Source organism: Hippichthys cyanospilos, chromosome 4 (genome assembly GCF_059441005.1).
Source record: "Hippichthys cyanospilos isolate Australia breed blue-spotted pipefish chromosome 4, RoL_Hcya_1.0, whole genome shotgun sequence".
NCBI lineage: Eukaryota > Metazoa > Chordata > Actinopteri > Syngnathiformes > Syngnathidae > Hippichthys > Hippichthys cyanospilos.
Genome location: NC_142372.1, coordinates 19,047,635 through 19,112,930, shown reverse-complemented (window position 1 = coordinate 19,112,930; position 65,296 = coordinate 19,047,635). Strand labels below are relative to the sequence as shown.

General features: G+C 38.7%; 5 protein-coding genes across 6 annotated transcripts in view; 3 read left to right on the top strand and 2 right to left on the bottom strand.

Annotated features, from left to right (window-relative positions):
• Nucleotides 1–1,339: 1,339 nt before the first annotated feature.
• Nucleotides 1,340–3,169, bottom strand: cdkn1ca (cyclin dependent kinase inhibitor 1Ca). Its single transcript, XM_088413676.1, has 2 exons — nt 2,710–3,169; nt 1,340–1,747 (listed from the first exon to the last, which is right to left on the bottom strand). Exons 1-2 carry the CDS (start codon nt 3,095–3,097, stop codon nt 1,668–1,670), a joined length of 468 nt encoding a protein of 155 aa, XP_088269802.1. The 5' UTR covers nt 3,098–3,169; the 3' UTR covers nt 1,340–1,667.
• Nucleotides 3,170–5,443: 2,274 nt separating this feature from the next.
• Nucleotides 5,444–20,958, top strand: trpm5 (transient receptor potential cation channel, subfamily M, member 5). Its single transcript, XM_088413124.1, has 25 exons — nt 5,444–5,502; nt 7,549–7,696; nt 7,764–7,944; nt 8,928–9,094; nt 9,180–9,357; nt 9,525–9,589; nt 10,002–10,187; nt 10,472–10,571; nt 10,656–10,774; nt 11,088–11,435; nt 12,878–13,021; nt 15,003–15,126; nt 15,260–15,405; nt 16,247–16,359; nt 16,438–16,539; nt 16,701–16,959; nt 17,527–17,645; nt 17,717–17,849; nt 18,795–18,969; nt 19,223–19,391; nt 19,511–19,689; nt 19,783–19,915; nt 20,442–20,514; nt 20,609–20,699; nt 20,815–20,958. Exons 2-25 carry the CDS (start codon nt 7,652–7,654, stop codon nt 20,868–20,870), a joined length of 3,405 nt encoding a protein of 1,134 aa, XP_088269250.1. The 5' UTR covers nt 5,444–5,502; nt 7,549–7,651; the 3' UTR covers nt 20,871–20,958.
• Nucleotides 20,959–23,285: 2,327 nt separating this feature from the next.
• traf6 (TNF receptor-associated factor 6) lies at nt 23,286–28,107 on the bottom strand. Its single transcript, XM_088413919.1, has 8 exons — nt 27,917–28,107; nt 27,268–27,578; nt 26,933–27,083; nt 26,387–26,545; nt 26,198–26,269; nt 25,087–25,164; nt 24,673–24,984; nt 23,286–24,529 (listed from the first exon to the last, which is right to left on the bottom strand). The coding sequence occupies exons 1-8, from the start codon at nt 27,968–27,970 to the stop codon at nt 23,933–23,935; spliced, it is 1,734 nt and encodes a 577-aa protein (XP_088270045.1). The 5' UTR covers nt 27,971–28,107; the 3' UTR covers nt 23,286–23,932.
• Nucleotides 28,108–29,751: 1,644 nt separating this feature from the next.
• Nucleotides 29,752–50,166, top strand: ttc17 (tetratricopeptide repeat domain 17). The gene is made up of 25 exons (XM_088413801.1): nt 29,752–29,948; nt 30,429–30,518; nt 31,240–31,409; nt 31,599–31,710; nt 32,797–32,928; nt 33,024–33,133; nt 33,241–33,388; nt 33,714–33,853; nt 34,545–34,705; nt 34,911–35,023; nt 35,744–35,896; nt 36,070–36,185; nt 36,281–36,434; nt 36,519–36,590; nt 36,766–36,990; nt 37,114–37,333; nt 39,848–39,961; nt 41,652–41,944; nt 42,041–42,194; nt 42,280–42,400; nt 43,312–43,471; nt 43,558–43,641; nt 46,726–46,845; nt 49,066–49,209; nt 49,291–50,166. Exons 1-25 carry the CDS (start codon nt 29,778–29,780, stop codon nt 49,420–49,422), a joined length of 3,609 nt encoding a protein of 1,202 aa, XP_088269927.1. The 5' UTR covers nt 29,752–29,777; the 3' UTR covers nt 49,423–50,166.
• A 7,345-nt stretch (nt 50,167–57,511) lies between these two features.
• hsd17b12b (hydroxysteroid (17-beta) dehydrogenase 12b) overlaps nt 57,512–65,296 on the top strand; it is a 23,047-nt gene continuing 15,262 nt past the window's right edge. The window contains exons 1-3 of one of the 2 annotated variants that reach the window (XM_088412915.1): nt 57,512–57,767; nt 59,918–59,999; nt 60,597–60,680. In XM_088412915.1, the coding sequence (XP_088269041.1) occupies nt 60,674–60,680 (7 nt within the window). In that variant the 5' untranslated portion in view covers nt 57,512–57,767; nt 59,918–59,999; nt 60,597–60,673. Of the gene's footprint in view, nt 57,768–59,917; nt 60,000–60,596; nt 60,681–63,827; nt 64,143–65,296 lie in introns of those variants that run through there. The other variant, XM_088412914.1, reaches the window with a different exon arrangement.

Below are 65,296 nucleotides of genomic sequence, written 5' to 3'. Positions count from 1 at the left end.
CCATCTTTCCCCAAACCTGTGCATCACCTTCCTCTTCAGAAAGCCCCCAAAATGTATGATTTGCCTACAATTACAGAGAAAGCATAGCTTGCCGGAGAGCTGTTGAATCAGCTTTGGTCTCACCATCACAGACACGTTCCCTTCTGCCACACAAGGAAATGTGTAAAGAACAGCGAAACAATCATTGCCCTCTCTGAAAGTTCTTCTTACACCCTGCAAAAGCTAAGCACTTAACTCTCACACCGTCCTTTTTATAAGCTTATATATATATATATATATATATATATATATATATATATATATATATATATATATATATATATATATATATATATATATATATATCATTGTTACACATGTAACATCATTGGAACAAGCAAACTTTGGCAGTTGATGCTCCAGGAATGAATTATAAACTGAATGGGGGGAAAAAAAAATGGGTTGAGGCTAAAGAACGATTGTTGGCCAATTTCATCTGTTGCGATGTTGTATTTCTTTAAAGTTTGTAGTCTTCAAGTATTGCGTGATGTCCTCTTCCTCTATTGGAATTTACAATTCAGTGGTCATTTCCTGAAAGATTCAGGTCAATATGTTTTTCTTAAGGAACTGGTTTCTATGGATAATTGAAAGATGAATGTGGCAAAACTATAAAGGCCAATTTTTCAGCTATCAGCATGTATTAGAGTAAATCAACTATTCATACTTTTAAAGGGAATTAAGTTTCAAATTGGAATTAGAATATACCGATATCAATATCCATCCATTCATTATCTATTGCAGTTTACACTCACAAGGGTTGCAGACACCTAGCCCAACTGAAACAAAACAGCATGCTAGGCGGGGGACATACTGAACTTGCTGACAGCCAAACAGAGCACACAGAGACAATTCACACACACACACAATCACAAATAAGGACAATTTAGACTGTCCGATTCACCTGCCACGTGTGTTTGGAGTGTAAGAAGAAGACGGAGTGCCCAGAGAGAACCCACACTGGCTCAGGGAGAACATGCAAGCTCAGTACAGGAAGGCCAGAGCTAGAAACATTTGAGGGACAACTTTATGTAATTTACATGATGGGACTGAAGCAAAGCTAGTAATGTTATAATTGGTACTAGGGAGTCCCAAATCGTGTGGTGCCACATAAAAAAAATGTGATTAAGATGGGAAGGTTTTTTTTAATATTTTACATTAAAAGGTTTTGTGTTCCATTTTCTTTCAACAGGAATACAAACTATTTGTTGAGGGGAAAACAAAAAATAATGTTATTCTGTGGGCACAATCATAAATAGTCACTCTTAATATCAAAATTGAGCATTTTTCTAATCAACCAAACTGTGATTCACACAATAGTTTATTAAACTTACAAGCAACAATTCACACCCTTGCTCTGAGTATCTCAGTAAGCAACAGAATAGTATATTTTCCAAGTTAACAAACAGCATAACACATTTAAACCAAACAATGGGAAATAGAACCTATAGGTGAAAGCATTAAAACAATACAAAAATGCACACCTTAAATAAAATAATGAACATAAATAAAATAAATAAATGGAAATAAAATATTAAATGCAACCAAAAATAAAATTGATAATCTCGCAGAGGTATGTGGGTTCATTATTTTGTCTGTGTTGTCATCGTAGCTTTTCACCAGAAGTGCGATCATCTTATAGCAGCTTCAGTGGAACTTGAAAACAACAGAGTGCGTTTGACTTCTGTAGACCTCCTGTCACCAAAGAAACCTGCAAGAAAATACACGTACAATACAGATAATTACACAATGATATCATTGTTTTCATGTTTGATGATTAATCACACTTTTACGGTGACGTGTTTCCGTTATCTGCTGCCATGGACGTAAGGGTCTTTCCAGATTTGGAGGACATTTACTTCCCACCCAGCACATTTTAAATAATCCACATACAAAATGCTAAAATATGCCATATCTGAGACTAAATCTAAAATAAAACAACGAAGAAAAAAGAATGCTTGAAATGTGTTTTAAAAATTTTAAATGAGTCTAGAGTAGCCCCTAAAATATTTTTTTCTCTTGTCTCACACCCTGTAAAGACCGAATTGAATTTCAAATGAAACACTTCAAGTGGATTTTAATTCATTCAATTTACTGTATGTTTATTTGTATTATTTGTTTAATTGCAGTCTCTTGTGACTGTGGGAACATTTGTTTTAATGAACATAACATGTCAAACAATAATGATTATTCATGGGACGTCTGTCTCACAACGAGTGCAGTGAATCACGTGATAAACTGAACTTCACATCAAAGAGATTTCCAAAAGAGTGGATAGAGCAAGTGTATGTCTGCTCATCTATTTTTGATATTCTAATAAGAATTTGTTTTAAATTTCTTATTTGCATTTGTAAGTTTGTCCTCTTGTTCAGCAGTAGGAGCGAGCTTAACAGATACTTTGTACTTCTGAGGGAAAGCTAACATAAGTGCAGATTTGCAACCATGTTACCTGCAACCCTGTTCCTGTGATTAAGAGTAAATGTATTTATTTTTGTATTTATTTAATCGTTTAATAAAACTTGTATCCTTGATGTATAAACTGAGCTAATCAGGCCTATGAGGGTTGATTTCTTATTATTGAGGAATATATAGCAGAAAATCTGAAAAGTGAAAGCTTATTTTTCAAGAATTTTGAAGCCCATGTACCTTCCAGCTCTGGAATACGTCTCCTACCTGTGATGTGGGCATTTTCTTTGCCTTGGAGTGGAGTCCTCTTTCCCCGGATAGGCGTCATTAGGACAGGACACTTGTTGAGGAAGCCAGGGCAGTTCTCCTGGTCGGTCATGTCCTCCTCACTTCCAGTCTGCTCATCTTCGGTCCCACCGACCGAGACGGGAGATGCGTGCTTCGGCTGCGGAGACTTGGTGTAAAAAGCGGCGGTGAAGTCAGCGGAGCATTCCTTCCACTCAAATTTGCCTGGCAACGGAGTGTCGGTCTGGAAGTTAAAGTTCCAGCGGCGGCAAGCCTCCAGAGATGCTTCCTGGAGCAACAGCTTCATTTCTCGATGCAGCTGCTCGTGATCAACTGGACCAAAAAGACACCTGCACGCATTGCAGTCCATGTTTCCGAAGTTTTGACTAGAGCGTCTTCGCACTTCGAGTATTGTAGCGTTAGAAGAGCACTCTGATCTTCGTCAGTTACTTTGAGGGCTGCGGTTGGACAAAGCGATTTGTATAATGAAGAACTCGGCTGCTGATTGGCTGAAGCATCGATTACAAAGAGGACAGCCGCCCATTGCATTATTGCTTGCTTTAAACGACAACAAAAATGCGATAGCTTTGGGTATTCAAAATAGGAAACTATTTACACACACACACACACACACACACACACACACACACACACACACACACACACACACACACACACACACACACAATAGATTTTGTCAAGTTTGGGCATGGGTGTGGAGGATGTCAGGAGTTATGGACCCAAAACACAGGGAAGCCGATGAGCTCAAAATAACAATTTAATTTGGTGATGAAAAAACAAGTATTTTAGTAGTTTTGTACCGGTAGATATGTCGAAATATGTACTTCTAAACTTAAGGTGGCACAAGGTTGCATTACAGGGCCATTTTGACCAATCTGGTTAGAATAAGAGTGTTTTATAGCTCAACCCGGTTAGTTGCTGCCAATGTGATATCTCCTTTTTTTAAATGTCCATATAATTTTTGTATAAGGAAACATTAACTCATCAATGCACCACTGATTATTTTAGTCTTTCATTCAATTGTGTGTAAACATTAACAGTGAACTAAATAAGCAATACCCGAAGATTCCTGCAATAGAAGGATCCTAACATCTGCTAGGAGGCAACTTCATGGAAATGTTTCCATGTCCTTGGCCTCCAGTCTTATCATTGGCTGAACTGTATGCAAAGGAGCATTGTTGTTGGTATTGTTGCAGTGATAGACATATCACTTCCTGGTGGCCAAACTGTCTCACTCAAGCCTTCTGAGGTATACATCCAGGCGTACTCAGGTGAGCAGGAAACTATTGTTCAGTAATGCTGGGCAGGCAAGACAATTTCCTTGTAAGTACAGACAATATCTATTATCTCTCTGTCCTGTTTTCAGACGAATAATTTGATGCTTTCACAATTGTAAAAAAATTGTCCTTTGTCTAATCAGAGCATGATACTTTTTTTTGCTTTCCCCTATCTATCTATCTATCTATCTATCTATCTATCTATCTATCTATCTATCTATCTATCTATCTATCTATCTATCTATCTATCTATCTATCTATCTATCTATCTATCTATCTATCTATCTATCTATCTATCTATCCATCCATCCATCCATCCATCCATCCATCCATCCATCCATCCATCCATCCATCCATCCATCTATCTATCTATCTATCTGTCTGTCTGTCTGTCTGTCTGTCTGTCTATCTATCTGTCTGTCTGTCTGTCTGTCTGTCTGTCTGTCTGTCTGTCTGTCTACCTATACCTACCTACCTTCCTACCTACCTTCCTACCTTCCAACCTACCTACTTACAGTATGTCGGTTTGTATCTAACAAAGAAACATCACAATGTTTTGGCTGGTCAGTGATGAAGCCAGTTAGACTGAGTGACTTGTCAAGATTTATGGGCATGAAATGTTTGAATTATTCTTCCATCAACTTGTATTTTAAATACGGAGTAGCGGAAGAGTGAATGTGTGTGTACCACAGAGGCAGCTGGTCACATCCATGGTCACATGGTCACACTATATATTTTAAATGTGGAGTAGCAGAGGAGTGAATATGTATGTATCACACAGGCAGCTGGTCATTAATTCCGCAATGATTGCATGCAAATCAGACTATTTACATGTCCATTGGTATTTATCGTTTCTGAGTCAAACCTGTAGTCAAATAGCTGCTCCAACCACACCCCATATATGGACATCAAAACATGTGGCAGAACACAAATTGACTCACACTCTTTATGTAAGTACAAACTCATTCTTACTCACTGATCGATTAATGGTTTCAAGAATATTTTCATAAGTGTACAAATAAGTACAGACACACATAAGACTTTGCCAAATTGATCAACTGATATTTTTTTCAGTTTAATTAAACATTCAGAACTACTGCGGCAGTGACTGATCATTTGAAATGAAACACAATGCTATACAATGATTGACCAAAACTATTTTTGTGAAATGATCAGAGAGATTGGATTTAAAACACTGTTGGCATCAGACAGTGAGCTGTGGTGCTTTGTGAATTTCAAGTTCAAACATTTGTTAGGTGCCGCTTTGCATATGGACAATGAATGGAAATTCTGCCAGTTTTGCATTGACCACAAATGCCCCAAAGAACATTTTGCTATGTTGAGAGTGAAGAATGACTCATAATCAGTTTAGACGGAACTGCATATAATTTAGAATGTTTTCTTGTTTGTAGGGGGTTCCGCCGCAGAAAAAATGCCTGAAATGTGGGGACATACTGGAATGGTCAGAGGAGCACTGGTGTGTTAAGATTTAGATCCATTTTTTTCCATCCATCCATCCATTCTTATTTTTATACAACTGTCACAGTTGAGAGGTTCTGAATTTGATTCTCATGATTAGGACAAGCAAAGAAAACGAATGGACTGAAAATATTAATTCAGGTTTTTAAATTCTACACTTTTGTGATTTAGATTGTTTTTTAATGCAGATAATTTAACATTTTTTCTCTGTTGGTTTGGCAAATATCTTCAAACTGAAATGGTATTCTTCAAACTAAAAGATCCAACAACAATGTAGCTTATTAGCAAAATACCACTGCCCAAATTGCAAAGATCCTTTTGAATTCCCTTTGCTCATTTGCATTCATTTGGTGCTTCTTTCCAAAAATAACCTGGATGGTTGAGCAGAGCACCATGGGTAAAAACTCATCTCCCTCCAGAAACAATTTATCCACATGTCAAAACTAAATTTATTTCTCAAATAAATACTTAGTGCCCCGAAAACGCATAGTCCCTTTGGCATCGCGTAAACGCGGCAAGTCATAATGCTTAGATGTTTGGCCTCTATGAAAGGCATCTATCTACACGATACACTTATATGTAAAACTGGAAAAAAATTAAAATGAAATTTTCTTGCCATTGTATTATAGTCTTGACAATTGAACAGACTGTTGTGCGTATGATGACTTGCACAATGAAATCTTGCTGTCACAATTTGGTGAGTACAACCTCTAGGCTGATACTGTAACTAACTAACTTCAAATCAACAAGACCAATTTATTTGAGAAATGTGTTGAATGTGGGCATATTGTGCAAACTGTAGGATCCTTTAGATAACCATTTGCAATGGTAACACCTGAGACTGAGACACTACTCAGAACTGTGTAATTTGATGAAAGCCTTGAGAAATGACAATCTCTTGCAACTGCAACTGTGTGGTAGTTTGGGGGATTTGTCCGTGGTATTTGGGGAATGTCATTTCTGTTTTGAGAAATTAGCCAGATCAATGGACAAAAGCTATAAATAAAACAATAGAAAAAGGCAAAACCATTTAATTGGTTTTGTGCCTTTGGGAAAAAAAGTTGACTGACCGTCAAACAAAAGACTTGTTGAAACAAAACAAACAAAACAAAACCTCACGACTAAAATGAATCATTTTAAAACTGCATTTGCAACTCCAGAAACAACTATTTATCATGCAGACAAATGTGCTAATTAAATGTAGTAATACTCAAAAATGACAAAGATGCAAAATACAGTACAGGATGTTTCAAATTTTAAAAAGTCACTTTTTTATGTGACTACTTCAAAGCATAGAAAAGATTTGTTTGTGGCAGGCATAATATGGATACATATTTGCATAATGCGAGTGAAAGTAAAACTATTGCATCTATATATCAAATCATGTGATAATGTTTCCCATTCTGCTGCCATTTCGGCCTTATCATTCTAGGTGTGAACCTTCTCAGGGTTTCTCCTTTTATTTTTCCGAAATAGGTTTTCTCTGAGTTCTTCCTTGCTATAAAATGTTTTTGATCTCTTTGAACTGTGGGCTTAAGACTTTGAAGATTAAGGGCTGGATAAACTTGACATTATACCCCTCAGCTCATTGGTGATCACATCGAATCCACATCCCTCTTTGGAATCATATTGCATTCGAGTTTCAACTGTTAAAATATCTATCCATTCATCCATTTCTGTATTACTTACACTCCTTAGGTTTTCGAAAGGTATGTCAGAGTATATCCCAGTTGACTTTGGAAGAGAGGCAGGATAAATCTTGAACCGTTAACACTTCACATTCACATCTACAGACTATTTAGAATACACACTTGGAATTACCATGCGTGTTTTGGGTGGGTGGAAATTGAAGAAGCTGGAGTAAACCGCCGCAAGCACAGAGTGAGCCATGAGCCCAGATTTTAATCCCCGACCTCTGAACCGTGACGCAAACATACCAACCAGTCAGCCACAATGCCTCTCTGCTAAAATATGTACTAAAACATGTATGTTAGCTGTTAACAATAGCTATTTAAAGATGGAATCTTTGGCTTTTCATATTCAGTGTCCTCCAGGGCTGTCTGTGCTGCGCTACGGAGGATGAGACACTGCACATTGCAAAAGACAAGAAGAGCAGTACAATCAAGAGTCACTGGCAAGCTGGAAGGATGGGTGACATTGACTTTATTGGAGCCTCCAAGACAAAAGCAAAGGTAAACAACATAATACGAGATCACATGGGAATGAGTGGAATGCTTCAACTCTTCACTTTTGTTTTAGTTTATCAGGGTGCAAGGCAATACCAACCCAGCGCACGTCTTCCAGATGCTGACAGAGAAGTGGGGCCTTGCTCTTCCACACCTGGTAGTTGCTTTAGTGGGAGGAGATGAGTTGGCTCAGATGAAGCCTTGGCTCAGGGACACACTCAGAAAAGGTCTCGTGAAAGCTGCACAAAGCACAGGTATGAGAAACAGAGCCTAACGTCGCCAGATAAGCCTGTGGGGGAAGCAGACCGATGCATATAATTGATGAGTGGCTTCATCGCACTTAATCTAGAAATAACAAATTTGCAAACTACTCACACATCAACAATATAGAGAACACCTGCATGTCTAATAAGATCCAAAACTGGCCCAAGTTTTGTCTTAATTAACAAAATTGTGGGTGTGTGTGTGTGTGTGCGTGTGCGTGTGTGTATGTGTGTGTGTTTGTTTGAAAGCATTAGTGCACATATTACCACTCAGACTTGCACTAAAAATCACATTACTATTCATAATGATATTAGCCACTGAAAACAAATCAAATTGGTCACTCAATATACTTTTGCTGAAAAACACATCAGATGACCACGAATGAAAAATCCAATTTGATCAAAATGGTAAATGGAGTGCAGTTAATGTTGAAATCTTGATAATACTGTCTGTTTACAAGGCCATATTCTCTTATCATCCAAATGTATGAGTGTAGCCCACATCCATGTGTTGACACAGCATATGACGACGCCGAAAGGTTACATTTTTTAGTAAATAACTTTATTTAAATGCCTAAATAGCTCTCACATATTCACCACGTAGACAAAAAAAATTGAGACGGTATGTGCCAACTGAACTGTTCTCTGTGGCAACAATATGCTTTGGAACATTTTAACTCAAATGGGAAAAATCTAATTTGGCATTCGATTCGGTTGAAAAAGACGGGTGAAAAAGGTGCTTCTGTCTGCACTTTGTCAGCGTTTGAAAGTTTTCGTAAGTCGTCACACTGCCAGCAAAGCAGGAGTCTGAAGAGAGGAGTCTGACAGTGACTGATGGACCTTAAGTCAGTACTTTCCCCACCGCAATTCATTATGATTCATATCATATATGAATATTATTGACAAAATGCATGATACACAGAAATTGACGGCTAGCTTGGACATTCCATTGAAACAACTTCTCTGTGCTTCAGGGGCATGGATTTTGACAAATGGCCTTCGATTTGGCATTACCAAACACTTGGGTCAGGCAGTACAAGATCACTCCTTGGCTAGCACTTCTGCAAAAGTTCGCGTAGTGGCCATTGGTATCGCACCCTGGAATATGATCCACAACCGAGAGGCACTACTCAGCGCCAAGGTGTTTACGTTCACACAACAGAAATCTGAGAAAAATAAAACACTGGCATCCTAACATGATGTTTTATGTCATGTTTATCTCTAAGTTGGGCGTGCCAGTTGTATACAAGCCTCAAGACTTGCCCCATGGGTCGGTTTATTCCCTGGACAGCCACCACTCTCATTTTGTGTTGGTAGAGGAAGATCCAAACAGACCTGGAGCCACGAGTGAAATGAGAGTGAAGCTGCTCAAACACATTTCTCTTCAGCGCACAGGCTATGGAGGTAAATACAAAGGAATAAAAATATTGTGAAACAAATACACAATATAAATAACTTATTTGAATTGGTAAAAGCCCTGGAGACTAATGAGAACATGACATCTCATGCAGTCTCTAGGCATACCATAGGCATTCATCATTTAGTATGTGAACTCTGACTTTGCTTTGAAGGTGCAGGAAGTTTTGAGATACCTGTTCTTTGCCTTTTGGTCCATGGTGAACCTCGAATCCTCAAGGTTGGGCTCATTGGTTCTTTATCGTTGGTTTTCTTTACCCAATGTGGCTCTTGAAGGTGGTCTAATGCCCAATCATTAAGTTCTAAATGTGATTTTGGTTGTGGTCTCTCATGAAGATGCAGGCCAAACCTGACTAAGAAACACATTTCTTTCCGTTCTACAGACAGGATGTATTTTGACAGAAAATACAACAAAATTATTAAAATTTATTCATACAATATATCCCTGAAAATTTTGCTTGCTTTTTAGTGGGGAGTTAAACAAACAGTTGCTGTTTTTTAATGCTATATTTGTGCTTTATAATTTATATTTCAGTAACTGTGGTCAATTAACTTTGGTCGATCCTTTAAATTTGTTTTATAAATGTGCTTTAAAAAAAAAAAAACTTTGACTTGACTTGTATTTTCTGCAGCGGATGTTCAAAGGCATCGTCAATTCGACACCATGGCTTATTCTAGCAGGCTCAGGAGGAGTGGCTGACATCCTCGTCACACTCCTGAACAAGGGCTGCTGGGATACAGAGAGTGTTCACGAGCTGCTGCAAGACACCTTTCCAAATGCCTACAACAGCACGGACATCAGAAACTGGGTCAAGCTGGTGAGGGTGACGTGTTGAGCGTGGAGGCAGGCATACAGTTATGAATGTCATGGGGCTTGAACATTGCTTGCAAAATAGGACAAGCGAGAAAGAGAGCAGCTAAAATGGGATTGCCTTCTCCCAAATTTGTACGCGATGGCCCAATTTTAATTAACATAATAAAAATTTAAAAAAAAAACATTTTAGTTGTGGGAAAGGCTCAAGAAATAACATTTACCATCAGGAATTGGCTACTTAGATATTTCAGAACACTATGTAATATATGTCTGTCATCCGCCAATCAGATCCAGAAAATACTTGATCACGGGCATCTACTCACTGTTCATGACCCCGAGCAAGAGAGTTCTGAGCTGGACACAGTCATCCTCAAAGCTCTTGTCAAAGGTAAAGCGCTTATCAGGAGATGCTACACAGAATACTGCTTATGACACTGTTGACATTGTGCATGTGTGTGTGTGTGTGTGTAAGCTTGTAAGAGCCAAAGTCAAGAAGCCCAAGACTTTCTTGATGAATTGAAGCTGGCTGTGGCCTGGAACCGAGTGGACATTGCCAAGAGCGAGATCTTCAATGGAGATGTGGAGTGGAAGGTGAGTGACACAGTTCTTTTTTTTCTTTTTTGTAACTACCCAATTGGCTTTCATTGTACAAAAAAATGACTTGTTATTTGTAAATTTGCAGGGTATTTAACAAATGTTTAAATAGTGTTTTGCATTTTAGTGTAACAGCAGTGAACCTATTGGTGAGTGAATAAACGAGACCTCTAAATAAAGTTCAAAAAAGGTCTAAAAAAATGATATAATTGGCTCTTATTCGTCACCAATATTGTGAAAGAAGTACAAATTATTGATCCAAATTTGATGATTAAAATTAATCGCAGTACCTCAAATACTGTCTTTGCAGGCATGTGACCTTGAAGAGATGATGATGGATGCCCTTATCAATGACAAACCAGACTTTGTACGTCTATTTGTTGACAACGGCGTTAATCTGGGCGAGTTCCTCACCTACGGCCGTCTACAGGAACTTTACTGGTCCGTGTCAGAAAAGAGTCTCCTGTATAACCTACTTCTTAAAAAATATGAGGAGAAGCAGCGTCTGCTTGGTACTGCAAGGACACCTGGGCCTCCTGGGCAGCATATGTCAGAGCAGGGGGAACGAAAACCCCGTTTCACACTTTATGAGGTTGCCAAAGTGCTCAAAGACTTTCTTCATGACTCCAGCAAAGGCTTTTACCAAAAGATTCCCACAGTGAGTGTTTGAGTAATGTACTTCATTTTAAAGATGAGCCAATAAAAGCACAAAAATTCAGATCACTCTACCGTCACAGGCTGGTACCATGTCTAGGTTTTAGTTCAATGATGATCACTAATATTCTAGATACATTATAGATTTTTATTATTATAGATACTTTAAAATGAGACCAATTAAAGGAATAAAATCTTTATTTAATTATAGCTTTGTTATGGCTCATATGTTTCTGCCTACTGTTCGCTGAAGTTGCAGTTGCAGCTGGATGCTGTGTATTTATGCGTAACCTTGAGCTAACTTAATCAAGCACCTTCTTCAAAGGAATCATTTTACTTTTATCAAAAGTGCCGTCAGATTGTTTTTTTTTTTTTTAAAGTTATTCTAACGCTAACCCTAAGACCAACAACGGTCTCCTGCTCTTCCGTTTGATGTCTTCCTTCTGCTCTGCCATCTAATATGTCAAACACAATGACAGCCAATCAGGGTCCACTTCAGGGTGGGACTGACCTTTGTTTTCTATCCCACAACAACTCAAGCACAAGAAGCGAAAGCATGAAGTTAGAGATCAACAATGAGAGTGACGTAATACCCCAAAAAATTACGCTTTAAGTATGACTGTGATTAATTGGTCACAATTAATCTGAGACCCCTAATTATTATTGATACATTTGAGATGAGGCAGGAAAGTTGTTTCCAAGTGTCCACTTTACAATGAGGCTCTGCGGTCTCCCTGGCCACATTAACATCATCAGCCCAGGGAGGTCGGCTTGTCTGCTTGTAGTTCCTTGTAAACCTACTTTGCCCGCTTTGATCTCCCACCAGACTCTAGCAAATCAGCTTCCTCTTCAGTCATGTCAAGTACGATGAATGCTCCCCTCGCGCACTGCATTTAAAGGGAACGAGAGAAGCCAACTTTGATTTGCAACAAATAAAGTGAACTACGTTCATGCTCACAGTGGCGCAAACAGCCCTTTTTTGTACCATGTTGCATACATGTGTCAAAAATTCATTGTGACCCGACCACTCAGTGTTAGGCACTGCACTAGAAATGCACAAGGCATGAAAATACAGATTACTGTATATAGTTACATACAATAATTATTCATCACTACAAAAGAAAGTCATTCCCTATAAAATGTTTCATTTGAAATGTTAAATAAAAAGTAATGTTGTTTGAATAATGACTAAGTAAATGATAAAATAATAAAATAAGTAAATAAGTAACAAAATACAATAAAATATGTATCATGAATTTGTGTGGCTATGTTATAGTTTGCAAGTGCATATAATACAGGTGTTTATCATGGCTTGTGGCTAAATACGAACCTAACCTTTTAAATGACATTGAAATACGTTTGCCGGTGTGGCGAAAACACAATAAAAATATAATTGAATGTTATGCTAAGTGCATGTACAACAACTGAAATGTGTTTGCACTCCAGGAGAAGCCTGCAAAAGGTCGGCTGTTCCACAACCAGAAGAATTTGGTAGAGTTGGAAGAGCGTTGCCGACATCCTTGGAGAGATCTTTTCCTCTGGGCCGCCCTTCAGAATCGACAGCAGATGGCTAACTACTTTTGGGCCACGGTACATGTCTTGTCATTTCATTTTAATGACAATATGGTCTGGTTCATTCTACAGGTACATGCCTGGCCATTAACAGCAACATCAACAACAAACAGCGACTCAAATTGAGATTGTTTCTGGCATTTTTAGTGTGTGTAATATTTAGGTACATGCACAGTAAGTCCTCCTTTTAATAAATGAGGCCTCTGAAGAACTTCCATCTTCATTGCTGGGATGAACTTTAAAGGTTTTATAGGACCAGCAGCAATATTCAAATGAAGGCAATTTTTCAGTTTTGGTGTTGGTAATGAGAGACATGGGAGTTTAGATTCATGAATAGTTTAAATGACATCAATCAATGATAACATTTCTTTGTTTTCTGCATCTTTTTAAGGAAGCTTTGATTTTGGTATTACCCTTCCCTGCATTGAGCCAACCAATTAAGCGATCCTTCAAGTCACCCCTGTATCCTCCTTTCCTGCATTTATTTCAAACATGATCTGAAGTTATGGTAATTTCATTCAGTGTGCACATTCCGCGACCACGACTGGTCATATCATCGACATACTTGCACAATTCTGACTGAAGTATCTCTCACGTTGCAAGCTTTAATATAATGTAATTATCTTTGCAGCATACGAGCACTGCATCTCATCTATGTGCATATATTTTCAGCCAACATCTCACAATTTCCCACAATAGATACAGACATGTGATACACTGTATAATTTTGTGTGATCAAATATTCTAAATATTCTTAGTGTGCTCAACTAACATACTGTACAGCTGACAATGCCATTCCTCCTATAATTGTAGGTAAGAGATCGAGTTGTGCTTGTAAGACAGTTTGTTTCATTTTGTTATGCCTCCATTAAAGCAAAATGGGATTATGCGCTGTGAGCCACTGTTCTCCTCCATGTTTAGAGTACATAAATCAGCCCAATGGAGAATTTTTCTGATCCTGCTGAGACACGTGTAGCACCAGAACCCCTGTTGGGGAGTTCAATAAAAATTCTAATAATTACCAAGTGAGAAACAGAACGAGCAGCAGGCTATTATCAGATTTTTTGTCTATATAGTAGTTTTGTTTTTTTTTTGTCTTACTTGTTTCTCCAATTACTCTCCTCTTTCACAGATACAGGCTTGATCCAGAATCAACGTGAATTCATTTTAGAACACTTTTTAAAATAGATTTGTGTTACTTTTATGCAATTTAAAGACAATAAACTGAAAGTCAGTGAATGTGTGAATGTTTACTCTGTTTGGGCACACACTTGTTCCATTTCTAATGGCAAAAATACCAAAGGGGTAGCAATAAATAAAAGTGATTCTTACCATGCACAACCATTGTCCAATCTCTTTGACATGGGCTTGATCGTGTAATACCGGCATGTTGTGTGTGTGTTTAAAATAGTATACCAAATATCCACTCTTAACTGTACTATATTTTTAAACTGACATTTTAATGGCGTCCCATTGCTCAATCTGCTGGGGTAAGGTATTTAGCAATCCATTGATTGGGCCAAGGAGTTGTCCCTATTAAATTTAATACATTGGGATGAACACAGAAAAATGCTCTTTGAAAACGAATAATATGTTAAAGAACAAGCAGACCACAATCTAGAAAGAAATACCACCTTGGACAAGTTATTTCTTTTTATTAATTGTTTTCCATTTGTCTTAGGTAGCATTCTGGCCATGGAGGAAGCACAGGTTGCATACTGTATGTCAGGATTTATTTATTCTAAACTATATCACAGTGTGCTACACGTGGACAGCGTTGGAAATGTATCAACCGAGCTCATGTGTTAACTGTCAGTACAGCAATCCACAAGTTTACACCAGATGGCATTTCTGTACCTCATACCACACAAAGTCTGTTGAGTAAACCCCAATTAATACTTAAACAAGTACATATGTAGAGCCAGGCAAATCAACAAACCAAAAATATATGATGTGATTAAATACTTCGATTATCAGTATATTTATGCCATTCATTCAGGGCCCTGAGGCAGTAGCAGCAGCATTGGCAGGGTGTAAGATTCTGAAAGAGATGGCAAGACTTGAATCTGAGGCTGAGTCTGCACGTAGCATGAAGGAGGCCAAGTATGAACAGTTTGCCCTTGGTGAGTATTTCATCTGCTGCCAAGATGACTGTGGGATCAGAAATAAAAAGCTCAAACAATGCAAAAGACACTCATGTATTCACTTTTCTGACCTCTAAGAAGAAACATTGTTTCTAACACCTGTGTCAAACAGATGTGTTTGGAGAGTGTTACTCCAACAGTGAAGACAGGGCGTATGCTTTGTTAGTTAGGAGAACACAGTGCTGGAGCAAATCTACAGTCCTTAACCTGGCAACTGAGGCTGATGCCAAGTCCTTCTTTGCCCACGATGGAGTTCAGGTAGCAGAACAATTTCACTTCACTAGTATTGATTTTCTTCTCTCGCTTTCTCTGTAGTTCCTCTCCTGAAATCAAAGCAGACGTGATTTATTCTGGGTGCTTGGTACTTTTAGTCAGTTTGCTTTCACAGGCCATACAAACGTGTCTTTTTTTTTGTTTGTTTTTTTTTAAACATTGCCTGCAGTGGTTCACAGTGGTTTTGAGTAATACATGTTATTGTCTAATTGAAAATTTAGCAAGCAGCAATGAGTGTCATGTTCCTCCCATGTTTCAAAATCATCCCTGTTAGTACTGTCATTTGATCAGAGGTGTGAATGTAAGCGCTGTTTTGTCTAGATGTGTGTGTGCAATTTGCTGGTAAAGCCGTCTCTCATCCAAAGTCGACTGACACAGGCTCCAGCTCACCCATGAGCCTAATGAGGACAAGTGGTATAGAAAATAGATAGATGGAGTGAAAAATTCTCTCTGCCCTTCACAGAGAATGAGGTTTCTACTCATACAAGACACTGTGAATCTACTAAATATTTGATTGCCCCCTACAAGGTGCCCATGTTAAGTGGGCTGGTACTCATGAGTCAAGTAATAACATTGCATTTGTAGAGCAAGGTCCACAGAACTCGCGGTATAGTTTGATTAATGGGCAAAAATTAGCATCTTAATAGGATAAATATCCAGGTATTGACGCTGTCATCTGACTTCCATCAGATATTTGTCATGTCTTATACTGCCCCCTAACGGGATTATTCTTGATGAACTCATTTTAGCAGCCATCCCTCCATCATCTGTAGAAAATTCACTGAAAAAAAGTCTTTGTTTACTTATCCGTTTCTTTATTTTCCAGGCTCTTCTGACAACGATTTGGTGGGGAGCCATGACAACAGACACAGCCATCTCCAAGCTTGTTGTGTCTTTCTTCTGTCCACCTCTCATTTGGACTAATTTTATAAAGTTTTGGTGAGATTATATTGATTTAATCTAATTTTGTTCCACAAAGATGTATGTTTTATGTGTGCTATTGCTGTAATTGTCTAGTGATGAGGAGCTTAATAAACAGATCAGTGAGGAGCAGTTTGTGGAGTTGGACAGTTTGGACACGGAGAAGGTTTTACTGTTAACGGATGAAGATGGCACGCTGTAAGTTTGTAATGTACAGTATTATGATAATATTGTGAGATTCAAAACCGCAGCTTCTTCTTTACTGAGGCAGATGTACTAGCTGCATTGGAGAAATACATATTTAGGAGAAGGCTTGTCCTAAGCTTCATGAACTCCAACTGCCCTCTGCATCTACTCAGGAACCTTTCACCTGGCGCCCCAGCAGATCAGAGCTGTGCATCTGTGTGGTGGCGTTTCTTACTTCATCGCTGGCGTCGCTTTTGGAGCGCTCCAGTCACTGTGTTCCTTGGTAACGTCATCATGTATTTTGCATTTTTGTTCCTGTTCACCTACGTGCTCCTGCTGGACTTTCTTCCACCGCCACCCCTTGGACCGGGAGTCCCCGAGATTATGCTCTACTTCTGGGTTTTCACTCTGGTGCTAGAAGAACTTCGGCAGGTACTATATTTATAAAACAATTTAGCAATATGTTGCTTCATGTTTCATGTTATTCTCTTTTAATTTGAAAAGAAAATTGTACTGTTCCTGCTGCAGCTTTAAAACCATCAAATTAGATTTGATGATACCTGCAAATACCCTGTTACAATCTCTTGTGCTTCCTCGTACTTGTACCCCTGAGAACCACTTGATATGGCACATCACTTAGCATAAGGTTGATATCGTTGATCGTTGCATTTCACCATTGCTTGACACTAACCAAACTTTTGCCGGAGATGTTCGTAAATAGTCTTAATCTTGTTCAGATGTAATTGTTGGCTGACAACATGAGTTAGTGCGCCACCAACTGCTTACCTCAAGCATCTTCGATCGGAGATCTTCAATGAGTCAACTCAAAAATGCAACAACACAACATTTTTAAGTCATTTAGTTAAAAGTGATTGTGACAACACACTTGGACTGATTTTGATGGAAGACAATACGGTTAACCCTGTGACATATTTATTTAAATCGATTAACGGCTTTACTCTTGGAATTTTAGTGTAATTAAAATGTGTCATGTTGCAGAGCTTCTTTTCAGATGAAGAGATGAACATTTTAAAGAAGTTTAAGCTTTATGTGGAGGACAACTGGAACAAGTGTGACATGGTTGCTATTTCACTGTTTGTCGTTGGAGTTTCATGCAGGTAAAATACACAAAACATATACATTGAATTTCCTCAAAACAAAATATACATTTTGTTTGTTTAAATGGCAGGATGGTTGATGAGACTTATGAGGCAGGAAGGACTGTTCTAGCAATCGACTTTATGGTATTCACACTGCGGTTGATCCACATCTTTGCCATTCATAAGCAGTTGGGGCCAAAGATCATCATCGTGGAGAGAATGGTGACCAAAACACTCATACGAACATTTAATCATGTAAAAATTGGCATCTCTGTTTCCTTTGCACTCACATTTTTACCTGCACCAGGCTGTATATACAGTATCTGTAAAAATACTAAAATTTGGTCTAGTCCTACTCCACAGACACACTCAATTACCTTAGCTTCACAGTTTCTGCTTTCGAAACTCGGTTCTTGCCAAACAGTAGCATTCATCAGTTTGAAAATGAAACATTTTGTCTATGTAGACTATTCAACTAAATTTAAGTTGAAAATGGACTTGTAGTTATATAGTGGTTTCCTATTTTAGGTACTCAAAGCACTTCACGCTGAGTACTCATTTACCAGTTGTCACTGTTGAGACACAGCAAATACAAACAGGCCCCAAGAGCACCATTTGACACTTTGACATGGTCACAGTGGTCAGAGGATTGAACCCAGAACCTCTCAATTGGGAAACTATGACTACCACTCATCCATGCCTCCTTAAGTTAAAAAAATAAATTTTCCTAAAAATAAATGGCAAATGATTGTTTATTGGAAATGGTTTGTAATTACAGACTCTGAATTGTCTAAAGGTGTGTATGTGACTGTAAGTGCACGCGTGTCAACATGTGCTCTGTGTTTCACCGGTCTATGGCTGTTTCTATCTTGCCCAAAGCCAGGTGGAATAAGTTAATGCTCACCCAAACCTAGACCAGCACAATAGAAATTGATGGATGAATATCCTGGAGGTATACTGTTCGTGTATGTGTAACAGAGTCATGTGTATTGGAAAAATTTCCTAGTCTGATGTCAACTGAAGCCACAAAACGGATCATTATTTGTTGATTTTTTTTTCCTATTAAGCTTTGGCATTGGGTTTTATTAAGTTCTTGTGATAACCTTGTAAATGTGGAAGTTGTGAAAGACATTCAAGCAGTGTAACATTTTTTTGTTGTTGTTACAGATGAAGGATGTCTTTTTCTTCCTCTTCTTCCTGAGTGTGTGGCTCATTGCATACGGGGTGGCTACGCAGGCCCTTCTTCATCCTAATGACCCCCGAATAGACTGGGTCTTTCGAAGAGCCCTGTATCGGCCCTACTTGCACATTTTTGGCCAGATTCCTTTGGAAGAAATCGATGGTAAATGGCTGAAGGATGAATCAATAGTTACGATAGATTCCTTTAAAGGAAATAGATGATAAATGACTGGATGTTTCATCAAATAATGTTACGATTTAATGCAATTTCTATCAACAGTCATAATAGAGTCATATGGAGGAAAATATATGATAGATAAATGGAAGGTGAATCAAATAATTTCATAATTGGCAGCTCAAATTGACCGCAATTCAGTAATCTACAATTAGGTCCATTTGTTTCTTTCATGATACAGCTGCGCGGATGCCTGAAATGAACTGCACCAATGATTCAGAGGAGATTATCAAGGGCCTAGTGCCACCATGTCCTTCTGTCTATGCCAACTGGCTGGTGATCCTTCTTCTGGTCATCTTCCTTCTTGTGACCAATGTCCTTCTCCTCAACTTGCTCATTGCTATGTTTAGGTCAGCATCTTAGTAAACATTGTGAAAATTTGTTGGTTGATGTTTGTGAACAGGTGGCTACAAGAACAACTCTAGAAAACGAATACCCTTATTTCCTGTTTCTCTTTTGTGACGTACAGCTACACATTCCAGGTTGTACAGGGCAACACTGATATTTTCTGGAAGTTCCAAAGATACAACCTGATTGTTGAGTATCACAGCCGCCCCGCATTGGCTCCACCTTTCATTATCATCAGCCACCTCTCTCAGCTCCTTCTCAGCCTTGTTAAGCAGACAGAGTCCAAGCAGGAGCATCTTGGTAGGATGATTGAAAGCAACAATGTTTACCAAAATGATGATATTTAATATAACACTGAGACTTTAGACTGTGCTTTCTTACCCGTCCTTTCAGAGCGAGAGCTACCAGCAGGGCTTGACCAGCGGCTGATGACATGGGAGACAGTACAGAAAGAGAACTACCTGGCCAAACTGGAGCGTCAACACTGGGAAAGCAGTGAGGAGCGACTCAAGAGTACATCCTCAAAGTAGTTGTTCTTTTCCTATTTTTGGCAAACTTTAATCAAGTCGTCTATCGCTAAAGTATGTTTCTGCTATATCAGATTTGGATGAAACTATCAATGCTAACTTCATTTTCCTTACAAGTGTGAAATTGTGAATAGGGTGGGTGGTTACAGCTCTATCAAAAAAAAAAATATAAAACAAAATGCAGTTGCCACATTTTGTGTTGCTCCCAGTTGCAGTTTCTTGATTATAATTTACATTATATGTATGTCCGTGCAGTCCTGAGCAAACCAGAAAGGTGGTTTGCTGTTTAAGTATCAGGGTTTGATTTATTTTTGATGCCTCAAAGAAGGTTGGTGAGCTGGCTACAACTGGTATTATTTAGTCTGACATTCTTCATTCCTACTCAAAATTTAGTGGTCATAGATGTAATTATTTATTAATTGTATGGACAGTAATGATCTATTTATTATTTCTTAACAACTGCCAAACTAAACAAACCTAACTTTACTAAAAAAATAAGTCTAGGATGATTTTCGTTCTGACAAGGGTTCAGAGTTTGCTGAGGATTATCGGAGGCGTGAAGGACCAAGAGAAACGCCTGGCATCCATGGAGGCTCAAGTATGCCCAAACAACTTAGTACCATATCCTCCACTTGACATTCTTGTGACATATAACGATGTATTTTGTATGTGTCGCTTGCATTTGTATGTAGGTCAGATACTGTGGTGAGGTGTTGTCTTGGATGGCAGAATGTTTTGCTCTGAGCACACTAAAAAGTGGGAAAGAGGCTCCAACTGCACCAAGTGAGTCAAGTGGCAATCAAAATTATATTCTGTTAAACTGATAATACCACTACACACACTTAATGAAGCATTTTATGTGAATTAATAGCTCACTAAATGGCGTTTTCTTTGGCAGGCTGCAAGGCAAGCAATGATGCTCGTCAAAGTCAACCCAAGGAAGGCACCAAATGAGCTCAAGCTTACTGTTACAATGACAAATGAAAGTAAGCAATAAAAGAAGTGATGGTAAGATGTCCAATTGTTACGTGTTACGAAATTAATCTGTTCCGTGGATGGGCTCGTAAGGCGAATTCACCGTATGGAGGGCAATCCAAACCTATGTTAAATAGCCAATGCGTTTAGAACCCCTGGTAAAAACGTCAAAATTGTACATACATATTAAAATTGGTATCAAAATAGTAAGTGCTACATATATATAATATGCATGTATACAATCAGAAAACGTAATAAATAAAAAATATAGAAATGATTTACTTACCTTTGAGTGTCTTTTGTTATGCCCATATTCCCTAGGAAGGGTAGCATCATATTTCTTGATTATCTCCAGCTTCGTCCCCAAATAAATCATCTTCTTCTCTCTTTAACATCACTAGCAATCTTCGGACCCATGGCTAACCCTGTCAAGTTTGAATTGAGCCATAAAATACACTATAAATACGGTTTTATAACCACTTGCGATAGAACAAAGCTTTACCATTTCGCCATTTTGAAACGAGTGAGGCTGACCAATAGCAGACCCGCATCTCCGTTATGTGACAGCAACAGAAAATAAGTGCAATTACCAAAAAAAGTCCTGCAGATGGAGACAAAACACAAATACAGCCAATTCCCCAGGGTCATGACAGTTTTTTTTGTGGCAAAGTCTGGAAAATACCGGAAATAGGGAACAAAAAAACTCAATGTTCCACATCGCAACGACCTGACCTTTAGTGCCTCGACTCTGCCTGAACCCGACTATTCGCTAGCCTGCGGATCCCTCGTCCGACTGCCTGCCACGCTCCAGCTTCGCTGGCCCCGAACCCGTCTCCACCACCGCCCACTCCCGTCAGCGCCCACGCCAGCAAGTGTCCTCCAGTAATTAAAAACTCTGTCACTGAACTTACCTGCCTCTGCTTGCTATTGGGTTCTACATCTTACAGCCGTGACACTACTCACAGTTGTTATATCCATAAAACCGCAAATACATTTTTAGGACGTATTGCTTTTCAGATACTTTTCCAACCTCCCCAGATCTCTGTTGGAACCTTCTAATGACACTGTCTGCGATTAAGCACATCCCTCTGAGAGCATCATCTGTGAAGCCTGGCAATGACGAGCATTATCAAAAGAAAATAATTAACCATTCACTGTGTAATTTTGGTTCAAGAGCTTCTACATAATGGTGTAGCATTAATAATTACATAGATTTCCTATTTTGTATACAGCTTGTCCTAATTAGGTGGCTCATCAGGTAACCAGAGCCAAAACCAGCTGAGTGTGGTACATTGATTGCAAATGAATAGTTAATGTGAACACAAAAATTTCAAATAAATGAATGTTATGTTGTGAAAATGAGTAAAGGCGACGTCCCCTGTGATTAGCAGGTGACCAGGCTGAACAAAAGGCTGATAAACAATGAATACTGTATGTGTTATCCAAGAAAAACTCTGGTTGATGGAGCGGGGGCTAAAAGCACCAAAAAAATATTAGGAAAATCATCCTGAAAACGCAAATTGGTAGAGATCACCTGTACAAGCCAATGAAGTTTGAGCAAAAGTTATCATTTTGTTAAGTTTCCACATGCATATATATGGCACTTCGGCAATTTCCTTTGTTAAATATGAGTCTTATGGTACTGATATTTCTGACCAGGAAGTTAAATGTCTTCTTTATGGAAACCACACCTCCACCATGTAGACCTTTCATGATGTGGTTTAATGTCGTCCAACCACAAAACATCCATCCATCTGTGATCTTGACCGCTTATCCTCACGAGCCTATCCCAGCAGTAAATAAAGGGGTCCAAAAACAGGTGTTTTATTTACATTAAAATGCAAAGGATCAATATAAAGCTCTCACTAGCACCCATTCCTATCAAATCGGTCCTCATGGGAATCCAGTTTTCAGAACAGTTCCGTCCATGAGAATTATTTCAGCCATCGATTATCCGACCGTGTGCTCCCAAAAACACATTTGGCCACTTCTGCATTTTCTACTGTAAAACATTGGAATCAATAAATTAAACATTTCCGTTTACTTTGACATGGATAAGGATGGTGTGTATTTACTCTTGCATGGGTGGTACGACGACTTTCTTTCGTCATCAGGCCTCTAGCAAGTCATGTTTATCTGCTCTTCTGCTGTTGAGAGTGCAGAATAAGCAAGGAATGCTTAGAAGTGCATTATTGAAGGGAAATAACATTTGTTTACAAAAGAAATTGACATTGTCACACGGTTAAACTCAACTACAAAATTGAACTGCCATGATATGCCCCCTTCAAGAACATCTTCTGTTCTTTTAGTAAGCATAAAGGTTTTTTGCTATTTTTTTTAAGCACAAGCTTGTTTATTCAACTCAAGCTGTAAGTTCTAGAAAGCTTTGTAAAGTACCATGTATCCCTGTAGTCTTTATTTCAGGTTAACAGCAAAATGAATTACATCGGATTTTTTTCACATTTGAATGATTGCAAATACACTCACGCACGCACACAGACCTTTAGTTATTTCTTATACCTCCGTATAACTAATGTTGGAAAATAATTTAAATGTAAAGGCACATGAATATATAAATTCTTTGTGATTAATCACAACATTGGTGTTGGAAAAAGGAAAATAAAAATGACACCCCTAAAACAACACATTTCAGTCATAATTCATTAATATTCTTATCATGCCCTCTCAGTTGTTTTCATTCAGCGCAAGTGAAATGAAGTTCAAGGCACAAAGGAAGCTTGACAGAGGCTTGCATACATTGTTGTTCTGCGTGTCTGGTAATTCAAATAATAGACAGTGCTGTGTGGTAGTAACAGTCAGTTTGTTGGCAGAAAAATCTAAATAAATCACCAAACCTTTTCGTGCTAAATGAACTTGTGCTTGTTAAACGATGTGCACTGCATACATGCAGAGGTTTTTCAAACCTGATAATCATCAAACTGCATTAAAGTAAGACTCATTCTAAGATATCTGAAAGATGGTAATACCAGCACATTTAACACAGTCGGGCAAAACTAAGCATGACTGACGTGCAAAGTAAGTTAGTCACGTGAGGCCTCAGGGCCTCGAGGCTGCAAAGTTGCTCCCTCACGTTGGAACATGTCAAAACGCGGCGTGACCTCACAGCGGATGAGAAGGGTGTCATCCTTGACGAAAGCTCGCTGACTCAGCTGATGCAAGTGCAGGAAAGTCACATAGCCAAAACCTTTGGGGTTACGCTGAATGGTGGGTTTCTTAAAGGCTTGAAGGTCCGGCTTCGTCTCCATCACTTCCATGTGGTGTTGAGCGTCCGGGCCCTGGTCAAGGATGGCGAGACGGATAGTGCCCTGGAAAGGCCAGCTCAGCTGTCCATCAAAAGCTCCTTGCATGGTGTGGACAAAGAGGGATATGTAGTTGGAACAGCGCGGAGCGTTGGGGGTCTGCAGGTGTAAGCGGAGGCACAGTTTGTAACCAGGTTGACCCGTGTAGAACCCGGGGCTGTGCTCGACCACCGGCAGGCCTGCTTCTTGGTTCCGGAGGTGGGCCGAGAAACCTCTGAGGCGCCATATGAAGATGCCATGACATTGTTGGGCCTCCAGCTCCTTCACTGTCTCCTCGAGTGCAGCTACTCTTCTCTGGAGCTGTGCAAGCTGACCTACCTGAAGAATGGAAACGGTAATCATGAGATGGCAACTACTGACATGATTTCTGCTTTCATTTATATTCTAAGGCTTATCCTCGGCAGGATGGAGCAGGAGCGAGACCCTACACACAATTTCAGGGAAATATGAAAATACTATACCCGAGTATCTTCCAAGATGATAAGCTCACGAAGGTGGTGATCCTGTTTGACTAATCGTCCATCCATATCCCGGATCCTTTGCATTTCTTCACTAGGGTTGCATGGACCACAGCTGCTGCCACAGCTTGCACTCCCTCTACAAGATGATGCCGATGCTGCTCCTTGATCATCGCTTGAAACGGAAGGTCCAAGAGCCCAAAGTGACTTCGGGCCGGTTCCGTTAAGGCTGAGGCAGCGTAAAAATTCTGCCATGTAGCGCATGTGCATTTGTGTGAACTCTTGCATATGCTGAGCCAGGTTGTGTCGCTGCATCTATAAAGAACCACAGTTTGACAAAAACAATGAAAAAATCTTGCTATACAGAATGTCAAGAGATTTTAGAATTCCTCTGAGGCTTCACGTGGCATCACCTACCCTTTCCTTACATCCAAAAGTGCTAAAGGTACATGCAATAGGGGCTTTGGGGCAATCTGTATCACAATGAGAGTCCATCTGTAACAAAACATAAATTGACATTTTTAAACCGCTTTATTGTTACTGAATCATAAAAGCATATTGAATGAGGGTTTCATCTCTATTTGTTTCCCCTTGTGTTAACAATAACTTAAAAAAATGCATTTTATTTAAAGGACACCATACAATCAAATAGCATACAACACGAACATTTAAAAACATATAACATCAGATTGACGAAACACAACTAGGAAAGTGTGACATTTGAAACAGAAGTTTTTTAACTTTGGTTTTGAAAAGGGAAAGGGAGTCTGTGTTGTGCTGAGTTGCAGAGGAGGAGAGCTAGAACAACTAATGCTTCACAGTGATGAGGCAGGCAGGCGGGGCAGTAAGGTAAAGCGAGGATAAAGATGGATGGGCGCGAAATGAGGTGGCACTTTATTATGTCTGACAGGGTGAGCAGAAGGAACTTGAAATGTGTTCAAAACTTTACAACATGGAGCTGGTGTAGAAAGGTAGACTGATTGAGTTCCTTTAACAACCCCAGCAAATTCTGGATCAGTTTAAGGGTGATTTGTGGAGACAGAAATAAGGGGAATTGCAGTAATCGATACTGAAGTGAGGGTATCAACGAGGATGACAGTGGAAGAGGTAGTGAGGGACAAGTGCAATACTGTAAGAATGTAAGTATGCATACGTGTGTTAAGGAACGTTTGTGTTGTTTTAAAACAATACGGTGCTGTCAAGAATGATATCCAGACACTTAAACTGGTCAATGGGAGAAAATGACATAGAGGCATAGGGCAGAGATAGTTACTGCTGCTTCAATGTGTTTCCGTAACCATTTTGGGTTTTAAGGCGATTGGGTGGTTGGCCCAATGCACCCTAAGCCTGGACCTTGCAGACCAAAGTCCTTAGAGGCTTAAGGTAGGCTCCACTTAGACACTTGGAGCACCCGATGTTCCCAGGTGGTCTCCCATCCAATTACTAACCAGGCCCGACCCTGCTAAGCTTCCAAGATTGGAACATTGGATGCAAAGTGATGAAGAAAACTCCATTAGTACTCACGTACCCGATCTCTGGTGAGATCCAGCTCACAGTACTGGCATTTGACGCTCACAAAAGGACACTGCTGCTCATGAAGCTAGAAGGAAAAAAACAAAAAAAACAAAACAAAAAGGAATGAACACACAGATGTGATGGACTGTATTTACACAAAAGAAAAAATGCTCTGGGAACATCACTTAAAAGAACTAGTTACCTCCCTCTCTTCGTATACAAAGCTTGCAACGCAGTCAGGGCAGGTCATGGGTCTCCTTTGGCATTCTATGGTTTTGTGTTGCTCCAAGTAGATTTTTCTGACAGACTGTTGGCACTGTGGGCAGGGCTCAGTTGCAAATGGACATTGTGCCAAATGATTCTGGAAGGACGATAGAATAAAACCAGGAATGGGTACAAATTTGCAGTAATCTTGTGCCATTCTCGAGGGACAAGGGCTGAGCCTGGCTGGGTGTTTACAGCCACATCATTCACCAGGTACTTCCTCTGGAAGCAACATTAGTTCAACCCCTCAACACCTGCTCAGACTTTTGGATGCAGAGCATTCTGACCATCGCTGCTGTATAGTCTACCTCAAGGAAGGATGGCAGCAGCTTGATGAGAATGACCACAAGGTGACTCGAATGCTGTCTATAACTCGCTAAACTATTAGCTCTTAAACATCCATCCATGCAAAAAGCACTAAGTACACCATTGTGATTTCTATTTCATTTAGGCTTCCTAACAGTGTTACAACATGATTTCTCACCTCTAAATGACGGAGTTCCATTTTGTCAACACAGCCGGCATTTGGACAGCGGACAGTGAGGGACAGAATCTCCCTTTTGGCAAAGTTATCAGGAAATAGTTGGTCTTCTAACAACATTTCATTGTCCACTGGGCACCTCTGCCCTGTATCCCTTTATTTCGGAAAGAAAAAATGATTTTATCAAGACTGAGAGTTCTATTATATATGGCACTTAATGTATTGCTACACCATCACATGCATGCCGTTGTTGACAAATAATATACACTTACAGCATTCTGCTATGACTGACTTCATTACAAACACAAATTGAATATTGAAGCAACACAAAAGCCTACCGAATTGACTTTTCAATGCAGCTCTTGCAGAAACGATGCCCACATGGTGTTTGAATGGCATTCCTCAGAGCCATTAGGCAGATAGGACATTCGTATTTTCTCTCAAGCGGCGGATCAAACTCCACATCGTAGCCCTGCACAAGGGCAGTCGATGGAAGAATAGTTGAAGCACTCGGGCTTTCGGAGGGGCTGTGTATGGATTCTCGTTCCCTTTCCAGCATTGCCAAGGCACAACTGGACAGCTCGCCACCTACGGCTCCCTCATAACTGACCTCCTCCAAACTCCCCTTGTGAGTATCAGAGCAAGACATCTGAGGAAGATGAGGCACAAGTGGAAACTGATGAGAACAACATACAATTCACAAATACGGTATAGTGATGCGCAATATTGTGACTGCTGACCCTATACAACAGCTACAACATTCAGAAACAAAAGCATTACTGTACCTAGGAAACAGGTGAGCAGTTATGCAAGAACATTCGGACGGCTAATGGTAATACCATTGGTTATTGCATTTATTTCGTTAGCGTTTTAATTGTACCTTGGCTTAGGGCAGCTGCACTTTTACACATTTCTATTGTGTTTCTGTTTATTTCCCCGTTACATTTATGTTTTATAAGTTTAAACTGTAAATAAATAAAAACATACAGGCAACGTTGTTGTTTGAGGAGACTCGCCGAGTTTATATGCGGAACTGTTCATTTTTAGGTCCAGGCGGTCTTCTCTAAATACAGTATTTAATACATGTATATACTAAAATAAGGCAAAGCGTGTAGTAATTGCGCCAAACCTTTGCGAGAAAACTAACACACAGGACCAGACAATAAAATAAAAGCCATGTTAAAATATTACCTTGTCTGGAACTTATCGTTTGTACGGAATTTCCTGTTTTCCACGTCACTTTACGTCAAACGTAACAGGCGCCGCCCTGAGTCGGTTAGTCGATGCTGTGATAAGGCAGTGACGCTCCCATATTGGATGTGTCACATCCGCCTCGTCCGTGAACTAAGCCAAGTCAATGGTCTAAATATGAACAACATACACTGCAGAAAATTGAATGCCTCTTGGTCCCCCATTTACACACGCAAATATAGCTTGAGCACTAAATAGTCAAAATCAACGTAGACAATTTTTAACCTGACAAAAAATATAAAATACATGTAGAATTAAGTCCAATATTTATCATAACAGTAACAATACAGGAAATTAGCAACTAACTATGTCATGTAAGAATTAGAAACATACATAGGTTGGCTAGAAAGAAAGAGAAAGAAAGAAAGAAAGAAAGAAAGAAAGAAAGAAAGAAAGAAAGAAAGAAAGAAAGAAAGAAAAAAAGAAAGAAACATCAATGGACATTATAGTTCATTTGGAATTACACATTCAAAAATATTAGGAAAAGGGTACAAAATATAAAGTCCCACCTAGTTTTCTCTTTTTAACTTAAATGATGCTAACACAGTACCGTTGAATATATTCATGTGCGAGACTACTTTTATACCTGTACAGATGTTATTCAGCTTTATACTTTATTTTGAGCTTAAACATGTAATTATGTTATCCATCGTTTAAATCAAACCCCGAGAACATCTCAGTGGCTTATCCACATAGAAAGTGGCTTTCGGGATATTAACTGTGGCTTGGTTATATATTTAATTAATATTTTAGATAGATAGATAGATAGATAGATAGATAGATAGATAGATAGATAGATAGATAGATAGATAGATTGATTGATTGATTGATTGATTGATTGATTGATTGATTGATTGATTGATTGATTGATTGATTGATTGATTGATTGATTGACGGGCCAGCAGATGACTGCTCTAAATGCATTTACAAGCAGGCAAGTCGAGCAAACAAACCGTCGACCGTACCTCAAAACACGCCACAAGTGTGGTTGAGGCTAACAGCAAGATGCTCATACCATTGGCCAAGTCCCCTGATGGCTTACATGAAGAATACAACTTGTACATCAAGTACAGCATGATTTGTCTATTTATTACACCAAGAATAAATAATGGAATTTGGGGCCAATGGCGTTTTAATAGCTGAATGAACTTCAACTGACGTCCATGGTAATGATATCATGAAATAGTAAATCAATGTACCACTTTTTTTTAAACTATATTTGCAAACACGTTTTATGTTATGTTATGTTATGTTATGTTATGTTATGTCATGTCATGTCATGTCATGTCATGTCATGTCATGTCATGTCATGTCATGTCATGTCATGTCATGTTATGTTATGTTATGTTACCTTTATTTAGTCAATGGTTATTATTAAAATTGAATCCCATGAGGCCTGCTTCAAGTTTGCCACATCTAACACGGCGACGGCGTTCACGTACTATTTACTGCCTCTAGAGATAGCTAAGATCCACGTGATTTATGACATCATGTGACGTTTTTTTCCCCTCTTTCACTTGGGATGCAAATTGACTTGAGCGCCGCGGTGTGGTTGGAGGGCGCTTCGTTGTTGCTACAGCGCTAAGGAGACAGAAAAATGGCGGACATTGAGAAAATTAGTCCTGACTCCTTTCCCTGTCGAGTCAGCTGTCCGCGAAGAACGTTTTTCCGGGGAAAGTTTTTCATTCTCCTCTGCATACTCATCGTCGACTCCGGTGGAGCTACGACCCACTGGGTTGTCACAGAGGACGGAAAAATACAACAGCAAGTATGACAGCTCGTTGAGCCCCTGTCGCTTCTATTTGGTGGCTAGCTTCGAATGCTATCTCTCTTAGCTTCACCAGTTAATGTTTTCATTATTTTTCGGGGTTTGATCATGTAATTTTGATGGCTTACGTGAACTATGTCATATTTATTTGCTCACCTCCCATAAGTTCACATTTTCCGCGAAAGTACCCAACGCAGCCTCAACGATTTGTACTAAAAGGCAGAGCTTACGGTAGACATTAGGTGAGCGAGGTCAAAATGACCAAAACATACCGTTGGTGTCTCTTATCACTATGCTCCTATCAACTAAGTTAATGCTTAGTAAAGTTGAACTTTCGTTTCTTTTACGTGACAGCTTGTTGTGTTTCTTACGTTGGAAAGTATTTAAACATAGTTTCACGTTATACAATTAAACTGGCTACACTGTTTGTTTTTCTTCAAATTCGATACACAAACAGTGTCCACACTAAACTTGTTGCAGGTTGATTCACCTTTGAATCTCAAACATCCTCATGACGTGGTGATCTTCATGAGACAAGAATCTCGTGTGAACTACCTCAAGAAATTGGAGGTTTGTAAATTTCCACTAATAATGCTACCACATAAAATTATGTAAATGATTAGAGCGCTGTAAATTGTCTGCTCTAATTACCACAAGCTAAAAACTCACCTTTTTTTAAAATGTTTTTTGTTTTTCTGCAATGCTCTAAGATGCCACAAGATGGCGTCACTTCTTAACAGAAATTGTCTAAAAAAGAGTTCACTTGAAACGTTTAGCTTTGAGACCTTTGTACACAATAGATTGAGATCTTTGTACACAGTAGCTTTGTGTACTGGGGAGGAGCTAAGTTAAGCTTGAGTTGTTATAGGAGACTTCCTCACTTTGAAGTACATATGCAGGTTAGAGTGCATATGTTTTTAGGGCTAACGTGAAGGGTTTGGGGGGGGTCCTAGTTTGTGGTATATTCATGGTTTAAGCCAGGGTTGGGAAATTCCGTCCCTCCAGGGCCAGTGACCCGCATGTTTGCCATCAACAGCTCATCAACAAGCTCTACAGGAGCTTCAAAATAATCCTAATCATTTGAATCAGGTGGTTTTGAGAGAGAAACTGGAAAACATGCAGGACACTGGCCCTCGAGGATCGAGGATTGCCCCCCCCTGGTTTAACTTGTTAGAATATGGGCAGATCAACATTTTTGGGAGGTGTCAATTACCTGGGTGTTTTCGCTTTGCATTAGAAAGTTAAAAACATTTATAAACGTTTTTTTTTTTGTTTTGTTTTGGGGGAGCAGAAGCTGCTTGTGGCACAGAAAATTCATATAGAGGAAAATGAGGACCGGGACACAGGGCTAGAGCAGCGACACTACAAAGAAGATGCAGACTGCATCATGGCCAAAGTACCCCTTGGTGACCTTGACCTGTATGATGGCACTTACATCGCCTTAGAAAGTAAAGATATTCAGTAAGTATTAATGAATAAAAGAAAATTACCTAAAATTGTTCAGCCCTTATATATTGCAAGTTATTCTGCGTGTCCCACATTACACTGTAGTATCGTGAGAATTATTCAGAAACGATTTTTTTCTACTAAATTATTTCACAATTAAATTCATGTGTTTAATTAATTGTACCTCTGCCCTCTTGTGTGTAGACCCGAAGATTATGTGGATTTACTTTCGGCTCTGCCTCCAGATTTAGAACAGCCTGACTGTGCACGAGTTTTAGAACTACCTTATAGTATCCATGCCTTCCAGCATCTCAGGGTGAGTCGGCTTGTCATAATTTGCAATCAGTGTACACGTGTTGGTCAAAACAACAACTACCGTATATGCTATTTTCAGATAAATCATATTGTGGTTTATCAATGAAAACAACACACATAACCATACTTTCCAAGAGGAGGCGGAGACGTGACATGGCCTCGTTGACAGCTATCTTTCCTATTCAGTGCGTGTCAGTTTCTTGGTGTCATTGTTATCAATTAGACCCAGTCTCACAAATTTCTATCGTCAATACTGGCAGACGCTCATTCAGTCCATTAGTATTGACTCTGGTAATTGTGAGATTTACTTATATTCATTACAATCTCACCAGGTAAATGATCTACATTGAATGGTAGAGGAATAGAAGGAAAGATGGCTGTAATGCTGCGGAATCATGTCCCCCCCCCCCCTTTCTGGCAACTATGGCTGTGCACATGTTGTCTCGGCAAACAATTTTCTCGTGCTATTTTACATTTGGTTGAATACAACCAGAAAAGCAAAACATGTGTTGATGCAGTTTTTAATTCATACCTTATTTATGCTTTTCTTCTGAGCGCCACAAGTACACTTTAACCTGATAACATCTTTTGCAAGTGGGTTTAATGTGAAGCTAATATGCATTTGCATAGGTGTACCTAATGACTGCTGCAGTCCATTATGCTTATCTCTCCTGAAACTAATTTTTATCACTAACAAGAACCAGCTTGTATTAGAAATTTCTAACGAAATGGTATGTTTTTAAAGCGGGGCTTAAAAAAAAAAACAACATTATGAATCCCTATTCAAAGTTCATTACTCAGTTAAAACTGTTGAGATACCTTTGTCAAAATATAGCACTCTGAGAATACCACTGTTTCCCTAACATTATGAATAATTATGATTCCAATATTTATCAGAAATGATCATCATTCTCATTTTGGCCATAATAATGCATACCCAAAACCACTGTATTCTTATGATGTTCAAATACCATTAAGGAATACATATTTTTCATGAAACGTGTATGAAACATATGTAATGTGAGCAGATTTTATGTTGTCATAAATTAATGCATATCATGTGTGTATTCTTGCTGGTATATTGTAGGGTGTGCAAGAGAAAGCAAACCTCACCTCCCCATTACTTTCAAAGGAGGACCCAATTTATAGTTCATTGTCACATAAATTGGGCCACAGCATAGACGTGGTGGGCCATCGCATCCATCAAGCATTACTGAGGGTGAGCTCTTTTTCCTTTTTCACCTCACACATGCATGTAATGTGAAAATCATCCTGCATTTACTGCAAGAATAATTATGTGTTTGTATGTTTCAGAATACATCTTCGTGGGTGCTGTACAACATGGCCTCATTCTTTTGGCGGATAAAGAACGAGCCTCAAAGAGCAATGGATTGTGTGGTGCGCGCCTTGCACTTTTCTCCTAGGTAGCGTCAGCCTCATCACAAGGTTCCTGCTGGATGCTTCAATTGATTGTGTTTGTTTGAGAGCGGCCACATATGTTCATATTCCCACGCTCTTTGTGTGTTATTAGGCATCACAAGGATGTTGCTCTGGTTAATATGGCCAACATCCTGCATCGCGCTCATTTCTCAGCAGATGCTGCTGTTCTGGCTCACGCAGCCTTGGACCTGCCGTCAGACCTTTTTACCAGTCACTATACTTTGGGAAACATATACGCTGTGAGTTGTAAAGGGCCCACATGACTCTGTTAGTGCCAATTTTATCCTAAACAGCAAGTTTCACACTTAATATTATTTAAAATAAAAGTATTTGTATCGGACATTTACAGTTCATTACACTTTTCTTTTTACTCACAGTTGAATTAGGTGTATTGATACATGTGCCATTAGAGTCACCATGAAAAATGGCCAGACATTTTAAATTAAGATTGAAAACAAAGGCTAGGATATTCTTTTGTATTGCTCAGTTGTTTCTTAAAACTGGAGATAAACAGTGATCTGAAGACTCCAAATCCGTTTGTTGAAACATTCTCTGCCCTACCAGATGCTTGGGGAATACAACCACTCAGTGTTGTGTTACGAGCAGGCATTGCAAGCCCAGCCTGACTTTGAGTTGGCCTTGAGGAGGAAACATGCAGTGCTCTGCCAGCAAAAGCTTGAGCAGCGCCTAGAAGCCCAGCACAGGTAGGCACTTGTGCACCATCTCACATTTCTATTACAATTACGCATTAAAAATGCCTGAATTAAACTCTGTTAGGGAACTGAACATGTGTATGTTTTACACACAGTACAGTAGAGCTCAGGCTTGCACAAATAAACATCAGCACATGCGACTCATATTGGCAGTAGTCACAGAATGACCAAAACAAAGCGAATTAATTACTCAATTTACTTTTTACGTAAAACAATTAATCACTTGACCAACAAGTAAAGAATCCAATTTGACCAAATGATAAATGGAGTGCGCTTTGTCAGGTTCAGAGATGTTTGGACCTTGATACAGTTTTAAGCATTTAAGCTCTGAGTGTACACCACCACAATGGATTTGAAATGACAGGATCTATTTTGAAGTGAAGACTGAGCTTTAATTTGAAGGTAGCATTTACAGTACACCCAAATAAGGTCTCGTGTGTAGGAATTTCAACACTTATATTGTAGATCTGAAATTAATGCAACATGAATATGACTTGACTGAAGATGATTTTTATGAACCACCAAAATGCTGCAAAAGTAAACATATTCCTAGAAGACTGCCATAAAAGCTTAATCTCTCTTTTTCTCTTTATGCAAACATAAAAAAGTAAAGGAAATAATGATGCAATAAAGTGATGACAACTATTCTATACAATGGAATTATGGCTTTCTATGTATATAGATCACTACAGCGAACCCTGAATGAGCTTAAGGAATACCAAAAGCAGCATGACCACTACCTTCGCCAACAGGAGGCGCTAGATAAACACAAGCTGTTGCAGGAAGAACAAATACTGCACAACATCATCCATGAGACCCAAATGGCCAAAGAAGCCCAACTTGGTAAAGTAACAGTCGTGGTACCCCGGTTTACAGACAATGAGCATATTTTTGCGTTAGTAATTTAAGGTTTACCTTCAAAATCAATGTAAAACATTCAAGGCCAAATTACTGATGTTGCGTCTAAACTGAAAAATAACCAATACAAAAATATTGGTCTTTCATATTCATGTAGATCAGAATTTTTTTTTTTTTTTTTTTGGCGCAGGGAACCATCAAATTTGCCGGCAAGGACAGCAGCAGCACAGCCTCTACTGCCCATTTGACCTGCCTGTGCGCTATCACCGTGGTGACCTCTTTGAAAATGTCCATTTTGTCCAAGTAAGTGTTGTATCCAAATCGTGTAGTTACATTTGTTTAGGCAAATAATGTTGTATATGTTTGAGCATTTTTTTTAGATATGTCTTTTTGTCTTATTGTTCACATTAAGATATCAAGAAGTACACAGGAACCCCACATATGTGCATCAATTTTATATTAGGGATGGGACAAAAGATCGAGATATTGCGAGAACGAAAGTCACAAGATTCATGACGCGAGATTCATTTCCTTATCACTTTTTTGAAGGGTACGGCTTATTGAGCTAGAAGTGCAATGGAGGGAAACTAGGCTGATGCATAGGCTTGAGTGCTACACTCTCATACAGTAGGTGGCAGTATACACCTAACCGTCGTTTGCAATCAGCCATTAATTGAAGAGGAGAAAGCGCTCAATGGAGTACTTAGAAGAAATACACGCTGCTCCAATTACTTTTAAATCATCTGTGTGGCAACATTTTGGTTTTCCAAGTGAAGAAAAGGATGCTAACACATTGATTGATAAGACAAAGACAGTTTGTAAACTCTGCAAAAAAAATATGCCATACACCGTAGCTAACACGAACTGATTTGAGTTTGGAGGCAATGTTAATTGGCTGAATGTCCCTGCTGTACAATAATGGTTATGGTGGGCGGGGATTAAAAAATAGCTGTCAGCAAACGAATCAGTCATAGAGCTCTTGACTGGTTCTCTGGTTTTACTTTATATTCTCTTTCGTTATAGTTCGGCGAAGAGATTTCAGTGGCATCCAGTGTGGCCCTTGTGTCAGATCACAGCTCAAATGAGTCTATACACAGCCCTCAGCTCCATCCTTCTGTGTCTGGTGACGAGGATCCCGTTGCCGCCCTCTGGAGCAGTTCTCATGATGACACACAGGCAAGACGGAAAATTACAGTGATTGATTGTGCTTTACCGCATATTCTTTTTTTCCCCCACTTTTATTTATATTGAATAGCCTGCATATATTCTGGGTAGCGATAGCTTTAAAGTGTTTGTTTTTTTTTAACCCAAAAAATGATTTTACTTAATGTAGTCACGTTTTTCCATAGGATGTGCAGAAGTTATTGTGGCCTCAGAGGACAGACTGTGTTAGTGAATACCCAAGTGTCCCCCCTGCGCACTTGTTGCCGACATACCACCTTTTGTCTGAAACCAAGAGTCGCAGGCAAGTAGACATCAAATATCTGCGAGTATCTTTATCGGTGAGTGACTGTGCTTCAAAAGTATCTACTAGTAACTGTAATCTATCTCCATATTCAGCCCAATGGCAACACTACTCTATGCGAGTCATGGTCCTCAAACAGTGACTCTACCAGATTGTGGTTCACACTCCCACGTACATTCTCCTCCACTGCCTGCCTCACTGGACTGGCTTCTCGAAGACAAGCTGCTGCCAGATCCATTTGCCTTCCAGGTGTGTGTTTGCTTGTGCTTGTCATTAGGTGTTTGTAATGCATAACTGAAATACCAGAAACATTTTCAATGTGTGTTATTGCAGATATTGCAGTTACGGAGTGGTGGTTGGGCTTTGGAACAAGTCGGTTCCAGAATTGCAGAAATAATTAATTTAGTAAGTAAACTTTGTGTGTAACATGCCATCCTCTGACATGCTAAAATTGAAGTGTGTCTATTATTCCCAAATATATCTTGCATACCTGACATGTAACCACATACTCCATCAAAAAAACATAGCACTATGTTTCTGATGTAAATGTTACTGCGCTAATATGGTATTGTTTTTCTAGGACAAATTATCCAGCTGGCAGGTCTACAATGAGGCATCGTTATTCTGGCGGGCCCAAGGAAATGGCACTCATGCCCTCCAGTGCCTACGCCAAGTCTGGACAAAAACCCCACCCTCCAACCGCCATTTGGCCCTCACAAATGCTGCAAATTTGTTGCTACATTATGGATTGACCACCCACTCACAAACACTGTTGGAGCAATCATTGGCTTTCAATGCGACTGAGGTAAAAAAAATACACATGAATTGGTGACTGTCTTTTTATTTTGTAGTGGCATTCAAGGGAATTCTAATTACAGTTGTGTACTGTATTTGGGTATTTGAACAACTTGTCCTTTTCCCCCTTCAGCCCCATGCACTCCTCAGCCTAGTGAGCCTGCAATTGGCCCAGGGCAATGTATCGGGTGCTCTTGCCTTGTTTCGCCACACACTGATGACAGCCGTTTCGTCCTCAACTTCCTTCTCATCGTTTACTGGCTGTGAACAATGTCGTGCCAGCTTACCTCTTCTGCGGTGCCTGCAGTTTTATCCCTTCCTTTACAACCTCTCAAACCAACAAACCTGTTCACGTGAGTAACTTTGACTCATAGAAAATGTTCTCATTGGCAGCAAATAGGTAACATTCTGCTGCCTGCAGGGGATTTATTACAATATTTACAGACAGTGTTGTAGAACTACATATACAGTAACATAATTGATTTGAAGCACTCACCAAAGTTAAAGTCCCTTTAAAATGAACTCAAAAATGGTTTCAGCCAGACTATTGAACGTTTCTAGAATATGGAGTGGGTGGTGCACATCCAGCTCACAGTTAAGGAACCTGAGTTCAATTTCAGCTGGCTCCGGCGTTCCTGTGTGGATTTTTTCATGTTCTCTCCAAGTCTGCGTTGTTTGTCTCCAGGCACTCCGACTTCCTCCCACTGTCAAAACACATGCATAGCAGGTGTATTTGACACACTAAATTGTCCTTAGGTGTGATTGGGTGCCTGAATGGTTGTTAATCCATTTTGCCCTGCGATTGTCTGGCAACCAGTTCAGAATGTGACTGTCGCGAGACCAGCGATGCTGTTTGGCCTGGAGACAGTGACACTGAGGGAAAAACAGGAGGCAGAGCTGGTCAGAAGGCAGAGCTGAAGGTAGCGGAGAGGAATATGCCGAGGTTCTCTTTGGGAGTGACCAGGATAGATAGGGTCAGGAATTAATACATCAGAAGGACAGCACATTAGAGGTTTCTGAGATAAAGTAAGAGAGGCCAGCCTGAGATGGTACGGACATGTCCAGAGGAGAACTTGTGAATGTGTATAGTAACTCTATAGGTAGAAGGATGCTGAGTTTAAATTGCTAGGCAGAGGGCCTAAAGGAAGACCAAAGAGGCAGTTTATAGATGTAGTGAAACAGGACATGAAGGTACTGTACTTGGCATGAGAGAAAAGGATGCAGAAGACAGGCTTAGATGGAGGCAAATGATTCGTTACTATCCCTGAAGTGAAAAGCCGGAAGGAGAAAAAGGACGGAGAAATATTACCTAACTACCTAATATTACCTAAACATAGTAAGGTACTCTTTCACCAAGCCGTGGGGCCTTGTGTCAGGCAGGGTTCCCTTTTTTTAATCTTCATCAAAGAAAACACCACTTTCCTTTAATGACGCTGCAAAGAGTAGCAGTTATTACAGCAATGAGTATTTATATAGTATTTCACACTTAATTTATAAGTACAGACTTACCTATTTATTTATATGTGAGAAAAGTGAAAAGTGCTTTGAATTAAAGAAATATTATCACTCAATTATTTAAACGGCTGGAAATAGCAGGGAGAAAGAAATATTAGATGTTGTGCTCATTTTACCTCTGTAAACTCTTGGGTCCCTGGGACTCACAATACTAAAACCTATGGGTCCCAACAGACATTTTTGCAGTCCCAAAAATTGCGTGATAAAAAGAACAAGTAAGTCAAAGGTTCAAACTGCATTTACAAGAGATGAGCAAAAACCAACAACAGATATTGACAAATGCCACATCTTAAAATAATAGAATGAACTTACATGTAGCATCCGTCATCCTCTTCATATCGCAACCACAATAATTTTGGGAGAAACGTCCGCTTTTTACTTTGCGTGTTCATTTGCTTAGTATCAACATGTCTGTTTTGTTTCCTCCTCGATCTCCCATAGCATTTCGTTTTCACTTTTTATTTTCTGCTTCATTGTTACCTGATTGTGTAATACTTGACTTGTCACTTATACTAAAAAAAAATTGCAGAATTGATGTTGATTCTTGCCTAAAGTTAGCACTTTTCTGAGGGCTTTTTTCAATAACGAGAACCTCATGACGAGATCTCTGGTAAAAATGAGACGTGAGCTGCAAGATCAGAACAAACCTGGTGGATGAAGGTGTAAAAACTGTTTAAAGGTGGTCATTTTGCTGAATGAAAGAGGAAAAGTGGATAACGATTAATATCCAACCAAGGGGTGGGAATCTTTGACTGTCTCACGATACGATTTTGTGGTCTCCCATTCAATTCAGAATTGATACATTTCAATATCGATATAGTGACATTTTAAATCGATTTAAATAATCGTAAATGAGAATCCCTCTTCTTATATGAAACAATTTTTTTGCACACCTCTACAAAATATGTTGCATGTTGATTTGAAAGTATGCGTCCCTGGCAAAAATTATGTGTCTGGGGCACAGGGACCAGACAAACGAGACCACTGAGATGTCTTAAAATGTTACTCTCTGTAGCCAAATATTCCTCCCACGTAGCACATGGACTATGTGGTAAACACATGACACACACTTAGGATAAAAACTTCATCATCAAATTGATGTACTGTATATCCATATGACATTTTAATCATGTTTGCCATTAACAGCAGTTTTTAAGCAGAACTTGATATTTTACAGTTGTATTTTTTTTTCATATGTTTTTTCACTCATCAACATGCATTGTATTGAAGCAGCTATCTGGCTTCCGTTAAATTACTGAACAATACTAGTGTTATACAGAATAATATTGCAAGGTCATTTAATAGAAGTAATTCTATGTCCAATGCATTTACTTAAATGTGTGCTAATCCAGAGGGACCTGCTTGCGGTACTGAGGATGAACTTGCTATACAGATGGAAGAGTGGGGAGGCACTGAAGAAAAACAGGATACGTCTTCCACCATAGAGGACTCTTTGCTCTTTGAAAGTAAGAATGTGATCTGGAAACACTGTAAGTGACTGGAAAACAGGGAGAATATGTCTTCTAGTAACCATACTGGGGCTGCACTATATTACAAAAACATGCAATATGGATATTAAATATTGTGATAGTTACATTATCGCAATATTAACATGTACCCAAAGATATAGTTGCGCTATTTTATTTAAATATAAAGAATCTTTTTTTGTAATGTTGTTAATGCTTATATAGGAAGCCAATACACACTAACAATACCATATTCATCAAATAGTTCAAACAGCCACTGTTTTTGTTCAGTTTAAAAATATACAACAAAATCGACACTCTTTTTTAGCCACTTTATTCTTTGAGCTTCATTTTTTTGGATTGTCTTATTTCTGTACTTGATGTTGATATTTACACACCATTTTTCAAAGCCTCCCAAAACTAACCTTGTTTGGAAGGGGTTGTCCTTTCTAAACAAAAAAGCTATTTTCATCCCTTAAGTTGCTTCAGGTAACCAATGCATCTGGGGTCCCTAACCAACAGGCTACTGAACCGTGTCACACTGAATCAAAAAATGATCACATTTGTCATTGGAGAAATGAAAAAAGTAAAGCCACAAGCTATCTTAAATGGGAAAAAGAAAGTTGTTTGAAGAGCTTCTTCAAAATGGTGAACAGGCCAAATAATAAGACAGTATTAGCAATACAAGACAATATGGGGAGGCCTACTTAAAGGGATAGTGTGTAAGATTTAGACCGTTTTTCATTACAGACAGCAGGAAGTGCTGAATTTAGCATTGACCGTAGCGATAAAAAACATGGCTACCTCCGGAGAAGTGCCACCCCCCATGTAATATAATTTAATGATAGCTAGACTTACGATTATATTTAAAACATACTGTTGGTCATTAAGAACACATTCATTTGGAAGTTTTTGAAATAATATAACAATATCTTAATTTATTCTTTTTTCATAAAAAATGGCATAGATCTTACACAGTGTCCCTTTAAGGCACAACTCTTGCCATGACATACTCGCAAACGAGACAATGAGGCCTTCCAAACTGCTTCAACCCATGCAAGGCAGAGAAGCCTTTTGAGTAGTTTTGAAAGATGGATTACCCCCTAATGAGTGAGCAGTAAGTGGCTATAGAACATGGCTGGATGAATGGAGACTGACTTATTGATGAGAAACATGTAGGATGCAAGCGATTTCCATTGACTACATTTAGTGTTATGCCATAATAGTGAGTTTACATTTTATCATTTGTATTTAAGTCTTTTTGTGTCACTACATCAAAATGTCTATTCAAAAACAGTGCTGGGTACCAAATAAAAAAGCTGTAAAACAGTGTATGGTTTTCATGGCTATGACTACTAGACTACTATTAAAAAAATCTGTTGGAATTCAGAACAGCTCACTTGCAAACATGTTGCGGGAGGGGGGGAAATGTTGTTTAATTTCATCCTTGATGGGTGAACGATGGGCACACCCTCTAGACACCAACCTATATGCATAGGAGCAATTTTAAAAGTTAATTTTAACCATTAAATCCAAACTCATAAAGTGGTTTACTGTTGTCACTGTCACTACCTTTTCCACTTTTCCTGCCAACTACATTTTGTACAGTTGTATAAAATGTCTAAAATTTTAGGAAGGTGCTCACTTAACTGAAATTTAACAAAATTCTGTTCCTCTGATATTGATACAGAAGTCGTCTTGGACACAAATGGCTCTGGTGAGGCTGCGGGAAAACGTCAGGCTGCTCATGCTTCTTCAGGAACGACCCCTTCACTTGTAGACGGCGGGTCGGGGGTCGAAGGTGAGGAGGAGTGGCAGCTGAAGGAAGACCTGATGGGAGCTTTCGAGGGGGCTTTGGATGTCGGTGGCAAACGAGGGGATTTGCGGGGAATCCGGGTGCTCAAGAATGACCGTGTGATGGGGCCCCGTGGTGGCGGAGGGCCCTGCTTTGGAAACTGTGAAGATGACGACGGTTCAGAATGGGTAACTGTTTGGAAATTGGGCAAATAGAATAAGTGGCATATAAAAAGCGATTGTTCGGCCTTTTTTATTGCATGCAATTTTGATGTTGCTTTTCAGATCACCTTTCAAGTAAAGAGAGTAAGAAAGGCGAAAGTAGATGGGACAGAGAATGTGGCCCTCTCTGATGATAGCCAGGATTTGGAGCCAGGGTCTGAAGGAAATTCTATTTTGGAAATTAGTGGACCAACTATCCCATCAGCAGGTCCTCCAGGTACCACTAACTTAAACCAGGGTGAATCAAGGACAAGTACTGAAACTTCATTTTGTACATTTTGTTGTTTTTTCCTCCTTGGCAGGCCGCTGGAGGGACTATACAAGTCTTGGTTGGCCAGGACCAGAGGAGTGTCAGCGCACACGAAGGGTTGATCTGACCACCTCAGCAAGCACCTGGCTAGCCGTGTCAGCCAAAAACATTGAGTAAATTTTGAACTTGTATCATATTTTAACTTGATCCTTAGTTAATTTCCCCATTATCAAACAATAAAGTCTATGCTCTCTTGAGCTCCAATTGTCTGCTCGGATTAATGCCACAGACATGCTCTTGCACTTTAAAATAGATAGTGCTCTGTAGTGTATTGAGCTAGGCACTTAATATTTCTCAACTTTCCAATTTCAAAGGGCCATGGAAATCTTTTCTGAGCTTTTTTATATGGTAAATGGACTTTCACTTATAGAGCACTTTTCTACCTTGGGTACTCAAAGCGCTTTACACTAACTAGTCATTTACTGAGTGATGACGCAGCATCAGGAGCAATTGGGGGTTCGGTGTCTTGCTCAAGGACACTTCGACATGGTCTTGCTGGTCGGGGATCGAACCCACAGCCTCACAGCTGGGAGACGACCACTCTACCACCGAGCCATGCCGCCCCATGTCGAGAATTATTGTCACATATAGCAACTATGTGACAACGTTAATTTTTCTCCCTATTACACCCCAAAATGGGATTGTCCTTCATTGATGCACTTCATACAATTCGTTGATTATTCTGCACCCTTTGCACCGGTCCCGCCAGGCTACCAATAACTTTTGGTCGTTGTTTTAGTACAGGTTAGGAGTAATTAATTGCATTCCACCACCCAATTCACTGGAGTGAAAATGAAAACATAGTTATAGTAATGATATGAAAATAACTCAAGGCAACTCGATGAAAGGTCTTCCTGTGTCGTGTGAACACGTACTTTTACACTGCTGTACAAATTAGTTAATTACACTTCATAATCTTAAACTGTCACATATTGACACGATTGTAGTCTGAGAATAATCTGTACGTCTATATTTTAGAAGTATGACAGTGATTCACAATTTTTCCAATGCCTCCTTCCCTCAGCATCACAGAGCACATAGACTTTGCTACCCCGCTCCAGGAGCCAGCTGTCGAGCCTTTATGCAATGCAAACCTCGCTGCTAGTATGCACACTCTCGATCACCTTGCAGGCATGGCTAATCGAGCAGCAATCCACTACACAGGAGAGAGCCAACTCAGTGAGGTAGGCTAAAGCACATGTCAAATGCTAAAAGCTTTATATGGAGAAAAATGATTATTATATCACTTTTTTAATGTTCCTAACCTCAGGTCCTGCAAAACCTAGGCAAAGAAGAATTCTCCCCTCAGTCCTTTGAGCAGGTGGGGACTCGAATTGCCAAAGTATTGGAGAAGGTAAGTTAGAATTTATGCCTGACAGCTTAACAAATTTTTCTTTAAATATTACTAGACTGAAAACGTAAAGGGAAACCCTTTTACTTTGGCTTCTCAGTTTGTATTTAACAGAGGGAAAAAAATTGCTATGACTGCTCATTATGGAGACAGCAACACTTGGGGCCATACAAATTTAGTACACCTTATAATATGTTTGCAAATGGTTGTGACTATTAGTTATGGTTTTTGTACACTATGCAGCCTCAATGGAACGGTTCACCTCTGTGGCTCTATGTAGTCACCCCCCCCCCCCCCCCCACCACCACCACCACCACTACCACTGTCACTTATTTGTCTTTTGTGTGAAACCTGATATGGTTGTTAGTGCTATGTAAATAATAGCAATGCACTGCCTTCATAGCACAATTAAGTACAGTGGACCCCCGTGTTACAGCGTCCCTGGCTTAGGTTTTTTTCATGTTGCGATGTGGAAGACTGAGTTATTTTGTATCCTCTTTACGGTATTTTCCCGGCTTTGCGACCAAAAACAACTGTTATGACTGTAGGGGGTTGGCTGTATTTGTGTTGTTTTGTGTCTATCTGCAGAAGTTTTTTTTAAACTTATTTCCTGTTGCCCGTCATACTGGATCCATGCAACGCATCACTACAATGCTGGTCTGCTATTGGTTGGTGTCTCCTCACGGAGATGCTGGTCTGCTATTGGTCGGCCTCACTTGTTTCAAAATGGCGGAATGATAAAGCTCTGTTAGATTGTGAGTGGTTACAAAACTGTATTTATAGTGCATTTTACTGCTTAATTCAAAGTTGAAAGGATTAGCCATGGGTCCCAAGATTGCTAGTGATGTTAAAGAGAGAAGTAAGAAGACGATTTATATGGAAACGATGTTGGAGATAATCAAGAAATATAAAGCTAGCCTAGCCTAGGCTACCCTTACTAGCGAATATGGGCATAACAAGCAAACATGTTCATGTTTTCTGATTCTATACATGTATATTATATATATATATATATATATATATATATATATATATATATATATATATATATATATATATATATATATATATATATATATATATATATATATATACAGTGGACCCCCGTGTTACGAACTTAATCCGTTCAGCGGCTACACTCATAACTCGAATTGCTCGTATGACGGGCAATCCAAACCTATGTTAATTAGTGAATGCGTGCAACATGTGCAAAAACCTTAGGTAAAAACATCACGACTTTATACACATATTAAAAATTAGTAACATCTACTGTACAGTTACATTAAATAACATAAATATACAAAGGAAAAATGACATTTACCTTTGGGGCGACGTGACTTGAGCTGGGTGGAGGCGGAGGGGAGCAGAGACCAACCCGCAGAATTTATTGATTTATTTTCCTAAACGGGAACTTTTCTAGAACATATCACCGGCGATTTCCTTCTCTTTAATCCATAATAAAAGAAGCCTCTCCATTTTGTTGTTGACCGAGGTCCGTCCCATGGCAAGGAAAGTCTTGCCCTTAGAAGATTGCCTAGCGGTTACGGCCATACTCACGAGCAAGGTTAACCATGCGTGCACCTCCTTCGTATGTTTTTATTATCTCCTGCTTTGTTTCTATTGTCATCATCTTTTTACTTCTTCCTTTACCGCCACTAGCAATTTTAGAAGCCATGTCTAACAGTTAAAGTTTGCAAAGTCTTCACAACATTCCTTCCTTCCGTTTTTCATTTCTTTTCTCTCCTTCCTTCCATCCCGACCAGCTGTGCCATCAATCTAGATGAAGTCGTTCGGCCAATAGCATATCGGCATTTCTGTGATTGACGTGACGCCGGCCAATAGCATATCTGCATCTCCGTGAGTGAGACCGGGACTGTGACCTTAATCGACCAATAGCATATCGGCATCTCCGTGACTGAAAGAGTGACTGTGACATTGTAAGAGCAATAGCGTTCAGCGTTATTGTGACAAGCGTGAACAATTGATTTCGTTCGATTGAAAGTGAAAATAATTGTACGAACACATTGGCATGTTTGATTGTTCATAAGACGAAAAGTTTGTGCGTAAGAGGGGGACAAAAAAACGCCACGGTCCACGTTCGTAAGACGAAAAGTTCGTAAAAGAGGGAGTTCGTACAGGGTCCCACTGTATGTATGTATATGTATGTATGTATGTGTGTGTGTGTATATATATATATATATATATATATATACATATATATATATATATATGTATATGTGTGTGTGTGTGTGTATATATATATATATGTGTGTATATATATATATATATATATATATATATATATATATATATATATATACACACATATATATATATATATATATATATATATATATATATATATATATATATATATATATATATATATATGTAGCAATATATGTAGCACTGTACCAATTTTTAACATGTATGAACATTTTTGATGTTTTTACTTGGGATTCTAAACGCATTAGCTATTTAACATAGGTTTGGATTGCCCGCCATACGGTGAGTTCGCCTTACGAGCCCAACCGCGGAATGGATTAATCTCGTAACACGAGGGCCTACTTTACTAGGAAAGTCCAGAATGACCAGTGCCGTGCTTCAGCACACAACACACCACAATTACATGATTCTGTAATCTGACGAGCGGCCGTCGTTTCCAACACACAAATTGCACCGACATTTTACACCAGGAAGTAAAACGCATCGTTTGCGGTGCCAGGTCCTCTTACCGTGTGGCTGCCTCGCCCCCTTCATGACATCGTTTAATGCTAGCGTGCTACGAGTTGCATCCATCCAACATCTTGACCGCTCATCCTCACAGGGCTTGCAAATGATGTTGACTGTTCCAACAGTGAGAATGTTGTGCAGCTGTGTGCTCCCTCCCAAACACACATTTTCACCACTTGGGCATATTCTACATTCAAACATTGTAGCCACTGGAACCTGATTAATAGCTAAAAAAAAAAAAAAAAAAAAAGACTTTTTATGTTATGGCTCTTTTAACATTTTTAGGCTACATAGTGATTTTTTTTTTTTAATGTATTTATTTATTTTTTGCTTTTAAAACATGATCTCTCCTAGAACCAAACGTCATGGGTATTATCCAGTATGGCTGCACTTTATTGGAGGGTGAAAGGGCAAGGGAAGAGGGCAATTGACTGCTTACGACAGGCCCTCAATTATGCCCCGTATCACATGAAGGTAGGTCATCTTTGTGCCTTTCACGACAGTCTGTGAGAATATGCTTTCCCCTCCACTTTTTTATTTGCGCATTCTTGCCTTGTTGTGGTATACATCTTCTCTACGTCATCTAGATAAACTTGAGGTATTTATGCTGGGTATATATTCGGGTGTATCTATCTCTGAAACTCTACTTTTGTTAGTTACTGAGAGAATAAATAGTAGTCTTTTACATTCGTCACCAATGTAGGAACCCTTTTTCAACAGTCATGTATCTGAGAATAGTGACTCCAAGTGGACAACATCTGTGCCTCACACAAATAAGCAACTGCTAACACTGTGTTTCAACCTCTCCACACTACACTAGATGGACTCCCATGTCACGTATTTGGACGTTGTCCTCTTGTTTAGCAACTGCTTCAAATGCCACCATTTTCTTTTACAACTCAATTATCCTTTCCCATTTGGTGATAGTAAGACACATTCAAATGTTGTGTTTATCACAAGTCTACAGGGGAATGCAAAACATTGCGGAGCTGTTACCAAACATCATTGATGTCACATCGTGGAGTCTCTGCTTTTTTTTTTTTTTTTTAAAGTTATGAAAAAAAAAACATGAACGTGTTACCCCTTTAACTTTAACTGTTATCACATTGATGGGCAAATGCTGGTGAGTGTCCACGATGGTATTGGCTTTTTTGATCTCCTCCAAGGTTCGTTTAAGGTTGCCAGAGGTCAGCAGACGTTGCTCTTGTCGCATGGAATTCAAAATTTCCTTCCGACAAGAGCAGCGTATGGTCACGTTATGGCGACCCACGCCACCTCAAATGAACTCTGGAGGAGATCAAAAGAGCCGCTACTTTTAAGCATGCGCCCCTCTGGAATAGGGGTTCAAGGGATGTGTGAATTGACCTCTCTTTGGAGACTAATAGAATGTTATGCAAATGTAAATTACAAAACGCTTGATTATAAACAATATAACTGCACAAAGTTTTACAAATACAGTGGACCCCCCTGCTATTTAAATCTACCGCACATATAATTTATGGCAATTTTAACTGATTCACTGCCATTTTCAATATTTCACAGTTACATTTTTTTTTCATTGAGTGGGGGGGGTTGTTTCTGCTCCACTGTAAATGTTAATATGAAAACATCTTTATTGATGCACAGATACCAGTAGATGACAACAGTGCCCTGTTATAGATATGAAATCAACACAGTTTGTGCTCACTGAGAGAAACAGCTGAATTATGCAAATCTAGCTTTTTCCCGCTGTTGAAACTGTAAAGGCAGAAAAGAGAGAGTCTCTTTTCATTTGGTATGTATAATGATTGAACAAAATACTTTGTGAATTTTGAAAATGCGAAAAATTATTGGCAGTGAATTATTTGCGGTTAACATTTTACCCCCCCTAACATACACTCTTGGAGTAATCTCCATTGGTCAATCCAATTTTGGGGAGGATTGTTACAGTTCCTAGGTTTATCCATTAGTGGATAATGGTTCTGACAGTGGTTAGCTAGAGCCCCACGACCTTGGAAATGCTTTTGTAAACTTCTCTAGACTGATAGCTTGTCATCATTTTTTTCCCCCCTCATTTCCTCTGAAATGTCTTTGGGGTGCGGCGTGATGCATTTGTTCTTGGGATATTGTAACCCACTTCACTTTGTCGAATAAATTCTATTTAGCAGATTTTTTGATTCAACAAAAGGTGATGGCAATCAGGTTTGGGTCTGGCCTATGAAAGTGGACTCAAAACTGTGGTTAGTCATGTTTGAATTGTGATTGATCAGGGAGGGCCAATTACTTTTTCACATAGGGTCTAGTTTGTCTGCCCCTCCTCCTCTCCCTTGCTAAATTAAATCATCTTTTAGAAACTGCATGTTATGTATTTTTGTGTTGTCTTGTGGTGATGTTTAAATTGGTTTGATGAAATAGTAATAACTATGCAAAAAAACAAACAAACACATAAATCAGGAAGGAGACAAATTATTACTTTTTCCACAGCACTGTAGAAAAATTGTTTGGAGATAATCTTGCATGGTATTCCAGTACTAGAAAAGTACAGCACATCTACCTATCAAAAATGCAATGAAACTATGTATTGTACCCATAATGGGTAGCATGTTGGTTAGTATTGTTTGTCAAAATTTTAGCACCAGACTAGGTTTGTATAAAATCTTCTTTTTACCAAACGTAATCAAGTAGTCAGTAATGAATGTTCCCCCCATGTTCCAGGACGTTCCCCTTATCAGCCTGGCCAACATCTTCCAAAATGCTCGACTGTGGGAAGACGCTCTTACAGTTGCTCGCATGGCTGTAGAAATTACTCCACACTTTGTAGTGAACCACTTCACCCTTGCCAACGTCTACATCGCCATGGTAAGGCAACCATTATTTTCTCCCTCGCATCAATGACGAGGATGACCCTGTATGAAGACTCTTTCTGTTTCTTGATGGCAGGAGGAGTTTGAAAAAGCTATGCACTGGTATGAGTCGACACTGAAACTGCAACCGGAGTTTGCCCCTGCCAAAGACAGACTGAGAACCATCCAGTGTTACCTGCTTACCAAGAGGGAACGTCGACATCCTTAAAGAGAGATGTTGCCCGCATCATGCCCACAATAGATGAAGAAGACACCAAGAAACTTGTTAAAGCCCACAGTTGTGAGAAAAGTAAGATGAACAACCAACAAGTCTCTTCCGTTTTGTTCAAGCTGCTCAAACAGCTGTTTGACAAAAATGTCACAAAGCACAGCTGATTTTACTTGCAGTTCTCTTCTCAATATAGAAGGGAAGTCAAACATGACCCACTGTCGATGATGGTGTTTTAATATCCTTGCAAAAGTTGGCATTAAAAGTAAAAGGGAAAACAATAATATTGTTACACATACTATAACAAAAATACAGCTATACCGAAATGTATGCATCATGTGGCCAGGAGACAGTGTGCTTTTGTATTTATTTTAAAGGTAAGTTATAATTGAAACGGTTATTATACATGACGTCCATCAAGTGATTCCTGAGATGGGACGTGGAATGCACTTCATGTCTCAGTAGTTCAGATTGTCTTCAACATTATATGCCCTCGATGTTTCCGTTCATGAAATGGACGGATGTAATTTTCGCACTTTTGTCATCATTCCTATTTGTGTGGGACCTAAAAACTGATTTTTGCTCCAAGCTAATTAAAAAAAAAAAAAAAAAAAAAAGAGAGAAACTGAATTATGCTGTATTTGCTTCTAAAAGTAATCATCAGGCAAATAAATACTGTATTTCTTTCTGGCCATCACGAATGAAATCTGTATTAAATGTACAGTATTAAAGGCCGTATGTGGATTTCGCCTACTGGTTTTTGTGTCATTCTTTGGAAAATAATTATCACTTAAACACCAAGATTTCACAACTTCCACTTCTAAATGGGATTGCTTGCTTGAAAATGTGTTGAAAACATTTTCTAATTGACCACATAGTGGCACTGTCAGACTTATTCAGCCCACCTCTAACTAATTTAAAACCAAGTCTGATTCTAGTTAGATTTTGAAAGGTTTGCGGTGATCGCCACGTGTATTCTTGTAAGCTTTGAAATTACAGTCACATTATATGTTCATTTCTAATAGTCCAATTGCCCCGAATAGACTGACCCTCTTACAGTAAATGATTTTGATTGGATGGATGCCCGTGAATTTATGTCACCGAAACCTGAGGATTTGATTTGTGTCCAAGATGCTTCAAAAATAACCCAAGTTTCTGCTGCTACTTTCAGTGCATTTTCACAGATATACCTTGAACATTTTTACAACCATGCAGAATGACAAGGCCAAAATATATTGTCATATTACTCCATATGGTAAAACTAACAAGCACAAGCAACACACAAGCACACCGCTCCCATCCACCACAACCTATCACATACTGTACACACCCATACCATCACAGCGCATATTAAGAGGCAGTTAGAGACATGGCACGACACTGAGAATCTTGGTGAGGGAAAACAATCTTTGGGACCATTGCACACAGAGATGTGCCATAACCAAAAAGACCATCACGATCCGGGTTCAGACCTAGGTCATCTCCATATGATATGCACAGCAGGCTCCCCAGTCCTCCGGGAACCTGCTGGAAAACATTGGCGCAGGGGGAATAAAAGTCAATAAGACATGACATGAAAAAGAGAGAGAGAAACTACAGTAGGATGGATGTCATAAATGAAAGAATATACAGCACATGATGAAATAATGAGTACACGATATGATTACATAATAAACAAAACAGTCAAAAGCATCACCAAATACAGTAGGTGAGTCTTGAGCATTCTTTTGAAAGAATCAACAAAGTCTAAGGAGTGTGCAATAATGGCTGAAACCAGTCACAGTGTAAGATTTTGTTCTTGTTTCAGGAACAAAAGCCAGTGCCTTAGCCTATTGTAAACAGCAGGAGATGAAAGCATTAATCAGCACCTTTGTGCTTGGAAACGAAAAGGCCAATTTATAGCTTTAGTATTCTTAACCCGCATCTTGTTGTGTGTAATCAAATTAAGCAAAGAATAAAAAATATGACTGCTAAATTCTTAACACATTGAATATTTTGGTTAAAAAAAAAAATGTAAACCCTCTTTTTTGTCCTGGTTGAGTTGGAGGACATTAACTGCCGTCAAAGACTTTACACCTAAAATTCTGTTGAGAAAAATATCAGTTGACTCCACCTACTTTCATTTTCCTGCATTTTCAGATTTGGGCGTCTGTCCTTGATAAATGGAATTAGTATCTTCATCTAGTGGGTTTCTTTGCTGGTATTCAACCATTATAAAAACACAAAACATTTGTCAGTGTTCCACATTTATTCAACATTTAAAAAACATCTGTTCTCAGGGGTAATCCTGGTACCTCCAATAATGACCTCAAGTATGGTAAAATTTTGTCCTATTTTCAGAAGACAAAATTGTTAGGCATAGACCCATTATCAACACTTTAGATTTGTAAATAATTTGCTGGCATAGGCACAAGCAGGCCTGAGACCCCGGTGATGATAATTTGGCTCTAGAAAATGGATGCAAACAATAACAACAAATCTGTGAAATAATTTTGGGTTTTAATAAAAAGTATATATTTGTTGTTAGAATAATCAATATTTGTTTCATGCTATAAGTAGGAGCAGAAAGGATCTATGATAAGACCGGAAGCAGTCCTGAGAAGGTGCAAGTTCTTGTCCACTGTCCTCATCAGTAAAAGAGCCTTGTCTTCCTTCCTTTTTGTTATTTACTGTATTAAATGTTTTAGGTTACCTGAACCTAACATTTGTATTAATTTGATTATATATTCATGTGAAAGTATTCATGACTCTTCAATAAAGCAATCAATTCAACCAGTTTAACTCATTCAATGCCAAAGATAGATTTGTTTTTTTCAGAGACCTTCTATTTGGACCTTCTGTCTATTTTAACCACTCAACAATAAATATCACTTTCTTTTTCTGTCCTGCATGTATGGCTCAATAAACTCACAAAAGCTTGATAAAAATACGTCATCGGTACTGAATGAGTGATTATGTTTTTAAAATTGTAATGATTTTGAAATTTGTCAGAATGTGTTTTGTATCGACAATTGCTAAGAAGGCGATGAAGCCACCAAAGAAAGCTGAAGCGGCATTTCCTTTCATTATACTGCTTTTGACAAAATAAACGGCAGCGACCTGTTTCAAGGCAATTACCCGATTTGTTATATGGAGGCATGCAATTTGCAATTTTATTTTCTAAACTTCAGTATATTTGAAAATTAACAAATACTGTATACTTGTTGGCATGTTGGATCTGTTGATGAATAGAGAGAGCACTTATGTTTGGCTCAAGTGATTTTTGTTTGTTTTGTTTCCGCAAAGATTTGCAATGGGGCTACATGGGAAATTTGCTTTCTGAAAGGGGTCCCTGACTCCAAAAAGGTTGAGAACCCCTGAGTTAGAGTAATCACACGAACATGAATTAAATCAGATGTTAGATCTTGCCTTATAATCATAAAAACATGTTGTGTGTCACATTACATGATTTTCATAGTAGACAACACGAATGAAAGTATATACAGAATTGGTTATTTTAATTCCACTTAATGCTGTGTGAGGCAACAATCCTCAAACTGATCATGACTTTATGAAGGTGTGGCTGTAATTTCATGGCAAACCAAAAGGCACTGGCAGGAAATTATAAGTGTGACGCTTTGAGTTGAATGGATGATGTTAGAAGGGATTCATTCACAGGCACAAGTGCAACTATATAGCACAAGTGTGAACCTTTTTTTTTCACGCTACATCCCTCCGCCTCCACACCCTTAAATCACAAGACCTAAAAATGGCACAGGCACAAAGCAGTCTGCTATTTTTAGAATCCAGTAAAAGAACAGGATGGTTGCAGTGGGACTGAAGCGTCTGCATACTGGGCTATAAATACAAATGCCTTGCATGTATGTTTATTTACCGCACCTTTTCCATTCAGATTTGAAGCAACCGAAAAGACAGCATAGCTAGTGTGCATTATTCATTGTTACTCCCATGGCCTATTCCTGTCCAACAGAACTCTTGTGTCAGCTCTGATAGGAAATGTTTCTCAATGAATAATTGAGCGCAGTTATATTTTTGACTAGTCCTATCTTAGCTGCAGTGTATAAATAGCTCATGTGCATCAAAGCATGCATGGATTTTGTCAGGGACGTTGAGCCCAGCAGTAGGAGCCTTGTTATGTAATAGGCATGTGACTTGGCACACCACTGAGCCACTGCATTGAATGAGCGTGTGAGGTTCTCTACCCATTGAGTGATTTCAGAACGGTAGTATATTCATTGCCGGAGTCACTCAGGCAGATTGTTTGACTACGCAATTTGGGGGATAAATGTACACTTTACTGTCACGTGTTCACATTCACAATGATTTCGTAGGCTATCGACACAAAAAGCGGTGCATTCTTCCCTTGAGAATTCAATGGAATGGAATGTTGTCTTTTTTCTCTATTAGGGTCATTTTCAGCCTGGAAGCGTAAAAACAGAGGGTTTCTTTTGTTCCTTCGTTGTTCAAGTCGTTCGCAAACTGCTCCTGTCCAAAGTTTTTCCAGTTGTTCCATTGCTAAACTTTTGGTGATCTTGTGTTCCAATGTATCATTTCACATCTGAGCTTGTATTTTTAGCACAGCACTGCCGAGTATAGTAACGGATGTTGCTGCAAGATATTACATAATTGAGTGATAGTGACTTTTTATAGTTGCTGGAGAAAAACAGCGCAGGACCTGATTTGAGCCCAACATGACACGAGTGCATTGCTTCATTCAGTAAAATGTTACATAATAACCAAGAGGAGAAACTTCCCTCAGTGTAAGAAGAACTTTAGAAAAGAATCAAAGAGATGGGGTTTGCATACGTTAAAATCGATTGTGTGGTGTAAAATATCACTGTTGTCATAAGTTTTTAACTGAACAGTATATTTTCTGTGCTTGTAATGCGGCATTTATTTCTGTACATTTACAGATATTTGCTGTTATTTATTTTAGCTGACAGGCCAGAAGGTGCCCCTTTTGCTGTAAATGATAAAATCACGGACCAATCTTTATGTAGTGTACTGTTATACTGATTTTGAACAGTCAAATTTAAATGTTGTTAATCACTGATTTTACAGTTAATAAAAGATTTTAATAAGCGGATTATGGAGTATCTGTCTCGAGACTTCAAAGACAAAACAGCCTAGGACGCTAATATGTGTAAAATTGTTAAACTCTGGAGGTAAAGGCAAACTAAAGTTGTTGTTTTTATTCGTATACATTCATAGAAAAAGAACAAGCGCATAATTGCTATTTCATTTGGTCTTGGTTCTGGTAAAAGGGCGGCAAAAAGCACAATATACCCGTATGAATGTGTCTTGCTCCTGAAAATATTCCATCCATTCATTTAAAAAATCTTAGATGATGAATGAACGCTACAAAATCAGAAGAAAATATTCATCAGCCTACGATCCAAAGAAATTCCAGAAAAAAATGAGGAAAAAGATGATTGAAATCTATCAGTCTGGAAAGCGTTACAAGGGCATTTCCAAGGCTGTTGGGCTCCAGTGAACCACTGTTGTAACCATTAATCACAAATGGCCACAACTGGGAACAGTGGCAAACCTTGTTGGTTTGAACTCATGAAGATTACTTCAAAAATTTGATCTCCTGGATGAGTTGTCACCAAATACAAAACTAGATAGACATCCGAAGAACATGCCTCACTGGCCTTAGGATCAGCCAAAAAAGGGCATCCATGAGAAAGTTCCCAGGAAAAATTGTTGCCAAAAGCAACTTGATGATGCTCAATATTTTTGGAGAAATATTCTGTGGGCTTTTGAGTCAAAAATGGAAACTTTTACATCTATTGTAACGCATTTAATAAAAATGAACATGATGCAACCAACAGTAAAGCGTGGCAGTGCGATATATATACTTACTGTGTGTCTGTTTGTGTAATATGAATTTTAACAATTTTTCAAAACATTCACTCTAATAGTTTGTCCAATAGGTGCTGTCAGTACAGTATTATTAACATGACTTCTGCAAAACACAACTGATGGTTCCGACCGCATTAACAAAGCAAGAAATTCCACTCATTAACCCCAATAAGGCACACCAGTGAGGTGCAAAGTATGCCAAGAGTGTGCAAAGCAGGGTGGGTGAAATAACAGAATTTCTCAATTTTATGTGATCTGGTCTTTGTTGTGTATTGAATTGGTTGAAATTTACTGGTTGAAAGTGTTTACAAATCATTGTATTCTGCTTTACTTTTTACTGCTTTTGAAATCATTTTTATAAGTACAGTAATATGGTGGCCCTTTGTGTGTGAATTATCTAACCAAGAAAGATCATTCAATTATAGTCCCTTCACTACTTGAGGACTTCCCAGTCAAAGTCCAATATCAGGACCCAGGACAGTTCCACTGCAAATTCACTACAAAGGGTTATTCCGTGCTTAGTACCGCCTCTGCTGGTCTATAGGGGGAAATAGAACTACTGTACTCTAAAATGCGAATGACTTTAAAGATGTTTTCCAAACGACCTTTTTCTTGGCTGAGTACAATTCTAAACAAGTTTAAACTATCCCATTTTAATGTGGAAAAAAATCAAGGAGTTGTCACCGGGTGTGGTGACAACAAGCACTCACAAGAACAGACGCTGAGGGATAAATGATTCCACATTGACTGCTTGACAACTTAATAAAATCTACAATTAAATTATTTGTATTCCTAACGTGAAAGATCTTTTGTTTTCTTTTTGAGTGGGGCAACAAGGCGACATTTTTGACTGAATGCGTGCGAAATTCAGCACCACGGACATTTTCACTGCACCACTGTAAAACGCCGCAGCTGCTGCTGAGGCCATAAAAAGTGATTTTATATTCTAAATCATTCTATATCCCCCTTTCGTCCCAAATAATAATGTTGGTTTAAAAAAGTGAGTGGGTGAATAAAAATGAGGATATACGGTAATTATGGACACCGTTTCACTAACCAAGAGGACATTTTCTTTCTTTCTTTCTTTCTTTCTTTCTTTCTTTCTTTCTTTCTTTCTTTCTTTCTTTCTTTCTTTCTTTCTTTCTTTTCTTTTTTTTCAAATCAGAAAGTCAGAAAAGGGCATGGATTTCTGAAGAAAATCCTGCAAGTTTACTGTTCAAAATCAACGCAAAAATAAATAAATGCATTCACATATACTGACCATTCACCATGCGCTAGCCCGACTTACAGTAGTAGGCCACCTTGAGCAGAGAAAGCCGCAGCGGCAGGCATGTTGAGGATGGGAGTTAAAAATAGCATCATCAGTCGGCCAAGCGGCGCTCCGTTACTACGCGTTTCAGCATTCTGCCCTGTGCAGGGAAAGGCAGGGGGAAGGGGCTGGGTGATGGGGGTCTGCAGCCCTCCACCTCTTTCTGTAGCTCTGCATCATCACATGTGGTGGGGGTCAACACCTGGAGCCTGCTACAGGGGGGAAACCCGACTTGAAGCCTTTAGAATTTGTCCTCATGATCACCAGCTGACACATGTTACGAACATTTTTAGCTATCGCTGTGGAGTTCCCAATGACAAGACAAGCCCGAGGCGTGCACAAAAAAATCAAATAAATAATACAAGCGGTTTTCTATTGTGGAGGCAGGCAAGGAAGGGTCTTTTATTTGAGTGCAGGGCATATATATATATATATATATATATATATATATATATATATATATATATATATATATATATATATATATATTTTTTTTTTTTTTTTTAATTATGTTAAGTTATGTTATTTTCATGCATGATTCTTTGGCGCATCCTTTTTGTTTTTGGCCACAGTGGACCCACAAGCTGTGCATGGATGCTCCTGCGTCTGTTTTCAAAGTGGGAGATTCTCCACCTGACGTCAACACTGACGCAGCCATCAAGAAAAAGGAAGTCGCGTTTCTTTTTTGTCATTTGTTCAAGAACACAAATGTATAATTTATGTGATAACCATTGTTTTTGCTTTGTTTGTTTTTAGAAGAAAATTCTACATTTCTTTAATTTGAAAAAGACGGGCAAGCATTTCCATACATTGTGTTGAGGAGCCTGTGTGCCCGCGTTTTAACCATGCTCAAGCGGGAGGGTGGGATGGGGGTTTAGGAGGGTGGAGGGGCGGGGGGTGATGAAGGCTGCACGCACGAAATTCCTCCAAGGAACCTCTGCGAGCTTTTCTTTTTTTTTCTTTTTTTTTCATCACGCGCATGCTAAAAATAGAAACAGGGTTGGATCGTGATCCAGAAATAGATAGGGGGCATCACTCCTATAAAAGGCACACCATTCAAGAGTACAGTGTGTGCACAGTAGGAAGAACTGAAAAGCTCGAGCACATTTTAGGCAGACTAGTTTTATTTTGTCTATTTGTCCTGCATGGTGACGCTCCACTATCTTGCATGGTGAGTATTGTGGAAATCGTTCTCTTCTTTCTCGCATCTCTCTGTCAGATTTTGCATGGTTTGTGCAATTTTGAGTTTTGATCAATGCCTTAGCTGAGAAGTAAATGTGCTTGTTTGTAAATGTATTTGCGTAAAGGGAATCATATTATTAGGAAAAACAGACATGTTGTATTGTTGTTGCATGCATTGGCAATTTGCTGTTTGCTACAAGATCTTTAATTGAAGCTTGGGCTTTTAAGATAGGGTTGCTGTTTTTAATATTTGTGTCACGATTGAGGAGCTATCCTCCCTTTGTGGTGCTGAAGTGCTCCTTTCTACAACGTCCGTATAATACTCAGCGTTACACATACATTCAGTGCGCTTGCATTTACCACAAAAGGCATTTATGGTGTTGTTGTTTTTTTTTTTTACTGATTCTATCGTGATCACAAAGAGCCCTCGTCTTATTGAGATGTTTTAATTATAACCTAGATAAAATAATCAAACAAAAAACTGCTCACCGCCTCAAATAGAGCTCGATAGTGACATTTGAGTCCTTATTTGCCGTTTTTTGTCTCTTTGTGAGCGCTGAGGCTTGAGTCGTGACTGCTGAAAGTGAGCACGCCGTGTGCTGCGTCAGTGGCGTCTGGCTCCGTTGAGCTCGAGACAGATGGGGTGGGGGGGGTGGGGGGGGGGTAGCCGTGAGGGGGGTTGGATCGTGACCGGCTGGAAGACGCGTCCACGCATGAAAAGGCTTGCAAGGCTCCCGTGGAAACAGAGACTGAGGGTGGGGCCACCCTCTTGCTTCAGGTTTTATAGTAAGAAATACATCTAATTGAGCTTGTCAGCTCTTAAAAGACGAAATCACAAACCCCAGAGCAAAACAGCATACAAGACTGAAAAAATTAAACATATAGTTACTGTTAAACCATCATGTGTACAGTATATGAGTGTCAGGTGCTATATTGCCCCTGCTTATAGGTGCTCTTTTCTGCTACATTCCTACTGGTTAGTGACAATTGGTTCCGTCCAATAGAATCACAGATAAGCCTCGGCTGCGCGTGTAAGTCCAGAACCCGTCATTTTTAATAACAACTCAGCCTGGCTGTGAAAGGCAGTGCCGGTCCAGTGGGCTTCTCAAACACACACACACACACAGCAGAACCACCATAATGGGAATAATTACAATGATAATGATGCCGAAGACAACAGGAGTCGTTTACAAGAAGGAGATCCAGGATTTGTCCGTCACAAATCTTTTTGCGGTCTGGGCTTGCTGTGCATACATGAAAATGGGAAGCCCTTACCCCAAAAAGCATTTGTGGAGGATATGAACCTCGTTTTACATCACAATTGTTTGGGCCTGGGGAGAAACACTGCTATAGTGTGTGTCTTTTGGTTCCACTCACGCACAAACGCACATACACACAAAAAACACACACCTGATGCCAACAGATTTTTTTCTAAAATAATTAACATTGACAGTAACACGCAACCCCTATACACAGGTGTATCTGCCCCAATGTTCCCTATATGCTCTTTGTGAATTATTGGTTTTAATCAAGGCATTCTCCTTCTAGGACCAAAATGGTATAAGTATTTTCTAACCGTAAGCATCAGCAGAATCTCTTGGGGGACACATATGTGCATGTGTATGACTTGTCAGGTGTCACGTGCATTATATAACAAATTCTGTATTTGTGTGGTAGTATGATTTGATAGAAGAGTATATGTGGGATAGACGGTCCATTTGTATTATGTATCTGTAAAAGATATAAAATAAACATTACAGTAATAACGTTTAGTTCATCAATTCTACACCACCAAAGTCCAAATGAAGTAAATCTGAGATAGTATTGTGTACATTATATTGGAATGATCCAGAGGTGCTTATAATTCAGTTTAATTTTCATTTTACATACAAGCATAGAGGATAAATAAACTAAAATATTTTGTCTCATGATGCTTGTCATCACTAACTGCTCTTTAACTACCTCTTTATCTACTGACGTGTGATTTTTTTTCCATTTCAATGATTTCAGTTAATCAAATAAGTCACCGAAGTTTTCCATTAATGGCATATACAACACTCAATTAAGGTGTGCTGCTTTTTGTGGTGTATTTTTTCAAACGTATTTCAAAGATTGACCATTTTGCTGTTTGTCAAACAGGTCTGCACACACACTTTTGGAGATGATGCCTCTTGCGGCTCAAACCACGGGAATTACAAAATGGGAACACTGAAAAAGAAATGTGAGAGTCAAATCTGTCTTCTTAAGTGTAGTCTATGCAAAACTTTATTTTAATTGAATAATAAGTATGAATTAAATGTTTGGTAACCATCACCATGAGATTCATCCTTTTTGGACTATTGCAAGAATAAGATTTGCGTCTTATTGAAGTTGTATTTTATTTTTTTTTACTCCACCCACTTTTAAAGAAATATGCCTGTTTGGTTTATATATAATTTGAATTATTTTAACTCAACCGCATCACTATATTACAGCAGACACTCACTTTATGATGCTTATCAAATAGGCATGCTTTTAATGCTCAAATATTTTGCACACTTTGATTCCGTTGAGTCATTTTTACATACATTGTACAGAACTTTCTTCATATCCTTACTAATAATATGAACATTTTATTTTAACTTTTGTTTTAAATTCATGTGACTAAGCTTTATCCAAGAGTGGAAAAAAATACTCTCCTAAGCTCGCCCATTTGATAGATTGCAGAACAACTTTGGCTTTTCCAACACGTCAATCATGATATCATGATATCTCCGTATGAAAGAAATTTGAGGTTTATACAAAATGTGCATGACACTGTGATTGTTTGTGATCTTAGGTGACGGTGAAGTCAATGACAGGGAGTGACGCACAAATATTCAGACGTTCCCTTGCTGGAAGAGCAACGAGGAAACAATGTGTGGTAAGTTCTGAGTTGGGGTTGAGAAAAACCATGAGGTTATCTTACGTATAGGAAGGAACCTTATGTGATTTTATTTTTTAAGAAATATACTGTATTATGTTTTTTATGTTTTCTATTTTTTCATTGTTTGAATTATTATACCAATAACATATAAGAGAACAATGAAAGGAGAAAAGCCCGTGGAAGACCAATTAAAATGAGCTCATTTTGTCTACTAGAAGGAAATGTATATGTTAATGAGAGGCAAATATAGTGTGTTTGTTTTGTCTGAAGTGTGTATATGTAATTTCCTCTAGCATATTTTCATGATTTTATTATTTCACACCAATGCTGAGAATGTGAAAAAAGACAATCATTCATAATCATGTACGCACGGTATGCTATGTATTAAATCGTAATCAACATATATCATACTGATAAAAATAGTACAAGTCTTTCAGGGAAAGTGAATTCTCGGTTTGTTTCTTCTCCGTTTTTCTTAACTGTCTTAAATTCAGCTAAATTCATGCATTTGTTTTTTTTTATGGATCTTTTGTTTAGTTTGGTGACTTTCTAGTTTACTAAAATGTTCTAAGTTCAACCTGAGTAACAAAATGGGTTACCATTATGCATGTAGCATGTAGTAGAAATAAATGGTTTAAAAAACATTTCTACATTGTTTGTGGTTTTATTAATCTTATTAATTTTTGGGGGGGTGTTCATATGAAGTGTGTGTTATTCAGCGAGACTTGATAAAGATGCGTCGATGCAGTCACAAAACTGAACTCATATCTTTTAAAATTTTACTTAAAAAAACAGTTGGAGTCACGATGAAATGAAGAAGCAAAACAAGCAATGGCAACCAAGAAAGGGGCTAACAATCAACAGAGGGTGATTTTTTTCTGAATTTTGTAAAATGACAGTTTTTGTTTCAGTGATGCAACTATGGGAATGCAAATATGTCATAGGAATTTGTTTTTTCTGTCAAAGTCACAGCGTGAACTGAGATGACTATCTCTCAACTTTCACAAGTGGGATGAGGTCCACTCCTTTCATGTGTGTGCCTACAAGCGCTTGTGGTTATAAACAGGAGTTGCTCTGTTTATGGGCGAGATGGCGCTTAATCTAAATTTCATTCAGGTTTCCTTTGAAAGCTCAGAGGCAAACAGTTTAGACTCCTGTTTACCATTGCTGCATTTCTATTTTTAGAAGCAATACTCTTATATAATGCTCTCGCTCACATTATGGGCCCATGCTGTCTGCTCTACTTGGCTGCATTGTGCATCGTGTATGTCCGTATACTCATTTCTACTAATTTTAAAAACCTCCAAGAGTCAATGAATGAATAATAAAAAAGACCATCCATCTACCTGCAAATGGGGGCTGTTTCCACCAAAACTCTCAAGAATAAAGCATCATATGAAAACCCCACCTTTAAGTTTTGCAGATCTTTGCTTATTTTTTGTGTACAAAATGGCCGTTTTCTGTGCCACTCATCCTTGTTAGGTAAAATAAAAACATGTATCAATGGCTATTCTCTTTTTTAAATAAGAAAGACCGTTTAGTTGTTACAATGTGTCCTGCTGTTAGAAGAAACACTGGTCTGAGGACATGCATGTAAAAATATATGTAGATTGTTGTATTGAAAAAAAAATATACAGTATATACCTACCTTCTCTCCACAAGCAAAAGAAGAATGGACACACTCAAATGGTGCAATTTCAGCCTTTGAATCCCACACCCTTAACTCACATGTCGTGTTTTCAATTAATAGACACATTTCACAAACATTATTAAATACAAAGAAAAGGACTTTGATGAGATTTACAAAATTTTCGTTTGTTTGTCTCAAATATATAGTAAGACATTTTCTCACAATTTACATCATTACTATCATGTTATCAGTTGAGCTATCATTTCAGAGCAAACTGTATATTCCCTTGCTTTCTTTCAAAAGGCTTCAGATGAAGCAGGGTGTTCTTGATTTGAACAGCAAGCTCCATTTTGAGTCACTAAGTTCATGAACATTTGTGCCTTTCACTTAATAAATAATTAATTGTTGTGGTCATTTAATCAAACATTGTTTTGTACTCTTGTAACACTTTATATAGCTTGTATACCCCACCATTGCCATTATTGCATCTCAATACAATACATTAAGATGGTAAAATTGATGCTCAGTAAATATTTTTCATAGTTCTGTGTTAAAGACAGTGTCTTTCCTACATGTTTCTGAAAGTTCTGAACTGCCCTTGACTAATCTAGTGTATTTTTATGTGTTTTAATTAAAAAAAAAAAAAAATCAACGCCAATTGCCATTGCCCGACAATTGTAGTTCGATTTGAACTGCAATTTCGTTCTTTGTAAATTGATCTACACTCCCCTCTTGTGGCTATAAAGGTCTCCTCTTCCAATTTGAGTCAGAGCTGAAATGTACTGTTGGATGTGGGGGCGTCGGAGTAGTAGCGACAAATAGAAAAGCGTGCAGCCATTTACCGCAATGTGTAGTTATAATTATGTATTTTGATATTAGCGCACAAAATAAAACCCTCACCTGTCACACTTATACATTTGCATATGCATTTTCATATCTGTACCATTTATGAACGATAGCTTTTATTGTCAAGTAACAACCAGACAACGTATAAGTTATATATAATGAAATATCTGTAAAATAAATAAATGCAATCAATAAAAATGCAGTTTGACACGACACTGAAAATAAAACTTGTTTTTTTAAAACATTGTATATTTTTTTTAAATTTAAAATTTAAATTTAACTATGACAATGAGCAACATAAAAAAATACTCAAAAACACACCGAGTCGCTATAAAACCACCAATGATCATAATGGCAGTTGAAAATGGAAATATAAGATTTATTAAGATCCTGGAATGTCCATAAAGTTTGGGTCGTTTTTCGAAAAAACTAAAATAAAATAAAATTAAATAAAATTAAATAAAATTAAATAAAATTAAATAAAATGAAATGAAATAAAATGAAATAAAATGAAATAAAATGAAATCACACAATGTTAGGTTTTCAGTCAGATCGCCACGCTGTATTTGTCTAGTGCGACCATAACGAGCAGTAGATGGCAGCAATTCTTAGATACAAGTTTGGAAAAATTGCAGAAGAAGAAAAGTATCCAATCACCGAGCGCCAAATTCCGATTACTATCAACGCGGAAGGTACATACTCCATCCTTGTGCTGATTCTTGCACTTTGTTCAGTGAGTTGATGACACGTTTCTACCAAGCGGTCCTGTCGATTTAGGAAACGCATCCAGTGTGTGTTTGAAACAGTCATGTCGCCCAGTGAACATATGCTTCGGACGGTGGAAACGCCGCTTTTCTGGCTCGGTGCTGTGACCGCGGCCTGGCTGTCGGTGTGCTCAGTGTATCGTCTGTTGGCCGGGATTAAGGTGTGGGTGCTGGGCAACGGGCGGCTGGTATCACCCACTAATCTTGGCAAATGGGCTGGTGAGTACTCTCTAAATTTTTAATATGTGTGCTCGCGTGCGCGGCTTCATTCCTTTCCCTTCTGTGCTCTGATTGTAATTGATAAGCATGTGTTGTCTGACTTTTATATACTTTGTTTTAATTAAAAGCAAAAACAATAGTGGTGTATTTGTCATAATACCTAAATGTTTGCATGAGACAATTAGGTTAAGAGTGGTGTGGGGGAAGGGGAAATCAACATTATTCATCGAATTTGTCAAGTAGTAAAGTCCTTAAATGTCTACTTTGAGTACTACCGATAGAAATACATTTTGTCACGCACTCAATTATATATGTATTTACATCTACGCAGGGCTTGGCATTTTTTGCTGACCAACCAATGTGGCTAGTGGTTATGGAGGCCCAAAACTGCTACATTAAAAATACATATATACGGTAAAATAAAGTGGAAACAAACAAAAAATGAAAACCATAAATGAACATTTAATTTATTTTTTCAATGAAAATAATAACAACAAATATATTATGGATAAACGAATAGTTCAAATTATTTATTTCAAATTACAGTATTCTAATTCAGTTGTATTTAACATATAAATGTTTATGTTTTATATATTTTTATTATTTTCAGATTTATTTCCTTTAAGCGTGTGAATGTGTGTGTGTGTGTGTGGAGGGGAGGGGAGCAACTGGGAATATGTTTAACCCACTTTTGCATTCAACATAGTCGTACAAAACACTTAAACTCAATAGTCTGGATGAATCACTGTACTGTACATGGGTTATCTATTGTATTTAAAAAATGATAATGTTGAACAAACTGTGACTACTGTAAAAAAGTAAGGTTTTCTGGAATGCACAAATAATTTTCATGGCACAGTATAATGATGACAGGTACACAAATACAAATAACTAATGAAAAGGGTAAGTGAACATCAAAGACAATTGTTTGTCTTTATTGAAGGCTCTTGATGGCTTATGAAATGACAGAGGGAGGAGGACAGATTTTTTTTTTTATTTTAAAGACTGTATTTGTACTTTGCTACACATTATTTTCTCTGTGGTACATTGGCATGCTTACACATTATTTTTTTCTGTGATACATAAGCATTCTTTGTCGGGGTGCATGATTTCAGGAAATGGTTTGGACCATTTTCAAATGTGCGAACACTGAG

Bases quoted from the DNA above. Each gene is read 5' to 3' on its own strand.
- ttc17 (XM_088413801.1), top strand. From the start codon at position 29,778: ATGGCGGACATTGAGAAAATTAGTCCTGACTCCTTTCCCTGTCGAGTC. The intron at 32,929-33,023 runs GTGAGCTCTTTT...TGTATGTTTCAG, and splicing joins TCCATCAAGCATTACTGAGG to AATACATCTTCGTGGGTGCT. The intron at 36,591-36,765 runs GTAAGTAAACTT...TTGTTTTTCTAG, and splicing joins TTGCAGAAATAATTAATTTA to GACAAATTATCCAGCTGGCA.
- trpm5 (XM_088413124.1), top strand. From the start codon at position 7,652: ATGGGTGACATTGACTTTATTGGAGCCTCCAAGACAAAAGCAAAG. The intron at 15,127-15,259 runs GTGAGTATTTCA...TGTGTCAAACAG, and splicing joins GTATGAACAGTTTGCCCTTG to ATGTGTTTGGAGAGTGTTAC. The intron at 15,406-16,246 runs GTAGCAGAACAA...TTTATTTTCCAG, and splicing joins TTGCCCACGATGGAGTTCAG to GCTCTTCTGACAACGATTTG.
- cdkn1ca (XM_088413676.1), bottom strand. From the start codon at position 3,097: ATGGACTGCAATGCGTGCAGGTGTCTTTTTGGTCCAGTTGATCACGAG. The intron at 1,748-2,709 runs GTAGGAGACGTA...ATTTTCTTGCAG, and splicing joins AGAAAATGCCCACATCACAG to GTTTCTTTGGTGACAGGAGG.
- traf6 (XM_088413919.1), bottom strand. From the start codon at position 27,970: ATGAACAGTTCCGCATATAAACTCGGCGAGTCTCCTCAAACAACAACG. The intron at 26,546-26,932 runs GTGAGAAATCAT...TCGTCCTTCCAG, and splicing joins TGGAACTCCGTCATTTAGAG to AATCATTTGGCACAATGTCC. The intron at 25,165-26,197 runs GTACGTGAGTAC...GTTTTGTTACAG, and splicing joins TGGATCTCACCAGAGATCGG to ATGGACTCTCATTGTGATAC.